The 72089-nt window shown below is 34.9% G+C and overlaps 2 protein-coding genes across 5 annotated transcripts in view; both read right to left on the bottom strand.

Moving 5' to 3' along the window:
- Nucleotides 1-11566: 11566 nt before the first annotated feature.
- LOC131610789 (protein LATE ELONGATED HYPOCOTYL) lies at nt 11567-22294 on the bottom strand. Of its 4 annotated transcripts, none has more exons than XM_058882838.1 (8): nt 22249-22294; nt 22027-22136; nt 21262-21685; nt 21045-21156; nt 20783-20844; nt 13852-14076; nt 12325-13758; nt 11567-12239 (listed from the first exon to the last, which is right to left on the bottom strand). In XM_058882838.1, exons 3-8 carry the CDS (start codon nt 21298-21300, stop codon nt 11847-11849), a joined length of 2265 nt encoding a protein of 754 aa, XP_058738821.1. In that variant the 5' UTR covers nt 21301-21685; nt 22027-22136; nt 22249-22294; the 3' UTR covers nt 11567-11846. The 4 variants fall into 4 exon arrangements, with proteins under 4 accessions (XP_058738821.1, XP_058738820.1, XP_058738819.1 ...); XM_058882837.1 differs by lacking the exon at nt 22249-22294 and having other exon boundaries at nt 21262-21564; nt 21660-21685; nt 22027-22242; XM_058882836.1 differs by lacking the exon at nt 22249-22294 and having other exon boundaries at nt 21262-21439; nt 21660-21685; nt 22027-22242.
- Nucleotides 22295-70849: 48555 nt separating this feature from the next.
- LOC131615123 (putative leucine-rich repeat receptor-like protein kinase At2g19210) overlaps nt 70850-72089 on the bottom strand; it is a 4041-nt gene continuing 2801 nt past the window's right edge. The window contains exons 8-10 of the mRNA XM_058886621.1: nt 71821-72047; nt 71607-71733; nt 70850-71050 (exon numbers count right to left, since the gene is read on the bottom strand). Coding sequence (XP_058742604.1) covers nt 70941-71050; nt 71607-71733; nt 71821-72047 — 464 coding nt within the window. The 3' untranslated portion in view covers nt 70850-70940. The remainder of the gene's footprint in view (nt 71051-71606; nt 71734-71820; nt 72048-72089) is intronic.

Below are 72089 nucleotides of genomic sequence, written 5' to 3'. Positions count from 1 at the left end.
TGAACCGTATGAACCGTAAGAGATGAGTGGTGTTGTTATTTTCTTTTCAGTTCGCACCGATAACAGAGGAAGCCGAGAGATTAGGAGAAGAGAGATGAGCTTGTTGTTGATATTTTGTTCTTGTTTTGTCTCGGTAGAAATTAGAAAACAGAGTGAAGAGGAGATGTTGTTATTGTTGTTGATCCGAATGAGGGAGCCGAGAGTGAGGCCGTGAGAATTGTTGTTATCGAAACAGAGCATCGTGAGGCTGAGGGAGAGAGGAGCAGAAACCGTGAGAAGCTTAGAGGGACCGAATTTGAGAAGAAAGAGATATGAGGCGGACTAGCTTACTTTCTTTTAGGGTTTGTAGTTCATTTAGCAAACTTGGGCTCTTTTGTTACTGTTCCTTAAGCCCAATTCTGATTTCCTCTTGTCTTCAGCACCTTTAGCTTCTGCGCACCCCCTTGGTTTTGTCTTCATATTTTCTTTGGGCCTCTTGTGTTTGGGCCCATCGCCGCAGTATTATGCACACCTCCTGTTTTGCTTATTTGCCCATGTTATTCATTTGTTTTTATTTTATTTTTAATATTGCTTTGATTTTCCAATATACAAAAATACAAAAACATGTTTCATTTTAAATTTACTCTTTATTTTCATTTTCATATTAAAAACCACAAAAATATTTTAATTTGTTTATTTTCCTTTTTAACTACTCTTTTTTGTATATATTCATCTTTTATATTTTCTTTTAAATTGCTTTGTTCGATTTTCTTTTATTTTCTTTTTATGCACATGTTAACTCCGTTCCACGACAATTGTGTAAGTCTCCAAAGGTCGAGCAGCAGTGGAATGCGACGTTTAACATCACACACACACAAAATGTTTTGAAGCCGAACTACGGCTGCTCTGATTCCTTAATCGGATACGTAGGCATTAGGTCGCGGGGCCTGAACGAGCAGAATTTTGTAAATATTTTTTTTCTTTTCCCCGTTATTCTTTTCTCTTCTTCCTTCGAGCGTTTCCCTTTAGTTTTAGCTTTATATTTCTAGATAACACCCTTAGATTTAGACTAACAAGAGCGGATCCCGTCGAGTACGACGGACGTGAGGAGTGCTAACCCCTTCTCCTTGCGTAACCGACACCCTTACCTAGTTCTCTGGGTCGTAAGACCGTTGTTTGTTTTCTTTATAGGTTTTAGTCGATGTTTTCCTTTCCCATTTTTGGGATAAATAAACAATCGATGGCGACTTCATTGATTTCATTTTGATGATTTCTAACCAGTTGTTTCAAAATGAATATCAAATGGCATGTTGGAGTTGTCCACTTTACCAGCGTCACCACCATCGCGCAAATTTAAGTTCACCACATGCACCCTAATTGAAGAAATGCGTGTAATATTACAAGAACTTATACCTTATGGAGACAATTAGAAAGTTGTGAAGATTAAGTACCGCTCGCCATCTGTTAACAAAGATGGGAAGCTTGTGTTCATCAACCGTGAGCTGAAGAACGACGCTGATATGTGGGCTATGTGGAATACTTATACCAGTTTTGAGGAGAAAGTTTCGATCGAGTTAGATGTGACTATTTTAAGATCGGTCGATAATATTATCATGATGTTGCAACGTCCACATGGACACTGATTTGTAATGTTTGATTTGTGTTAAAATCCTTAATGTATTTCCTATGTTTATGTTATGATTTGTATTTTGAGTTTGTGATATTGGTGTTATTTAATGATATTTTTTTGGTTTTTGTATAGCCACAAAACCGAAGGTATATTTCCGGGTCAAAACCAGAAATACATTTGCGGTTCCATTGTACAGTTTATCAAATTTTGATGCCCATCAGAAATATATTTTCAGTTCTTAGGGGCATTTTTGGAATTTTACGTGGTGCGTTAGAAAAGCATGGGGTGGAATAAGAAATCCCTTAAATTTGAGCCTTAGAAATATTGGGTCTTTGGCTGATCCAAAATAGTTTCCCCCAAGGTTTGTCGAACACTTAAGATTTCAGGAAAGTCTTCAGTCGTGGTCGAACTCCCGAGATAATATCCCAAAATTATTCGAATTTTTATTCTTTTAATAATTTAATTTTCTGTGTATTGATATTTCTTTTTCTTAATTTTAGTATTATTATTTTGTGATTATTATTTGAAAAATATTGAAATTAAGTGGGATTTTAGAAAATTTAAGAAAGAAAGAAATAATAAGTGGGAGAAATGAAATTTGAAAGGAGGGTTTAATAATAATAATAAAAATAAAATCTGAATTTTTATTTGAGAAAAATAGTTAAATAAAGGCAAAATACCCTTTTTGGTCCCTTAACTATACCCCAAGGCACATTCTGGTCATACGTGGCACTTGGTCATACGTGTGGCAGATGACTTGACACATATTAATCTTCAAGGTCTTTAAAATTCTGAAAAAACATTACAAAATTTTTTGTTTAAGTCTGGAATCAAACCCAGGCCACCTTACTTGCAAGTTATCTCAACTTTCCACCACACCACTTTACAATTGATGTTAACTATTTCATTCACATTTATTATCAAGTTTATTATTTCTGAAAAACATTCAAAAAAAACATGCATCTTCATTAGAACAACATCCGGTCTGCAACCATCTTTCAACATCATCTATAACAGAACGAAATTGTTATATTACATAACCATCTTTCAGCATCAATTAATTACTTTACATAATTACATTACATAATTACATTACATAACCAAAAATCATTGAATATGTCAAATTTCAATGGCTAAAAATCATTCCAACTAACAGTGCTAGCTTTATATTCAACATCAAGAATTGTTATGATCACAATATGATTTTCCTATAAAAAGAACAAAATTCTACAGTGACACTTCAAGTAAATCTACGTTGATCCTTCCAACTTGTTGTTTGTGCATAAAGTGTTTAAATTCTTCCATTCTACAAAAATGAAAAATAATGGTTCAATTAATTAAAAATATTCGATGCATTCTAAATCTTAAAATTCTCTGCTTAAGCATTTATTTTTCAGAAACCCATGAAACATAATGCAGAAAACCTAAGTTCTTTTTCAAAAAAAAAAAAATGGCAGCATTATCCACCTAAACACACCAGATTTATTTTTCTCTTTTGATAAATAAACCTTAGAATATTTAATTTGAAACCCAGAAGAAGCCATGGTGAATGACGGCGATGCAGTGGTGACAGAAAAAGGGCGGAGCCGGCGGATTCATGGTGACTTACAAGGTTGATTTTGGCTCGACAATAGAATTAAAAGGTTGATTTTGGTAAAATAATTTTTTAATCTGAAATCGTTAGGGGCATTAAGATAAACTCTAATCCCAATTCGCAGAGATGGAAGCAGAAATCGTTAGGGGAATAAGCGTTGTTAATGATGAAATTGAAAAGGGTTTTAGTGTCTTGGAGGCTTGGGGATTTGAATGGGGATAAGGGTTTATGAGGTTGAGATTGTTGTTGTTGTTGTTGTTGTTAGGGTTTTTGGGGTTTGGAAGAAGATGGAAGCGATGAAGATGGAAATGTTTTTGGGTTTAGTATTAGTTGGGTTGAATATCTTTTTTTTTTTACTAATAATCAATATTTCAATATATATTTATTTTATAAATTAAATTCAAAAAAGTAAAGTGATCTAGTGGTTAAATATCTAGCTTAGCAAACAAAATGGACCCAGTTCGAATCCTACTTGAAACACCCAAGTAAAAGTTGACGTCGTTACAAAAAATTGGACGGAAAGGACTAACGTGGACTTTTTTGAACAATTAAAGGACCACTTTGACAAGAATATGTTTTTGGAAAAAACACGTTTTTTTTAAATAAGAAAGGAGACCGAAAACCTTAGCAAACAAGTTATGCAAGGAAGAGATTCCTTAACTGTTGAGAATTCAAAAGGAAATTTGTTGCATCATTGAGGTAAAGGGAAAGATTATTCGGTAATTGGTATGTTAGTATTAGGATAGTGGGGTTTCTCTTAAACCCAATTAGGATGATGTTGTATGATGAAAACATCTATGAATTTTTGGTAATGAATGTGATTGATATGCAATTCCATAAATTTTTTGATGCTATATGATAGATGATTGAATATAAACTATGAATTATGATGTTAATTGATGATGATTGTGGGTTCTTAGTTAGTGGTTTCCAAACTAATTCTTTTGAGATTTTCATGTTTGGGGAAAATTGAGGTTTTTCACGTGTGATCTTTGAATTGCATGTTTGATTGTTATGTGATTGCATGTGTTAATTGTTGACATGAACATGCTAGAATAAAGAAATGTCCCAAGATATTTTATTACTATGAATTCTCATCTTACATGATAATGAATGCTTGATGTGTGAAAAGGATTGCATGTAGTTATGTTATGATGTGAATTATCTATGAATCTCATTGCAAATTGCTAGCATAAACATGTCTAGAAGATATACATTAAGTGGCTTATGTTAAAAGTTGGATATTATGCAGAAAAATTGATAAAAATGGGTTCTTAATGTTATAGTTTAAATCATATCATTTCTTGGTTGAATCATGTGAGTTTTGAGAGTTTTTGGGCAATTCTTATTGTTGCAATTCAAATCATGATATATGTAATTCGAATCACACACAAATTTTTCATGTGGATATCAGTCTGGTTGGTTTGATTTGAGTCACATGCAAATTGAGGCACGGTTTGAAACGTAGAAAAACTAATGTATTGAACTATCTTATGGTAATGTCTCATGATGTTTAAATGTGTACATGATGTTGTGAATATGATAATGTCTCGTGATGTTTAAAGGGGTGAATGATGTTATGAATAAGATAATGGTTCTTATGATGTTTTTATGCATGAATGATGTGGAAAAAGATTAACCGTATTACTCTTGTTCTTATAATTGTTCTTATGGATGTCGTATTTCGTATCAACACTTGATGCATTTTAAAAAATCTTAACCGTATTACTCTTGCACCTTTATAAACCATAATTGTACAACACATTAAAACACAAATATTGCACTATCATAAACCCTAATTAAACATGGTCATACCATCAAAAACATAATAATCAATTATTCAACATGATTGATCGAAATGTTGGTGCTTCACTATATAAATGTTGGTCACGAAGTAGAATCAACTTTAGTCATTCAAATGTATTACAATCATTATACTAATTTAATGGATGAAATGAAAATAGTATATGAAATGCATTTATATCTCACCAAACTTATTTATATCATTTATAAATCAGTAACATATTTGTATTATTATGGATGATTGAAGTATCGTTGCTTCACCATACAAATGTTGGTCACAAAGCATAGTAATATTGAACATCCAAATTTTACAAATTATAATACCAATATTTTATTTATTTATTATAATTCATTTTACTTTATATGTTTAATCAAATTAAAACATAAGGTACATACAATAAAATGACTTAAATACACTTTTGGTCCTCGTGTTTTAATCAACTCATAAAAATGGTCTTGCCTTTTTCAAATCCACGAAAATGATCCTTACCTCCACTTCCTCCTTCAGAAATGCTGATGTGTCAAAAAAAGGCTTACTTGACCTGACTTACATGGAATATCACAATTTAAATCCATTTTGATTATTTGCAAAAAGTGTAAAAAAATTTAAAATCATAAATAACCTAATCCCTAATTCATTTCATCAAAACCATTTCACAATACCCATAACACCTTATAAATCGTTGTTTGGAGCATTTTAGAACTATACAAATAATAAGTTAAACTTTATTTGTATAGATGTTACAGAGTTCTTCACCACTGATGTTGTATGTTTTCTATGTAACAAGTTAAACTTTTAAAGATTTTCCCGTCTCTATGATATTGATAATTTACTCTTTATGTTGTAATTGACATATATTTAAGTCTCGATCTGAAGTTTTAACTTGGGCACAGACTACTGCTAAACGGCATGGTATTACTGTTGTCATTGTTCATTCTGATCTTGCTAATGGAAAGCCAAAGAGAAAAGATAAATTAATTATGGATTGTGAGAAAAGAGAAAATTACAAAAGAAAGAATGCATTTGAAAGTAATAATTCTTATAAGGCATTTATTGTATGAAAGTTAAATGTCCTTTTAAGATGAGATCTGTATCAAGTGGTATCGGTTGGAAGGTATTGTTAGATGCAGGATGTTCAATCATAAACTATCTAAGAATTTGGAAGGCCATGACATATTGGACCGTCTAAAAGATCATGAAAGACAGTTTGTGAATGACATGACGAAGATAATATGGTTTCAAGGTACATAGTTGTTGCCTTAAAAGATAAAGATCCAGAAAACCTCACGAGTGTTATCCAGATGTATAAAGCTAGAGCTATATATAAAACGAGCAAGAGAGATTCATTGACATATATGCAGATGTTGTTAACTCTTATTCATAGAGAGAAATACATGTGTTGGACTAGAAATATGGATGACTCAAATGTTATTGTTGATATCTTTTGGACACATCCTGATTCAGTGAAGTAGTTGAATATGTTTTATTTGGAATTGATTTTTTACTGCACATACAAGACAAAATAGGTAATGACCAACACTGCTTATTAAAAAATACAGATCTTAATTTATCAGTTTTTGATTATGTGCATTGTGATTATATAGGTACCGGATATCACTGCTTGAGATTGTTGGTGTTACGTCAATGAAGTTGATGTTTTCGGTTAGATTTGCCTATTTGGAACGTGAAAGGGAGGAGAATTTCAAATGGGAGCTGGATAAGCTCAAAGAGTTATCCTCTTCCGATAAATTGTTACCGAAGGTTGTAGTGACAGACTGAGAGCTTGCGTTGATAAATGTCATGGAATCCGTGTTCCCAAATTTAACTCATCTGTTATGTTCATTCCATATCTCAAAAAATATTAGTATTAAATGTAAAGCGTATGTTTAATCAAAACGACAAGAATATGTCATGGATCTATGGAACAACATCATGTATTCAAATAGAGAAACTGAATTTGGCGAACATTCCAAGCACTTTGAGAGTGTTTGTGCTGATATTTTTTTATTTGTTAATTATGTGAATGAAACATGGTTGACACCTTATAAAGAAAGGTTTGTTGCTGCTTTGACTAACACTAGGGGTGTGCATTTTAACCGGTTTATCAAAACTGCTCCATAAATTCCAGTGCACCACTTAAAAAAATCCAAACCACTTATATTATAAACTGACTCAGTCCATATTTTAAAATTAAAAATTAACCGGTTGTTTGTTTTTTAAAACCGATTAAAACCAATAACATATTAGTTAATTTTTTACCCATCTGTTATGTTCATTCCATATCTCAAAAAATATTAGTATTAAATGTAAAGTGTATGTTTAATCAAAACGATAATAATATGTCATGGATCTATGGAACAACATCATGTATTCAAATAGAGAAACTGAATTTGGCGGACATTCCAAGCACTTTGAGAGTGTTTGTGCTGATATTTCTTTATTTGTTAATTATGTGAATGAAACATGGTTGACACCTTATAAAGAAAGGTTTGTTGCTGCTTTGACTAACACTAGGGGTGTGCATTTTAACCGGTTTATCAAAACCGCTCCAGAAATTCCAGTGCACCACTTAAAAAAATCCAAACCACTTATATTATAAACCGACCCAATCCATATTTTAAAATTAAAAATAAGCCGGTTGTTTGTTTGTTAAAACCGATTAAAACCAATAACATATTAGTTAATTTTTTTACTCTTCTGACTATGACTACAGTGATCTCGTCTTCTGGCAAATACAATTTTTGTTATTTGATTGAAGTGCCATGATGAATAGATAAAATGCATTCTACTTTTTCATTATATTATCAATAAAATTATATCTCAGTATATTATTTTCTAATAAAATATGTTTTTTTAGACATTCTCAATTTTATTAATTTATTTTTAATAAATATTATATAAATTCCTTCTTTCAATTATTTAGTTAATAAATATTACTTTTCATCTCATAATATTAACATTGTATTTGATTATTTTATACATAGTAATAAAAAATGAAAAATAAAAAAGAAATACTAAATTTTATTTAATTATTTGTTAATTATAACAATTTTAAATAATTGTTATGATCACAATTGTTTTAAAGATTTTCCAATTTCATCGGTGGCCGATGTTGAGTTTTTGCAGTGTAAATTAATTACATTATTTAGTAGGAGCTCGTTTATCACTCGAACTCAATTGATTGTTTAACAACACAAAAAATTGTTACAGATCCGATGAAACTTTATTACAAGACAGGTCATGTCATTTAGTATATATTTGAACATAAATTTATATTATTTTAGCTTTTTTTCATTATTTAAAATTTAAATTTGTTTCGTGCCCTGTAATAAAGTTTTGCTTGCATGTGTAAATTTTGTTTGATGTTATTATGTTTGTTAATTTTATGTTATTGTGTTTTCAATGTTGTAATAGAGAAAAAACAATTAAATTGCAGCCTAAATTACAATAAATATGTTTTATTTAAAATTCTCTGTGTTTTTTTTATAATGTGAAATAGAAGATAATAATTTAAAAAGTAATAAATGTAACATTTTTTAAATAGTACAACTGAAAATTAATAATTCTAAGATAAAATTAATGTAAGATATGTTTTAAAATGCTATAAATATTGAAGAAAAATAATTTTAAAATGATAGAGTTAGGAAGTTATTAATTTTATTATGAAGAATATTAAACTTCTTTTAAGAAGAAAAAGAAAATATTAAATTATTTAAATAACACGCATATTTTTGTTTTTTTTACTGAGTACCACTTCTATACTTTTTATTGGATTTGAGCTATATATATTAAATGTGAACAGCCAATTTTATATTTTGATTATCGAACTCTTGTGAAGTGTGTGAGAGCTATATATACAATACTAAGTGCTTTCAATATATTATAATGTGAATAGTAGGTGTTAAGGGTTGGAATTTAAAATACAATTTTAACTAAAGATCAGTTTAGAATCATATAAAATTGTTTTGAAATTATTTATCTTTTAAAATTGGATTTTGCGACAAAATGTCTGATTTATCAAACGTGAACCATGTAGTAGTTTAATTAATAAAATTTGGATAACACTACACGTTTATTGAGAAAAAAACAATTCAATTGTAATCCAATTTTGAAACAAGGAACCGGTTTTATTGAAATGGTTCTAAAAACCGCACCAAACCATATATATGGACCAATTTGGGTTGATTTAAGATCCATGCACACCCTTAACTAACATAGCCACTCATTTAGGAAACACAACAACAAACAAGTACACAAAACATGACAGTTTGATGTTATTACATTACTAATCATAATTTTACATATATTTCTATTTCTGATTTTTAGGGTGGAGTATGCTCATTAGAGACTAAAAAACATGTTGACTACAAGCCGGGGAAATTTATGCCAAAGTTGAGATGTTATGAACACCATGTTGAAGTTGCAGCTAGGTTCAATCAAAGTGTCATTTCGAAAAAGTATTGTCAACATTGAGCATTGGTATAACACTTCATTCTATACCAACTTGCACTTTTTTATTTCAAGACAGTGTATACAACTCATTGGAAAGGAACTATAAAGGATACAATTTGTTGGAGTAAGCCAAGAAAGATTTGGTTGCTTCATTAGAACAACACATGGGTTACCATGTGTGTGTTAGCTTGTCAGTTTTCAAATACAAGGCAATCATGTTCCTTTGGACTCAATTCATGTATTTTGGAAGAAATTATACATTGAAGAGCACGAGGTCAGTCATGAAGAAAGTAGCATACAGTAGAAGCAGAGTGTGAAGAGTCGAAAACATGTTTCCGTACTTTAAATATTGTAGGCCAAAGGATGTTGAAGAAAAAAGTTTGGGAACTAACGCACCCATCCACAACTTCTGTGTCCACCGCCGGTGAAGTACAAGTCAAAGAGGGGAGTTAAGAATAGTAGAAAGAGTCAAGAGAGTGATGTGTATCATGATCCTAGCCAGTGGAAGTGTGGTGAGGGCTCGCAGGGGAGTCAGACTACGAAGAGTTCATGCACAAAACTAATTAGAAGTTAGCCGTCAAGTATAACGATTGGTAGTCAATTGTCCACTGAATCTTCAAGACATGTTTACTTGTCCCAGTTTCCCGAATTCTTACATCCATACATTGATGACATTATTGATTTTGGTGACGATGTAAATTGTGGTTTCCGTGCTATTGTTAGTCTACTTGGATGGGGCGAAGAGTTGTGGCATTTGATTCGTATGCAATTATATACTCAAATTCATCAACACACTCAAATGTTTTTCAAATTATTCTATGACACGGTTTCTATAGTTAGGAATGTGTTACGAATAGACCACTTGGGTGTGTAGGGAATCGAAAAATAGATGAAGATTCTTAATATGGCTACTTTATTACTTCTAGATACAACGTCGTATTTGCCTCCCTTTCCAAAAGACTTAACATCACATTTTTTCCTCTTGCCTTACCTCCACCTATGTATACGAGCAGACATAAAATCATTGTTGTTGGTTTTGTCAACAACAATCATTGGATTTAGGTAAAGTTAAAACCTGATTACCCATTGCCTCCTGTCATTGACCGTTGGAGACAAAATTGTACTGGAGATGGAAAAGCATGAGAATCAGCATGTGAGTCGTTTTAGGAAGTCATCCTAATTTGTTTTGTGTCCTTATATGTAACATAGTTATTATATGTATATATTTAGTCGGATAGTTTTTTTATCGATTTAGTTATTCGGAAAAAAATAATGGAAAAAAATGGAAAAGACAATCTGACGTTATACCGAAATTCTATATTTCTGATTTTTTTTTTAAATACCCGAAATTTCAAAATTTTCAATAAGATTGTTCTTCTTGCTGGAAATTTCAAATTTCCAGTGCTATTACATTTGTTCCTGTATTGTTTCAAAATTTCTTATACGTGACGATATTTTTTTTTTTGAAAATCCTATATTTACATGAGGATATACCAAGAAAAACACGATAAATAAATAGGTGATGTCAGGTACAACTTAGACATGGCAAGTTTTTTTTTTTTTTTGACAGTGACATGGCAAGTTAAATGCTCTTAATTTTGTGAATTTTATTCCTTTTTCTTCTAATGAAGGTTTGAGTATTGAAATGAAAGGTGTTTTTGTCTCAACTTTGACAAATTGACTTTTGGAATCAATGAATTTATTTTTTGAAAGAGGACTTGATTGTACTATCTCTACGACTGATATTCAAGTTGTAACATGTGGTAGAGATTCAACTCTCTGCAACTGGTATCCTGAAGTGGTAGAAATTGTTTTTCCAAAGATGTCATGATTGAATTTGATAGTGACATCTTGAACAAGTTTTAACCCAACAATCGAGTTATTGCTGGAAAAAGTTCAACCCAACCGCCTGCATATAAGCTTCATAGTCAATCCAGACTACCTCAAGGCTCAGTCAACCAATTTCTGATTTGATGCTCTAAATAATATATATAGACCCAGCATATCAGGAATGCATATGATTTTTTTTGTTCCATCAGAGTAGTGTTTGTAATGGAAAAAAGAATAGTTCATAAATGTCACACAACTATAAGTAAAACGCAGAAAGTGATAGAATGAAGGATTATCATAAATTACTTAAATTTTCAATGCTCAAACAGTACTTAATGTTTCTTCTCTAATGCTATTTTAGCGGAATTTTTAACTGCAGCAGCATCAGTCCAAGAAAGTAAAACAACGTAGGTAGTAATTTAATATGGTACACACACCTACAAGACAAGTTTTGTGAGCTGCAGAATTAGAAAATAAACAATACAGATACCGAGCAGGGGAGTTAGAAATAATGCGCAAAACTCGGATTTTCTGTGATTCTATGCATTTATCAAGCATCAAGTAGAACTCCCCCCTTCCAGGCGTATCCTCTTGGGACCTGTCTCTTCAACTTGATTACAAGTCGTTCCAATCCTGTTTTCCTTCGCTTCTACTAAACATCTTTTGTAAGGTTTAAACCCTGTTCGACGAGTCTTAAGTTTACCTTGTCCAAGACCTAAGGTTAGCAGTCCCTCCTCCTCACTGTTATTTTGTACAAATGGTAGGTTTTGCTGCAACCGGTCACAACTAGAACTGCATTTCTTGCTGTCAAGGTGATCTTGATGGGGTGTGTTTTGCTCGATACCCTTCATGTTGTCCATCTGATGATCTTTATTTATCAAATCAGGAGGAGGTGAAAAGCTTTGGGGCAACACCTCTCTGGAGAATAGAGCCCGAAAGGCAAGCCGTCCCTGTAAATAACACTGGCATAAGGACAGAAGCAATACATGCATACAATACATTAATTACATTTTATCGTAAGATATACTGTGATACCTCTTCAGACACCTCCTTCCAAGAATCAAGAATGTTGCTAATGCTTCTATATCGACGACTACTAGGATCAATAGCTAAATGGTCTGCATCAGGTGTTTTGGGGTCTTCCTTTTCTTTCCCATCCTTCTCTAGCGCATCAGTCTCTTCACTGCCAGAGGTTGTGTTAGAACCACAAGAAGACCGGTCTACCAGTTTCCTGCCCTCCACTTGGTTTGAATTAAGGTTCTCAGAAATTGGTTGGTTTATATCAAGATTAATAGTGGCCTTTGATGAAGCATTTAACTTAGCATCTCCACTCTCCTCTGATTCAGATGAAGAAACAGCTGGTGACTTAGAACCTGAATGTTGAGCTTGCAAAGCTTCCGAGTCTTCTTGATCTAGTTTATGATCTTGCAGAGGAGGATTTTGTAGTGTAATATCTCCTTGTTCTGTCTTAGGTGGAACTTCACTGATATTCATTGATGGAACAACAGTTGTTGATGCAGGAGGACAGGCAAAAGCTGTATGCAGTGGAGCGCACAGAGGAAGCAGTCCATGAGCTGTCCACCATGCAGTTGCAGCAGCTACCGTAGCAGCAGCGATAGCTGCTACACTAGGAGGTGAACCAATTTGTCTAGATGGAAAACCTCCTTGAGAACAAGCTGGAGAATCAGCTGAAGATTCTACATTTGCATAGGGCCAAAATGTAGCAGCAAAACTTGCTGCAGCATGGGCTGCAGGGTGTTGCAGCAAGGTAGAGACAATCAGACTTGAAAATGTAGAAGACATGTTGTTGAGAAAGGATTGGTAATCATCATGATTAAGTTGTGAAAAGGGAGGACAAGGAGGAAATGATTGATGAATAGATGACCGTGCCATGTTATTTTGACTACCAGTTGTGTTTGATGCAGCTGAATTTGTGAAAAGATTAGGTTTCCCATTAATTCCTCCTATTGGCTGAAATGCGGAGTCTTGAACTAATACATCTTGTGATGGAGTTTGAGTACTAGTTCCGAGGTTCCCATCAACAACATGCACAGTGATATGTCTTGGGTAATTCTGATTACTTTGCATCTCATCTGTTAATGCAGAAGTAAGATCATCTGTTTTCTCAGCTTGAACCGATTTATGAGAAGAACTCTCCAATTTAGAGGTTTTACAAGTGCCATCAGTCATTTGTGTGTGTTTTCCATCATCTGACTCCAACATCTGATTTTCAATCTCTGCAGTAGGAAAAGATTTATTTGTTTCATCTTGATTTATCACATTTTTCACTGAAGGAGTAAACTCCCTTAAGATGCAGCAATTTGTCTGGGGCGCTGACATTGAGATTGAACTCTTGATTGCTGCGGATACAGATGAACAGGGTGCCTCCTTGAGGATTGTAAATGCTTTTGAGCAATTTTCATCTTTATTTTCTTTCACAGTTGTTGGCCTTTCCTCATCTTTATGCTTCTAAAAAATAAGGAACAAGTAGAATGATTTCATTGAAAGAAAAAAAAACAGAAAATTTGTATGACAAGGGAAATACAAAATAATAATATTAACCTCGGGAAGCGATTCTGTCTCGAAATCCATGGTTTGTTTACCATTTGAAGATGCAACTGCAATAAGTGGCTTTCCATACTTTGCCCCACTATGTGATGTTGGGGTGCCAACATTAGTCTTGCGCGGATAAGGATTGCTTGGTTTTCTTTTGGGCCGGGGAGGGGGGATGTCTAAGTCAAGAGCTTGTCCTAATGCAGAACCTTTTACAACAGCTTCCTTCTCCAACTGAAAAAAAGTTGCAAGAGTATACTTAGCAAGTGAAGTTCTACAAAATTTATTTGAAAAGCACTAATTGGAGCAGTTGAGCATTGATTCTTAAAATACCATCTAGACTTGTAACACTAACATTCCAATGATTTCAAGTGTAAAACAAAATGAACTACATACATGGTTTATAATGAAGTACCAATCAAGCATACCAATTCTTCAATCCAAATTGATATGGATGTCCTACTACATATTTGGATTGAAGAATTAATCCTGTAAATGATCCTCTGCTTTTAAAATCAAATTATCAAATCAAGCATACCAATTCTTCAATCCAAATTTTCTTTTCAATTTGGAATAACTTATTTGGACTTGTATTATCACATAATTCGTGTCAGTGTTTGAAAGAGCTTTAAGAAATATATTATAATATGTATACAATATATTTTCAGCTTATTTTCATATGCTCCCCAAGATAGCTTATAGAAACATCTTATACATCAAAGTGTAGAGTGTTCCCTCATTTTCTCTTCAATTAAAATAACAATTTGTACATATATTCTTATATGATGTGTCCTTAATAAAGAAATGAATAATTAAGTTGTTTACTCAAACTCCCCCTCAGGCCATGCTACATAACTGAAAATAGTTATAACTAGTATCGCTTAATAAATAAATGAATAATTAAGTTGCTTACTCAAACTCCCCCTCAGTCCATGCTACATAACTGAAAATAGTTATAACTAGTATCGCTTAAGTTTTCCATCAAATTACCTATAGAAAGTGGCACGTTCAAATCGCAATGGCACTTTTGGGGCCTATTCATGCCCGAAGCACGGGATAATGCCTTCCACCCCAACACCATCTGAATCCACTCTTTTATATTGTTTATAGAACCTAGGTGCAACTGACGACCGAGAATTCCATGCTACTGGATGTTGGGCTCAGGCACTCCATAACACCGAAGTCCTACCGTAGCATTACCCCTAATCGCAGACGTCCAGGCAGCTGCATTCTACAAAGCTTTACTTCGCCTTTCCAGTCATATTTTCTGTTGGTAGCACTTTCCGAGCCACCAACGACTACCACTGACAACCAATTGATAGTCAAAAGAATTTACTCACCTATTTCGACTGCGGAGAACAGGCCACTCGACATATGAAAATTGTGGAATCTTGGTTTGATCAAGCTGCTGAATATTGGAAACAATCTATAACCCTTACGTCTAGTAATTATATTGAAGCACAAAATTGGTTGAAGATCACACGGCATTTTGAATAAAAATACTGTTACGTTTTTTTTTTTAATTCAAATATGATTTAGAAGAAATGAATTATTGTTCAATGAACAACACAAAACACACATTCCCCGGATATTCAAGAGATCCAAGACTCTCCTCAATACTAGTCCTCACTAATTTCCAATCCACCAGAACACATCTTTTCCTTCTAACACACACACACGACGCCCGTCATTTACCACTCTTAAGTTATTTGTGGCTCTTATCTTGTGTTGAATCAATCTTGGAGTTGGGTCCCATTCGCTACTGATTGTTCCAAAGTCTCCAATCTTGATTCCATTCTGAACTAACAAGTTATTGATTTCCATATTCCTGATTGAGCTTGATACCAGATGATAAGATCTGGTTCAGGTTGCTCAAAAAAAAGAAATTGTTGCCTTTCCTTCTTAAGTGGAGCCCTCAAATTACTAAATCGTACATTTGGAAAGGAAGGGGATTTTATTTCATATCTTTTAAGTTTCAAAACCACACAGTGACACTAAGTTGGAGAGGGTGAATCGAACCTTTCCCTTATGACTAGTTAACATTATACCTAGTGGTATTTACTATTTAGAACTGAACACTCTTCTCTCAGTGGTGGATCGCCATCACTACTGAAGGTTAGCATTATACCCCAAAAGCAATGTCTTGAACAAATTTTATTTTATTATCTGACCAAGTTTTTCGACCATTGTTTCAAACAGAAGAATTAGATGAAAAGCATATCAAAATGTTTCTTGTTGCAGTGAGTTAAAATTTCTCATTAAGCTCGGTAATACTTTTAAAAATCTCTAAACAAATCAATCTTTTTTACAAAAGTATCAGGTTCTCCAAATCATGTGTACTTCACCCAATTGTCATTGCTTCAGCTAATGGATCCACCTTAGATCTGAAAATTTGTACAAATTCTAGTGAAGTGGAACAAAAAAAAGGGGAACTGACTTGACCAAGCAATCGAATTGACTACTTGGCCAAATCAGTCCCCCTTCTCTCGTATTACTTTTTTCTTCTATAGATCAATTATTTGCTTAAGCTTGCATCACTTTTTTTTCTCTATAAAATCATTTGTTTGTTTGCGTGTATGTCTTCACTCATTTGTGGATTCCATTAAAGCATTGAACCTCCTCATCTTGTGAATATAGGCACCAATAAAAGTGTTGACCGTGATCACTCAATTCAAAAAAGTAACGGACTTAAAGCTTAATACAAAAATGATAGGTGCATCCAAAAATGTAAATCATTTGAAGGCCTAATACTTGCATATCTCACTATTTTCTTCACCTAAGTTAACACATTTAGCATTATCAGTAATTGCAAGTTATGTAGAGTATTTTTCAGTCTAGTTGACAATGTGTGGGTAGGCCTAACATAGGCGCATCTTAAGATGATATGGCCCATGTTAAGATGATCCAGTCTAGTTGACTACTGCCCTGTTATAGGCACCAACAAACTTTTGTTTATATAATGTTCTCATAAAGCAAGAGTGCTACTAGGTAGCTGGCTAGATAAGTAAAAAAATTGAAATGATTTAATGTGATATTTTTACATGGTAAGCATGTGTTAAAGAAGCTATCCAACTCTCCCCCTCAAGCTGAATCATGTATGTTGTATGAGCCAAACTTATTAGAAATATAGTCAATACGAGAGCCAAAGGGACTTGATGAACATTTCAGCCAACCAGTAGTGACTTACCCGGATGCACTTTCTCTTATAGAAAGTAACAATATTTATCTACATGTTTGGTTCGTTAATAGAAAGATTAATTCGATGTAATGTGAAGTGTAGCGTGCTTGCTATAGATAAGTTTTGTATCCCAAATACCTCCCAATTTCAATTGTAGGGTGATTTCCTAAGTCGCGCAAGTTTGCACGCAGTTAAAACCATGGCATGTTATTCAACTTTTGCAGTTGATCTGATAACTATGCTCTACTTCTACCTGCTCCATGAAATCAAATTTCCTCCAAAACGAACAAAATACTAAAATATGGATCTCCCATTGGGTGTAATGAAGGCAAGCCAAATGCCGCAATTAGGTGACTAGGAGCAGATCACAATGAAGGCGGAAATTCCAACATACTAAAAAATGGATCTCCCATTGGGTGTAATGAAGGAAAGCCAAATGCCGCAATTAGTTGACTAGAAACAGACCACAATGAAGGCGGAAATTCCAACACACTCCTTCACGGGACCTCAATGAGCTCATATTCCATCACAGGACCTCAATGAGCTCATAGTGATCTAGGATAGACTTTGATATCATCTTAACAATGTGTGGGTAGGCCTAACTCAACCCTAGAAAACGGGATTGTATGGTGACATGGGCCATATCTCTAATCATTGTGGGACTCAATCCACCCCTTCAAATTTAGGTGTTGGAGGTTGCAATGAAGGCAAGCCAAATGTCGCCAATTAGGTGACTAGGGGGCGGACCGCAATGAAGGCGGAAATTCCAACACCTTTATCTTCATATTATCCTTGTTTTGGAAGCATCCCGAAAAGCACTTAAAAACTAGTTAAAAGGTGATATCAATTTTGATGATAGCGAGATAGTTGAATCTGGCCACAAGATCTTTCTCGATTGTTTAAAATACTTCCTTCGATGTAGAAGAAGCTTGACATTAGGCTTCTTACAAAAGGAATATCAATGGGATGACAATCTATTATACTAGTCTCGGTAAGAATATTCATAGCATACTTTTGTCAATTTCCAAAAAAGAATTGCATCCATACAAAGTATTTGTGAGGTCTTTCCTTAGTTTTGTTAAGAGTCCCACATCAGACAATATATGGCTTGAACATGTCTTTATAAGTGAGGGCAATCCTCACCCTACAAGACGGTTTTAAAGCCGGTTTTGTAGGGATGAGTTAGGCCAACCACATTTCTTAACATGGTATCAGAGTTTGGTTTAAGATCTGGTGCATCACCTGCTACCAGATTTCCGCTATCGAGTCACCCACCATTTATTTTCACGCTCCAGATGTCCAGTCATGGGCGTGCTCGAGCCACCCGCCATTTATTTTTCACGCTCCAGATGTCCAGTCCTGGACGTACGGGGGTGTGTTAAGAGTCTCACATCGGACATATATGACCTGAACATGTCTTTATAAGTGGGGGCAATCCTTACCCTACAAGCCGGTCCTGAGCGTGCGGGGGTGGGCGTGCGGGGGTGTATTATGAGTCCTACATCGGACAATATATGGCCTGAACATGTCTTTATAAGTGGGGGCAATCCTCATCCTATAAACTGATTTTAAATCCGGTTTTATAGGGTTGAATTAGACCAACCACATTTCTTAACAAATCTGGAATCTGAAACTATTTCAAGAGATAGGATTATAGCTGCCATCTATCATCCACTCATCACCATTAATGACGATGCCATCGTTATAGACAACCAAACATCCATCAAAGAAAAGGAGAATGAATGGAGAAGAAAGAGTGATCAAGTTCACGCTTTGTAAATGCCAAATTGCAATAAGGCAAATTTTAAACATCCAAATCAAGTACAAGAGAGTGCTTCAAACTACAGAAAGAGATACAAGATGAGAATCACCAAAAATTGTAAAGCTTGGAGACTGGAACATACAAATTGCTTCATGCAATTTATGCAAGAAGGCTTTTGTAATATCTTCTCGTTAATAGGCCAATGATGCATAGCATCCATGACAAGAAAAGAGACATCAAGGTGATTTAGTCCGTATGGGAAAAAGGTGTCCCCATAATTTTGACCAAAGATCTAACTATCATTGTTACTATCTAGTCCAACCCTCACCTTATAAAACCAATTGCAAACTTTTCAAAAGGTAAGAGACCAAGTTCCTAATTGTTGTTAGAGTGTAACGCTTCCATTTAATCCAACGTCATCTAGCTTCACTTGTGATCTCCTATGGCTTCACCGGCTTAGGAATAAACACAGTAAGACGGGATATATGGCTTTTGCATATGCAAAAGTAAGACGAAGTATATAGAATGTAAATTTAGTAAACGGAGAAGTGTTCCTAATGTAGAGGAAAAAATTGGAGACCACATACCACAAGTCATGTGGTTTGGGTCTGTAATACAAAACGATGGAGAAATAGAAGGGGATCCATGTGGCTTATTATCTTGTAGTGTCTATAGAAGAACCCACCCAAGTTGAGTTACTACAGCTGCACACATTACTAACAAGCTGTCAGAATCGCGATCTTGCTCACCCTAAATGATCTGAATCGTGAGTAGAATCCTAATTCAGAGCAAAATCCCAATAAAATCGCCCAAAATTGCTAAATCGCAGCAAAATCCACAATCTCCTATGGATTCCACCGATTTTGGGCTTTTTTTATTGAGTAATTTTAGAATGGGTAAAGACGACCTGTTTCAGTTTTGTGACCCGGTTTTAAACCTTTTTATTTAAAAGGGGGAAAATCCGATTTTATTGATATTTATTTGACGTTTGCGCTTCTACATCAACCGTGTTTCTTTCTCCTTCAAGATTTGAGACTTGGTTGTTTTATATTTGTTTTCTGATTTTAAACTTTTGAGTACTTTTATATTTAAGATTTGAGACTTGGTTGTTTTATGATTTTAAACTTTGAGTACTTGCACTTTATATATATATTTGAATCCATCGATTTTGGTTGCGATTTTCGATTATGCGATCTTGATTTCCCCTTTCGATTCAACAAAAAGATTTGAGTAGAATCCACCAATTTTGGTTGTGATTTACGATTTTTCGATCTTACTATCCTCTTTCGATTCAAAGTAAACTTTCGATTCTGACAACCTTGTACAAGATATTGTTTTGTTGGTAATAATATAACTTTCTTAGAATAATAAGCCTCAAAAGATGCCAGCTTATCAAGTGTACAGAAGCTTCACTCATTTTCCGTCACCTACTATATGATAATAAAAAAGCTTCCCTGTTAAAATTATTTGATTCTTTTTAACTATAAATATGAAAAGATTATCAATTTAGGGGGTATGATTGGTTTGTTTTTCATTTTTAGTTTATATGTTTTCAGAATTAGTAACAAAGATGCAATTGTGTTTTCATTTAAAGAACATCTATCACTATCTCTATAACAAAGATGCAATGTTCCTGATTCCCATTCTCAGCAAATTAATATATTTTCTCAATCTATTATTAGATGCATCTTTGTTTTTGGAAACTCAGTAACTAGATTTTTCAATAAACTATTTTAATATTGAAGAAACTGGTTTTCAATGTTGCCGCCTTGGAACTTCCTCAATAAAGCTGGTTATGTTTGTAGTGCTTTTTTAGATTTTTAATTTGAGACCTCGGCAGACGGCACTGCTTCATGCCTTTGAAGTGGGAACTATGTTGAGTAAAGTGAATCAAATAATTTGCTAAACTGATTAATAATCAACAGCAGGTTAAAAGAAAGCATGAATTCAATTGAAATAACAAAAACTTTCAGCATATAAGAGAGAGGGTACCAATCAACCTTTGAAAAGAATTTTTGTGCATGGCTCCGGATTTGCACAGCAGTTTTTGTTCCTATATGCTCTGCTTGACAATAGTAAAACATCAGCAAAGGGGGCAAGGTGAGGAGGGAAAAGAGAGATCCAATTAAGATATGATCCAATAAAGATCAATTAGTGCCATTTCCTAATAAGATATCTCAATATTATGAGTCTGGAAATACAAAATTAGTTCTGGTTTTGAAGAAACTAATAACATAAAATATATATGAGACAAAATACTACCTTCTATGCGCTGCCATGCTCGCCCATATAGCTTAAGGGCTTCTAGAAATCTATTATGTTCCTCGTCTGTCCATCGTTCTCTTTGTTTTGTTATTGTATATGGTTTTCTTGTCTGCAAATATTAGTATTATCTACTTAGATGATGATGATAAATTTCATTTATTAACTTTAAGAAATCAAAGTATCCCTATCTATCAATCAACCAAAAAGAACTAACCTTAACAACCACTTCTTCACCAGAGGAGTATAAATCCATCACGGAAGGTGTGAAGCTAGCGCTGCTTCAGATCTTCCCTGACAAAGAGTGAGTAAAACGAACACCTTTCTTTTTTTGTGACATGAAGCACAGCAAATAGTAAAGCCGTTGTGGTGAAAGTAAGCAAAAGCTGATGTTACTGCAAAATAAACAGAAAGCAAGAAAAATAGGTAGAGATCCGTCTCTGTTTGGTATGAAATAATTATCAACTATAAACATCCCAAATTCACAAGTCACCACCAAGATAATCCACAAATCAAATTACTGAAAGAAAAAAAATAATAGAATCAATTTTTTTTTTAATAATCCACCGCAACATAGAGAGAGATGCTACAAAATTCTTTAATCAGGATCCTCACCAAAACAAACTCCACAGCGCCAAAACCTTCCAAAATCAAAAACAGCTATAATTAGTATATCACATCACTTCAAATTTCTATGTTCAAAGTTCAAATTTCACTTCGAAATTACTTTGAGTTACTATATATAATTATTAAATTATCCAGAAAAATTATAACATCACTTTCAAATTTCACTGCAAATTCAATTATCCAGAAAAATTATTCACAAATCAGGCGAAGTTCAACTCAGCTGAACGAGTTTATTCTAATCCAGAAAATTAATTAACGAACAGTTAAAAAAGAAAACGATACGGATAATTGTTTTGCGATTAAATTTTAACGGAAAATTAATCTACTTTCCTAAAAAAGGAGAAACGATAACTACCTTTGAGTAAATCCATGTTGAAGTCTGCAAGTGCGATCGAGCATGTGAAGCGTACGAATTCACCGAATACTCGCCGGACGATTCATTTCCGGCAACCGGTAATAGCGAATCTGAATATATAGATCGGAGGAAGAAACAAAATGAAAGAGAAGAAACAGTTGCAGTTATAGTGGTAGTAGAAGAAACAATAGAAGAATAATAGTACTTGAAGAAGCAACATACATAGAGCTTCAACACGAACTAGAAGCATCCACATCCAACAGTTTAACAAAGAGAACCAATCTCAGCCACTACAATTTCTCACCTTTTTTTATTTTTTTATTATCGATTTTAATTTGAGGTCGTTAAAGCTTGAATAATAAAACTTCGTTAGATTGCGACAAGTGTCGTTAATTTAGTGGCTAATGGTACGAATACCCAACTTGCACTTTTTCTTATTTATTTTTTGGGTTTGTTTTATGATTTATTTATTATATTTTTTGAGTCTTTTTTCTTCTATGTGAAATCTCACCCACAAACTGGTTCGGCTTGGGTTTTCATCCGTAAAAAAGTGTTGCCAGTTGTCAAATGTGGACCAACTTTGCTTGCGTGGCAATGGCAACGGGTTGTGTCCGGTTACTGATGTACGGATCGCTTAATTTCATGGTGTTGTGTGGAGCCAGCGTGGCATCTTGCTTTTCAGAAACCGGTACGTGGCACGGCGTATTCTTTGATCAAGGGTAGTACGCGTGAACATGCTCTGTGAGGTCATGTACGGTTCTTAGTCATGTTAACAATGTCCAGAATATTGTTTAATGATATTGATACCATAAAAAAAAAATCTATAATATAAGAAAACTAATGGTTGTGGAAAAGTCCAAAATACCCTTACTTGATTTTTTGCCACCACATTAAAATTGTGGTTTTTTGGTCTTTGTACCATAAAATTCTTAATTTTATTATTAAAATAATACAACTCTTATATTTTATCAAACTTATCAAATCTTTCTCTATTCTCTATTTTTTTCTCTTTCATCACTTTCTCACTTCTTTCTTCCAAAAAAACTATCAATCTATAATATAAGAAAATTAATGGTTATGGAAAAGTCCAAAATACCCTTATTTGATTTTTTGTCACCACATTAAAATTGTGATTTTTTGGTCTTTGTACCATAAAGTTCTTGATTTTTTTGGCTTTATACCACCGGTTTAGTCCGGTTCGGGGGCGAGTTCTGGCATCAAGTGGTTCCATCCCCCTCCCGATCGCAGTTGCGGGGGATCGAACCGTGGTTCTCCCTACCAAGTCTAGCGCCAATCACCACTGGACCAACTAACGATTGGTATAAAGTTCTTGATTTTATTATTAAAATAATACAACTCTTATATTTTATCAAACTTATCAAATCTCTCTATTCTCTATTTTTTTCTCTTTCATCACTTTCTCACTTCTTTCTATTGAAGAGTAATTCAATATTCAGAAGATGAGCATCAGAAGCTCTGGATGTCAGATGTTCTGATGCAGGTTGATCTTCTGATGGTTACTCAGAAGATAGTGTTGCTCTGGATGTCAGATGTTCTGATGCGGGTTGATCTTCTGATGGTTACTCAGAAGATAGCGTAGCTGTTTAGTTAAAGGGTACTTTAGTATTTGTTAGTATTGTAATGTTTTGATGATAAAATATTTTTTAAGAAAATAATAATATTTTTAGTTTTAAAAAAATATTTCAATTAAAATGAATTTAAAAATATACTTGAAAAAGTTGTGTTATTGGATAAAATACAAAAATTTGTGTCACTTATCATTAACTTTAATTTATATGATTCAAAATATTATTATATTAATATATGTCATTAATGAAGTTTATACAATTAAAATAATTAAAATAATGTTTGCACAAATAAATATTAGAAAAATTATTATTTGTTATTGATGTCATTTCACAAATATATGTTATCAATATATATATATATATATATATATATATATATATATATATATATATATATATATATATATATATATATATATATATATATATATATATATATATACGGAAAATAGTGTACTACTTATTCAATTGTAACATACTACTATTATTTATAGTCAAATTCTATTAGTATCAAATCCTATTTAATGCAATCATTTTGTTAATAATTTTAAGGATGATAATTATTATTTGGCAAAGGAAAAATAAATGCAATAAAATTTTAATAAACTCATTTTAACGGGAACATAAAGTTACTATTTAAAATAGTGAATATTAACGGGAATATAAAGTTATTGATCACAATATTGAATATTATGAGAACATGAAGTTACTGATCACAATATTGAAAATTAACGGGAACCTAAAGTTAGTGATTAAAATAGTAAATATTAAATGGAACATGAAGTTACTGATTACAATATTGAATATTAACGGGAACATGAAGTTACTGATTAATTAAAATATTGAATATTAATGTGAACATGAAGTTACTGATCAAAATAGTGAATATTAACGGGAACATAAAGTTACTGATCACAATATTGAATATTAACGGGAATCTGAAGTTACTGATTAAAATATTGAATATTAACGGGAACTTAAAATTAGTGATCAAAATATTGAATATTAACGGGAACATAAGTTACTGATCACAATATTAAATATTTACGGGAACCTGAAGTTACTTATTAAAATATTGAATATTAACGGGAACATGAAGTTATTGATTAAAATATTTAATATTAACTTGAACATGTAGTTATTGATCAAAATATTGAATATTAACGGGAACACGAAGTTACTGATCTAAATATTTTGAAATTAACGACGGGAACATGAAGTTACTGATCAAAATATTGATTATTAACGGGAACATGAAGTTACTGATCAAAATATTGATTATTAACGGGAACATGAAGTTATAAAAGGTTGTTTAGACACAATTTAATTTTGGTGCTTTCAATTTTCTTCCTGAATTTTTTTAGACACAATTTAATGTTAATTATTCTTATTTTTCCCACAAAATGTTAAGTAATATATATATATATATATATATATATATATATATATATATATATATATATATATATATATATATATATATATATATATATATATATTCTATTAAAAATATACATCTGAAATAAATGCGCGTCTCATACCAGAACTCGTGCGAACGCACGGGTTTGTTACTAGTTGTTTAAAAATATAAATAAATACTTCTAAAAATTTATATTAAAGGTTGATAATAAATACTTGTAAAATTATAATAAATTTTTGTTTAAATAAGTTATACTAGAATAATATAATAAATACTTATTTAAATAAGTTATACGTGATAATTTAATAATAACCATTGAATTTAAATTAAAGGTTATAATTAAAATATATTTTTAAATTTTAATTAGTGATTTCTCTTTTCTTTTAAAAACGTCCGATTTTTTGAATTTTTAACATATGATTAAGTGAAAGTTACCGTTTAATTTTAACTTTTTTTATTTAAATCTAAAAGTTCTTATTTATTCTCACATTCTCATTCTCACTAGATATACAGATATTAACGTTAAATTTAATTTGCGATTGAGATTTAAAATTTTTAATTAAGGAATACCTTAATATTTGCCTAGTGGAAACATTTTTTTTTAATTTTCTACAAGTAAATTGATTACTTCTACATGTATTGCTTAACACATCATTCATCGTCTTCAAAATCGAACATGTTAAACAAATAATTATAAAAAGCTATTTGTTCTTCATATCTTCAATTGCGTCTTGATAGTTACACTGCAAATCATACCTACTACCACCGAAATCCCAATCCTCCATTAATTCAACTTTGATTTTCATTGGTTCATTGATGTTTGACGGTAATGTTAAGAAGAAATCACGAGATATGAATAAATTCATTGCAAATCCAGTTTTAGAAATCAAATTGATTATAAAATCTTGACAATGCTTATTTTGAGAAAAAAATTCACTAAATCTTAATTTGTCACCAGGTGCGATAATGAAAATGTGTTTTACCTCGAAGGAATTTCAACTGGTGCTTCAAGTTATCAATCTGAAACTTGTTCAATCGTCACAAAATAACACTTCTAAGAGGTACCGAGTCGTGTTATATGATGGCGAGTTTTATGAACAAGGAATGCTCGCTACCCAAAAGAATGATATGGTTCATTCGGAAGGTTGCATAAAGGTTCCATTGTTACGCTTCTTCAGTTCGTTACCAAAGATGTTCAGCGTCACAAGATTATTATCATTGTTGACCTTTAAGTTCTAATGGACATATGTTCAGCGTCACAAGATTATTATCATTGTTGACCTTTAAGTTCTAATGGACATATGTTCAGCGTTAATGTTAGACCAAATGTGGTTGTTCCATCTATGGGAAAATTTGGAAGAGTAAATGATTTCAATGGGAAATCTATTGGGATCATTACCACCAACCAATTAATTGTAGAACCTGATTTTTTAGAGGCTACTATGCTGAGAGAATGGCTTGAACATGAAGGTAGGAATCTCCCAAGTCAATATATTTCCAGAGATTCATCTTTTGGTAAAAGTGACGTGGGACTCTTAACACATCTATGCAACAACATTGAGTTTACCATGATCACTTGAAGAACCTAATTATGCCCCCCAAGTGTATGATCAAATGTTGAAGTGCCTTGGTCGTCGATGTAGACATCACTATGGAGCCAAAGTTTTGAAACATTAGTCTTATGTCTCTCTATATCTGAGCTATGTTGTTTACTGATTTACTAATTTTAAAGTTCATTCGTTGATTTGTGATGGTTTATACTACATTTACCTCTCAAATTTTGGCCATTAGTGGTATTCAATGTTATTAGGAAGATCCTAAAGTCCCACATTGGTTGGAGATAGAGCATTGAAAGAGTATATAGTGAGGGACACTCCTCACCTTACCAACCTGTTTTGTAAGGATGAGTTAGGTCAAACTCTAATATGGTATCAGAGCTTATCGATTGCACCATGGGCTGCCCACCATTAATATCCATGCACCAAGTCCAAAAAAAAAGAGTGCTGGCGTGTATAGAAACCATTGCTTTGAATGAAATGACTATCTTTGTTTTAGGGACTAGTTCACATTTTCTTTACGGCAACATGAAACTGATATGTTATGATTGCTTTAAGGGCTAGTCCAATTTTTTTTTACTTCAACATAAAATAAAAAAGAAATATTTCCAAATAAGAAATCAAACAGAACATTTAAATTGCCTTTACTGCAACATAGAACAAGAAAATAAATACTTCCAAACTAGAAATCAAACAAAACAATAAATTTAAACTTACATAAAACAAATATATGTTCTAAAGTGAACAATTTATCAAATAGGCTAAAATAGATACTTATGAATTAATAATTCTAGTGGATAGCAAGAAATAAACAATCCTGCCAAATCCAACAACAAATTGCAATCTCAACTTTTCATTAAGCAAGTTTATCTTTCAATCCCTACAAATAAAAATATGAGTTTGTTAATTTAAAATAAAATGTGAATAATATAAATCTAAGTAAATGAGAATGATATATTTTTTTACCAAGACTAATGAGATGATTTCGTAGGACAATTATGAGTGTCATGATATGTATATTGGCCAAATGCATTACAAAGTTTGGATCTTTTCTGTTGTTGTTCAAAAGCCTACTATTTTCCTCCTTTAATTTGTTTACCACTTCCTTTTGTATTCGAAATTTGCGGTGGATGAATTTTAACTTCTTTAGAAAGATCAAAACCAATAAAAGACTCTAGGTCTTTTTGTTTTGGTTGGTAAAGAATCATCTTCAAATTCAGATAATTGTTTTTTAATGTTAGCGAATCCATTTATTATAAGAAGCAACTTCTCCCTGCATTGCCCAACCATATGCATGCACATATATAAATGGTCACATGCCTCTGAAATAAGTTGTCTCTCATTTTTTGGTTCGGACAACGCTTCTAAGTCCTCTCCATCAACATTAAAATAGACTTGTTGGTTTCCATTTTGGTCCACCTATTCATAATGTACTTCCTCGATATTTTATTTAAACTTTTTCCTCTTAAAACACAAAGTATGTGTCTACATGGTATGCCTTGGATTGAAACATATTGCACGAACAAGTCGAGTTATGATCAGAAACATTATAAACCACCTCGCTTACTTTACCATTTGTTTCACTATCATCAATTATGTGTAATATATCCACACCATCTTTTTGATTTATATTTTCTACTCCGCAATATATACATCCATTCATAATTCATTTTGAAATATATAAAAGTTTTCACGAGTGTAAATATTCATACCATGCCTCTCTAAACCACGATTTAATTTTAGTATTGGAAAAGAATGGAGTGAAGTATTATCAATAAATAACTCTTTATGCCTTTGAGCTTCTATAGCAGACTCAAATCTGATCCAAAGTTCTACCAAGCCAATAGTATGATTTAAAAAGTTACCATAGAAGGAATTTTAACTTTTTGATCTTGAGGTTGTTCTCAATATGTCATACGAAAATATATCTCTAAAGTAAACTGAAATCCACATATTTCAAATATTATACACGTGTGAAAGCGATATATTATTTTGTAATCCAAACTCAATCATGACGGATTTCCATGTGTCATACCCCAAAATTTGCCTTCCATATTCCATAATTCAAAGTTCAAGATTCAATTCCAAAGCCTTGCTCAAACAATCCCAAGACCCACAGTCAACTGATTCAAACCTGAAGGTCAACTACAATCAAAGCATGATTCAAACCTATGATCATTGGTCAAACATCAAGCATAGAGGTGCATAACCATCATTTGATCAAAGATTGATCATGATTCCATTAATAGAAACTCAGAGATGAACAAATACACAAAGGTTCAAATTAGGGTTTCTTAGGAGAAAGTCAACCCAACTTTGACTGGGCATAACTTTCACATGGAACATCAAAAATCTCCAACTCAAAGCCTATTCTGAAGGAAATTGGATTCTCTACAACTTTGTCTCTCACAAGCCAAAGCCAGAAATGCTTCATTCAGGAGATATGGTCCAATACATTATAGGTCCTCCAAAAAGTCAACAAAAGACGCCTTTTGAGTCAAAGCTCATAACTTGAGCATGGAAGCTTCAAATGAGATGAAATCAAAAAGGTCATTTAGAGGACTCTTTGGGCTTTCTAAAAAGTCTTAGAATTCATTCATATGATTAAAATGGAGGGAGATACGATGCGCACAAGTTGATCAATTTTCAAGAAAAATGCAAAACCCTAATTGCATAATTTTGTATTTTTGGACTAATGGGCCTAAAACATGGGTCCCAAACGTGGCCATAGGATTCATAAACATCCTTAAACTAATTAATTTATTTTTATAATATTTATTTTGTTTATTTGAATTTTAATTCATTTAAATACAAATAAATCATTATAAAATATGGGAAAATTAGTTTTAATAAAAGATTTGATTTTTAATCAACTCTAAGCAATCAAGGGGGCCAAATGTGATACAAATTTCGTGATAAGAGGGTTAGGAAAGATTGGATTAACATTAATACAAAAATAGCAAGAATTTATACAATATTTTCAATCAAATCTCAAGCTTGGAAATAATTTGATTCCTTCCAATTCTATAACCCTAAATGAATCCATATATATACTAAGACAATCAAAAGAGCCAGGGGGAGGACGAAAATTGGCTAAAGAGGACTAGGGTTTCAATCTCCCAAAATTTCAAGAATAGGTGAGTTTTTATATTTCTCTTGCCAAGCAATCTCAAGACCAGAGACTGATTTCATTCTATTCTCCAGGTAAGGTAGAGTGAGTATAGATGACTTGCAGCATGTGAAAACGTCTATAGCACTCACACCATGACTCATCATATTCATAGTTTTTGGTTTTTTTTCGTATATGATACTACACTGCGTTTTACCATTATATAACCATTTGTGTGAGTTTCTGGTGTGTAATAGAGAAGCTTTGAATCGCTGGAATGGAGTTATAGAGTCGGATTCACGTTCCACCATGGTTAGGGCAAGCAAGCTACTAAGCTTTGAAGCCACGTTTTCCAACGGTATCAGACCATAAGAACGCGACCAATGGACTCAGCATGTCTTGAATAGGGAATCTGGGTTGTTAGTATCATTGCTTCGTCGTTATTCGCAGGTCCAAGATCATGGCCATGGCTGGTTGCGCATACAAGGAAAACCGCAGGTAATATCGCGAGTAAAAGCGCAGCAATTTCCGCAGGTGATTCTGGAGAAGACGGTGAACAGTAGCGTGGGACCCTTTGATTTCCACGCGTGCCACTCTCACGTAATACCATTGGCTGGTCAAAAGTCTTTACATTCTCTTTCATTCTGACCACATGTGTAGGTTCGTGATTTGATGGTCAATGTTTCCAAAACTTCTCTCTCCATCCATGAACTGCCACGCCTACGAATCTAGGACCCACGGCTGGCTCGATTTGAAATTCTGTTCAATCATTATACTTTATTCTTTTTATTAATTTCTATGGGTATTATAAACGAATTGACAAACCAGCTCAATTGGTAAAGGCACTCTTGAAGCATTGCTCCATACCTGGGTTCGATCCTGGATGGGGTTATGTTATTTTTATTATTCATTTGTCTGCAGATCCCACGCGCGTTGCCTGAAGGTGTCCACCATACACCCTCGCGCCTCACCATGTGATCTCCTATTGATCCAGGCTAACATACCAGATTGTGGGGTGCACCATGCACCTTCCCAAGCATATCATACAAGATCAACACCCAGGTTTTATTTAATATAATTATTTATTTTGTTATTTAACTATTTAGATTTAAATAATAAATAATTGTATTTGATTTAATTTATTTATATAATTAGGATAATTAATATTAGGACTATTTCCCGACTATTCGACTACTCGTTTTAATTTATTCTAATCAATTTTAATTATATAAATCACAACAACCCTAGAGAAATATATTAATATATTAGGGTTTGCTCCCTCCCATTTGGGCTAAAGTATCAAAACATTAGGATTCAAATTATTATTCGTTCCGACTAAATTTATTGGTCGCGATGATTAATAATCGATTAATTTAATTAATCAAATCCTATAAATTAAAATACTAATATTTATTTTGCTAAATGGTTTTAACCATCTTATTGGTTACGATGATTAGCATTTTCTCTTCATCCAAATTCGTTATTATTTGTAATCGAATCTATCGATTATGAGGAGTAACGATAATTAAAACTCGCATATTTGCTATTCGCGATAATCGAATCTATCGATTATAGTGGTTGGCAATCCTCCCTTTAATCCGTTAGCCATGGTAATCAAATCTATTGATTATTGCGACTAACGGTAACAAATTAAAAATCAGGGTTGTACGCCCAAATCCTAAAACACTTCCAAACCTTCTAAAACACTAAACCACGACACTACAGATTTCCATCTCTGCGATGTTCATAACTATGATAAGGTAATTCAAAATACCTTTGAACTTCGCATTTCAAAACAACTTCAAATACAATCAAATACAACTCTAAGGCGTACAATCCTGTGCCCGAACTACGTTGACTCTGATTCTCCCTAAGGAGATACGTAGGCACTTGGATAACCAAGGCGAGTCCCCTTCCCCCTAAATCTCATTTTTCCCGATTTTATTTTCTAAATCATGAATCTTTAATATTAATAATCTTGCCATTAACCCTATTGTCTGTCTGTTACCTTTCTTTATAAACCTTTCCATAAACCTTTATCTTTGAATGTTAGCCTTTAGGAAAGGGTTGAGGGTGCCTAACACCTTCCCTCGACCTGAATATAGTATCTTACCCTGATCTCTTAACTGCGCGAGGTTTCCTATTCGCCTTGGTAGAATAGGTGGCGACTCTAATTTTATTTTTAGGGCAGGTTGCTACAGCTGGCGACTCTGCTGGGGACCACTTAAATGGTGAATACTATGCTCCTATAGGTTTTGGCAGGGTTTAGGTTTGACAACTTTTTAGGGTTTGGCTAATTCGCCTTTTTTAGGGTTTGTAATTATTTTTTTTAAAAAAAAAAAAATTTGTTTATTTGTTTTTTATCTAAAAGATATTTAATTGTTTATAATATGTTTATATTTAATTATTTATGTTAATATATTTATATCTAATTGCCTGTTGTTATATTTTTATATGCATTGCTGGTATTTTCTATGTTGTATTAAACCCTAAGTGTGAGAGTTAACTTTGAGATCAATAGGGGAGCATGAATCGCCTACGAGTCTCATTGATAACTCCACTCGGAGTGGGTTGAATATTCGGAAATGTCCAAAACGAGGCTTGACTTTGTTGAGGGCAGGACGGGATATTTGGCTGATCTCTCCGGGAACCTACCCCAAAAATTCGAACCTCATGGATAAAATGAGTTGTTCTAAAATCCGAAGAGACAAAAAGTCTCGGAGGCTACGAACGACCCCATGAGACCTTCTAGAACCCCCCTATAAAAAGGTTGGCTCCCAAGAGCCGCTACGTCGAACCTATGAACTTATGTGATTATGTGCAATATGTATATATATGTGTTGATCATTATTTTTTTTTTATTATTTCTTTTTCCATTCATCATACATCAGGGGCGTTCTTGCATCATATTTTATTCAAAAAAAAAGAAAGAAAAAAGATATCATACATATCATGCATGGCATACACATCATTTTCATGGCATTAAGAGAAGATTTCTCTTCTATCTCAAGAACAAGGGACCATTGGGAAGGATAACCTAACATCCCGACCGTCTTATCAAACAAGGTTTCAGCAAAAGAGATCAATGGATCAGCTGGAACAGAATCAAGCCGCTCTTCGTGAGGAGGTGGATCAACTGAAGGTTAGTATGGAAGAAGTTAAAGGAGGTATGACTCAGATGCTAGGATTCATGAAGGCCCTCCTGGATAAACAAGAAAAAGCAAAAGAGGTTCAGTCTAGGGATACCCTGGTTCAGGATGAGATCCCCAACGACGAAAACCCGCCGCTAGAATTTGTTTCAGGCTTTGGCCCGGCTAAGGACAAACCTCAGGCCCGCTCTGTTAGGAGAGCTATCCAATTCCAAGAGGAAGGAGAAACCTCCCAAGAAGGATTTGTCCCCACTCTACAAACGAAAGGGACAACCCGCACCGTTCGCATTCCTGCTGAAAATGTCCCTAAGGACGAGGATTACCTGGATCTACAATACGGAGTACAAGAGGTGGACAACACAGACCAAGCACCACAGACACAACAGTCTGTTCCTAACTCTGCTACCTCCATACTCAGCTCCAGCTAACCCCGCTCCTGGGTACAAACATCATGCCAGGTGCGCCTATCATTCATATAGTCCTGGTTATGATACAGAGGATTGTGGACCGTTGAAGCACAAGATCCAAGATTTGATTGAAGAAGGGCTCATTGAGTTCGAAGATCCTAGCAAGCCTAATGCCATAGGTGGCTAGAAGAAGGATTTCTTAGATCATTAGTTTTGTTTTCATTCGCAATTTCCTTTCCGTTTGTTTAAACATTAGTCTTACGACATATGCTATGTACTTTACAATAATCATTAATGCATTGCTTACGTTTGTCTTGATTCATCCCTAGTGTTCTCACTATATTTAAAACTGTGTTTTTACTTGGTTTTCTTCTTTGTGATATTCAACTCTCGATTAAAGTCGTACACCTTTAGAGGGAGAATGACGAAAACGATACCACAATTTCATACACTACGCTTTCGAACAGACCGTGTTGACGATGTACAGGCATTGGTTCAATTCCTAAATAATGGAGATATAAGGATGTTAATCCCTCGTCAACCCCGTTGAGCCTAAAGAAGTAGGAGTTTTCCTTCATATAAAATAAAACCCTTAATACATAACCTGGGGTAGGGTTGCTGCTCAGTTAACTTAATTATTCTAAACTGTTCGTTTGAACAAAATCACCGATGGTTCCCCGTCATCATTAAGTTCGGCAGTCAATGTCCGCAAAGAAAAAGAAAGCAATGCAAAGGCCTGCTAAGTCAAAACCTATTAAGGAGACTTAGATAAAATTGGGGCATCCCGCTGACTGTAGTTTTAAAGCGAACAGTTCAGGCAAAAGTCAGGGATAACAAAGTCAAAAAGAGGTCACTACATACCCTCACAAAAGAAAAGAAAGGAGGATGACTGCCTTTGCAAAATGAACTTCTGGTTTTTGAACCATCATAAATGTCAATGTCATAATTCCCAAATTCTTTTGGAGATTAAATGCATAGTTAACTGAGCATAGGACTGGAGAACATCACGAAGATGGGGATGGGTACAAATAAACTTTGAGCCTCTATCTTTTGTTTCTTTAAACCGTGAACCAGGCCACGTTACAACCCTCAAAAGTCCTAACTGAAGCATGGTTAGTTCGAAAGCATACCGTTACCAAAGGTATCCCGACTCCTTAAGGTCTACTATAACTCTTGAGTTGATATCACTTTCTTACAAAAAAAAAACTTTGTTTTACTCAAAAAATGTTTTTAAACTTTCAAGACAGACATATGCATTCGCATCTTATGAATTTCATTACAAGGTGCACTTGTCTATGTAGATTCAAATGTTTAAACATCAGGGAGAAGTTGCATGGGGCATGGCTAATGGCTAAAAATCCTACTAACTGACGAAGAGCTTTAAAAACTCGTCAAAGGAAGAAACATCCCTTACACATGACTGAGATAGCTAAGGTGTACACAGGGCATAACCCGTCATTATCCCATTTACATGGGGCAATCTGATCAAGATCCATAGGATCTCTCAAGGACGCTGAATAGCCCATGGGGCAAGCCCATCACCTGGGGGCATGTTGCAAAGGTCACTCAGTATCAGATGGCGTCAATGCCACTCTCACATCCCTTTCCAGGAACCTTTATAGGACATTTCTCAATCTGTCCATATAGTCTTCTCTAAGACATGTTCAAATACTTTTCACCCTTTCTAGGAGCCCTTTTCAGACAGTTTTTTAAAGACCCACCTTCTTATCCTTTCTATTTTCAAACCATTTCAGACAGTCTTCTCTAAGACATATTCCTTTCTAAGAACCTTTTCTAGGTAGTCTTCTGTAAGACATCTCTTAACTTTTTCAGTTAGTCTTTTGTAGACATATTCAAACTTCTCCTATGCTTCCAAAAACCTTGACAAACTTTGTCCAAAGTACAGAGTCTTCTCTAAGACAGTTCACCATCCTTTCTAGGGTGATCTTCTTCAAGATGTCTTTTCCTAAGTTTTGTTTAAAACCCCACATTCCTTAAAACAGTCTTTGTCCTCTATAGGAATATTTTTTACCCTCTGCACAAACATATCCCTTCGAGCTTTGTTTAAAGCGCAGTCTTGTTTAAGACAATTCACCATTCTTTCCAAGGACCTCTTCAGGTAATCTTATAGAAGACATCATCTCATTCTGAGTACTCAGCAAATCACTGTCCGTCAGGATGCGACTGAAATGTATGACTCATTCTGAAAAGCATCTGCTTCACATTCAAATCAACACTTACAATCAAGAATCCTATTGACTAGGGGCATATCTTTCAAGAATTCAAACACAAGGAGCATTGTTGCGTAACTGATCTTCCCACGCCTGTACTATTTACGTCCCGCAGCGTGGGATCGACATACATGCATAATTCTCATTTATTTTGAGAATCTCATTACATGACACATGCATCATGACATTGCATAAAACTAACGCTGCCTTTTCAGGTCACTTCATATTCAAAAGGATGTTATCATCCAATTACCGTGCAAATACGATCGTATCAACGATTTAATCTTAATAGATACAATTCCAATACCTCATTCCAAGTCTTTCTTCAAAGACAATCCAGAAGCAATCAAAGAATTTCTTACCTCTCCAGGTAGTCTTGTCTAAGACAATTATCCTAACCTTTCCAAGCAGTCTTGTGTAAGACATATCCTGACCTTTTCTAGGTAGTTTTGTTTAAAACATCCCACGACCTTTATAGGAACCTCTCTAGGTAGTTTTATTTAGAACACCTTATGTCCTTTATAGGAACCTCTCTAGGTAGTTTTGTTTAAAACATATCGTTCCCTTTATAGGAACCTTTCTAGGTAATTTTGTTTAAAACGTCTTATGTCCTTTATAGGAACCTTTCTAGGTAGTTTTATTTAAAACATATCGTTCCCTTTATAGGAACCTTTCTAGGTAGTTTTGTTGAAAATGTCTCATGTCCTTTATAGGAACCTTTCTAGGTAGTTTTGTTTAAAACGTTTCATGTCCTTTATAGGAATCTTTTTAGGTAGTTTTGTTTAAAACGTTTCATGTCCTTTATAGGAATCTGTTTAGGTGAGTTTTGTTTAAAACGTCTCATGTCCTTTATAGGAACCTTTCTAGGTAGTTTTGTTTAAAACGTTTCATGTCCTTTATAGGAATCTTTTTAGGTAGTTTTGTTTAAAACGTTTCATGTCCTTTATAGGAATCTGTTTAGGTGAGTTTTGTTTAAAACGTCCCATATCCTTCATAGGAACCTTTCTAGGTAGTTTTATTTAAAACGTTTCATGTCCTTCATAGGAATCTGTTTAGGTGAGTTTTGTTTAAAACGTCTCATATCCTTCATAGGAACCTTTCTAGGTAGTTTTTTTTAAAACGTTTCATGCCCTTTATAGGAACCTTTCTAGGTAGTTTTGTTTAAAACGTATCGTACCCTTTATAGGAACCTTTCTAGGTAGTCTTGTTTAAGACGTACCATAACCTGTCTTGGTAGTCCTGTTTAAGACGTTTCATATCTCTTTAGGAGCCTTTCTAGGTGAGTCTTATTTAAGCCATATCATTCCTTTCTAGGTAGCCTTCTTAAAATATTTATCCATCCTTTTCTAAGATATACCTAGTTCTTTTATAGAACTCCTTAGTTAGTCTTCTCCAAGACATTCTTCCTAAGCCTAAGCTTCTTCGCATCAACCTTCGATATACCCTATTCAGGAACCTCTTCAGGCAGTCTTATGTAAGACATTACTTCCTCTCTCCTCAGATACGATCAATATGATCCTGGTATGAAGAGCATATGCTCTGGACAAGCATCTTGTCAAACAAACAGGTGGCATCTGTAAATCCATCTCCCACAGAACTCCTTCCCTACGCAAGCAAATTTCAGGGCATTTCAGTGTCCAATCATCTTCCACCTATTCAGGTTCAAGAAGATTGAACAGGGGCAGCTGTCATACCCCAAAATTTGCCTTCCATATTCCATAATTCAAAGTTCAAGATTCAATTCCAAAGCCTTGCTCAAACAATCCCAAGACCCACAGTCAACTGATTCAAACCTGAAGGTCAACTACAATCAAAGCATGATTCAAACCTATGATCATTGGTTAAACATCAAGCATAGAGGTGCATAACCATCATTTGATCAAAGATTGATCATGATTCCATTAATAGAAACTCAGAGATGAACAAATACACAAAGGTTCAAATTAGGTTTTCTTAGGAGAAAGTCAACCCAACTTTGACTGGGCATAACTTTCACATGGAACATCAAAAATCTCCCACTCAAAGCCTATTCTGAAGGAAATTGGATTCTCTACAACTTTGTCTCTCACAAGCCAAAGCCAGAAATGCTTCATTCAGGAGATATGGTCCAATACATTATAGGTCCTCCAAAAAGTCAACAAAAGACGCCTTTTGAGTCAAAGCTCATAACTTGAGCATGGAAGCTTCAAATGAGATGAAATCAAAAAGGTCATTTAGAGGACTCTTTGGGCTTTCTAAAAAGTCTTAGAATGCATTCATATGATTAAAATGGAGGGAGATACGATGCGCACAAGTTGATCAATTTTCAAGAAAAATGCAAAACCCTAATTGCATAATTTTGTATTTTTGGACTAATGGGCCTAAAACATGGGTCCCAAACGTGGCCATCGGATTCATAAACATCCTTAAACTAATTAATTTATTTTTATAATATTTATTTTGTTTATTTGAATTTTAATTCATTTAAATACAAATAAATCATTATAAAATATGGGAAAATTAGTTTTAATAAAAGATTTGATTTTTAATCAACTCTAAGCAATCAAGGGGGCCAAATGTGATACAAATTTCGTGATAAGAGGGTTAGGAAAGATTGGATTAACATTAATACAAAAATAGCAAGAATTTATACAATATTTTCAATCAAATCTCAAGCTTGGAAATAATTTGATTCCTTCCAATTCTATAACCCTAAATGAATCCATATATATACTAAGACAATCAAAAGAGCCAGGGGGAGGACGAAAATTGGCTAAAGAGGACTAGGGTTTCAATCTCCCAAAATTTCAAGAATAGGTGAGTTTTTATATTTCTCTTGCCAAGCAATCTCAAGACCAGAGACTGATTTCATTCTATTCTCCAGGTAAGGTAGAGTGAGTATAGATGACTTGCAGCATGTGAGAACGTCTATAGCACTCACACCATGACTCATCATATTCATAGTTTTTGGTTTTTTTTCGTATATGATACTACACTGCGTTTTACCATTATATAACCATTTGTGTGAGTTTCTGGTGTGTAATAGAGAAGCTTTGAATCGCTGGAATGGAGTTATAGAGTCGGATTCACGTTCCACCATGGTTAGGGCAAGCAAGCTACTAAGCTTTGAAGCCACGTTTTCCAACGGTATCAGACCATAAGAACGCGACCAATGGACTCAGCATGTCTTGAATAGGGAATCTGGGTTGTTAGTATCATTGCTTCGTCGTTATTCGCAGGTCCAAGATCATGGCCATGGCTGGTTGCGCATACAAGGAAAACCGCAGGTAATATCGCGAGTAAAAGCGCAACAATTTCCGCAGGTGATTCTGGAGAAGACGGTGAACAGTAGCGTGGGACCCTTTGATTTCCACGCGTGCCACTCTCACGTAATACCATTGGCTGGTCAAAAGTCTTTACATTCTCTTTCATTCTGACCACATGTGTAGGTACGTGATTTGATGGTCAATGTTTCCAAAACTTCTCTCTCCATCCATGAACTGCCACGCCTACGAATCTAGGACCCACGGCTGGCTCGATTTGAAATTCTGTTCAATCATTATACTTTATTCTTTTTATTAATTTCTATGGGTATTATAAACGAATTGACAAACCAACTCAATTGGTAAAGGCACTCTTGAAGCATTGCTCCATACCTGGGTTCGATCCTGGATGGGGTTATGTTATTTTTATTATTCATTTGTCTGCAGATCCCACGCGCGTTGCCTGAAGGTGTCCACCATACACCCTCGCGCCTCACCATGTGATCTCCTATTGATCCAGGCTAACATACCAGATTGTGGGGTGCACCATGCACCTTCCCAAGCATATCATACAGGATCAACACCCAGGTTTTATTTAATATAATTATTTATTTTGTTATTTAACTATTTAGATTTAAATAATAAATAATTGTATTTGATTTAATTTATTTATATAATTAGGATAATTAATATTAGGACTATTTCCCGACTATTCGACTACTCGTTTTAATTTATTCTAATCAATTTTAATTATATAAATCACAACAACCCTAGAGAAATATATTAATATATTAGGGTTTGCTCCCTCCCATTTGGGCTAAAGTATCAAAACATTAGGATTCAAATTATTATTCGTTCCGACTAAATTTATTGGTCGCGATGATTAATAATCGATTAATTTAATTAATCAAATCCTATAAATTAAAATACTAATATTTATTTTGCTAAATGGTTTTAACCATCTTGTAGATGTTGTTGATTGGCTGTATTTTTTGGTAAAACAAATAGTGTCTTTATCATGTCAAATCTGGTGTCATGACATGCATTATTCTGTTATGAAGTTCTCCTTGTGCAGGCCTTTACCTGATGTCAAGGCCGATGTCATGACATCCGAAGCTGCTGTGATTTATTCTGTTCTAGTTATGGTTATATGATCTGTTAAGACACTGTGCGCTTTTTTTTTGGAAACATTGGATATTGATTTGATTCAGGACAACATTATGCGCTGTTATTCATAGGATCTTTGTTTTATGGAAATAGTTTTAATTAGGTTTAAAACTAATATTGGATCCAAGGCCCAGCTGCTGCAAGGTTATTTATAACAGTTGAAGAAGCTGCTGACTGCATGTTTTTAGGGTTTGCCGTCCAGAAGTTTGTTGTAGTTTTTCATTAAGTCCTAGTTTTCTTGTAAGCCAAACAATCATCATGGTTGTCTTGGTCTAGGTGTTTTCGTGTTGTAATAGGTACTTGAAGCTTTTAAGAAAGAGTACCATTGTACTTGATTGAAGCTCTTAAGCAAGATCAAGTTGTGTCTTTGAAGTGTGTCTTCTTTTTATATGTGTTGCATGTTGGTCATCACTACTGTGATTGAGGGGGAGCGAGAAGGATCTCAAATCTAAGTTGCTTAGATTGAAGTTGCATTGGGTAGTTATTAAGTGAAAGGTGTAGTCTTGTTGTGTATTACTCTGAATTGATACTACTTATAGTGGACTTCCTCCCTGGCTTGGTAGCCCCCAGACGTAGGTGTTTTTGCACCGAACTGGGTTAACAAATCACTTGTGTTATTTGTTTTCTTTCCTGTTCATATTTTTAGTTTTGTTCAGATAGTTGATGTCGTGACATCCTGTTCGACATCACGTGTCTGATTCCAGAATTTCAATTGGTATCAGAGCAGGCACCCTGCCTGTTTTTACTGGGTGAGATCTAGGGACAGTATTTTTCTTGTATTATGGACAAAGAAGGTGGTGGATATGGGATTAGACCACCCATTTTGGATGGCTCTAATTATGATTATTGGAAACCTCGCATGGTGGCTTTTCTGAAATCCGTGGATAGTAAAGCATGGAGAGCTGTGAACAAAGGATGGGAACATCCTGTCATTACTGAAAAGGATGGCAAGAAAACTCTTAAACCAGAGGAAGAATGGGACAAAGATGAAGAGGCATTGGCGCTTGGCAACTCTAAAGCCTTAAATGCTTTATTCAATGGAATTGACAAGAATATATTCAGACTGGTACACCAGTGTGAACTAGCCAAAGATGTCTGGCATACCCTCAAGACTACTCATGAGGGCACCTCCAAAGTGAAGATGTCAAGACTTCAACTGCTAACTACAAAGTTTTAAAATCTAAGGATGAGAGATGATGAAAGTATTAAGGATTTTCATATGAATATACTTGATATTGCTAATACCTCAGGAGCCTTGGGAGAGAAAATGTCTGATGAAAAGCTGGTGAGAAAAATTCTTAGATCTCTACCTAAGAGATTTGATATGAAAGTTACAGCTATAGAAGAGGCACAGGACATCAGCAAAATGAAGGTAGAAGAGTTAATTGGATCTCTTCAAACCTTTGAGATGGGAATCAGTGAAAATTCTGAAAAGAAGAACAAAAGTATAGCTTTTGTGTCCAACTCTCAAGAAGAAGTAGAGGAAAGTAGAGAAGAGAATCTATCTGAATCTATAGCTATGCTTGGTAAACAATTTAACAAAATTATAAGAAGAATGGATCAGAAGCCAAGACCAAATGTCAAGAACATCTCATCTGACACGAATAGATCCTATGACTCAGGTAGAAGAGCTAAACCTGAAGAAAAATATAATCACAGCAAAGGAATTCAATGCCATGGATGTGAAGGGTATGGACATATTAGAGCTGAATGTCCTACTTACCTCAAGAAAAAAAAGAAAGGACTGTCAGTCTCCTGGTCAGATGAAGATTCTGGAAGTGACTTTGAAGAAGAATCAGCCAAACATGTCACAGCCTTCACTGGTGTCTGCAATTCTGATGAAGACTCTAGTGATGATGAGCTAACCTTTGAAGAACTGGCAGCATCCTATAGAAAGCTGTGTATCAGAAGTGCTGAAGTATGTCAACAAAGTGAAAAGCAGAAGAAGTACATAGCTCAGCTGGAGGCTGATAACAAAGGCTTTAGTAAAACAATATCTGAACTAAACAATGAAATTATCATGCTACAATCCAAACTCGATCAAATGTCAAAATCTGTAAAGATGTTGAATAGTGGCTCAGATATGCTGGACGAGATTCTGCAGATTGGAAAGAGTTCAGGAGATATGTCTGGTATAGGTTTTGTTGGTACAAAGAAACCTCCTCAGGATGGGAACAAGATTAAACCTGAAACTGAGATGTTGAACCTGATGTCAAGACATGCGACCCAACATCAAGACAGAAGTAAAATGAAGAGAAAATTTCAAAGATGGAGATGTCATCACTGTGGAAGATTTGGACACATCAAGCCCTTTTGCTTCAGGTTATATGGATACCCAGACTAAGCTCCTTACTACAGACCTAAACAAGTCATGCCCATCCAAAAGCCACAATGGATACCCAAAAACATGGCTTTAATAGCTCATACATCTCTTAGAGTATCAGCCAAAGAAGATTGGTACTTTGACAGTGGATGTTCTAGACACATGACTGGAATCAAGAATCTACTTGTGGATATCAGAAACCATGCTACTAGCTATGTTACCTTTGGTGATGGAGCTAAAGGAGAAATCAAGGGAGTTGGTAAACTGAACTGCTCAGGAGTTCCAAATCTGGAAGGTGTATTACTGGTCAAAGGATTGACTGCTAATCTCATAAGTATTAGTCAACTTTGTGACCAAGGATACCAAGTTAACTTCACTAGAGTTGAGTGTGTGGTCACTGATGAAGGGAAGAATGTAATAATGAGAGGAGTCAGGTCCAAAGACAACTGCTACTTATGGACATCTCATGAGACTAATTACTCATCTGTATGCTCTAAAGAAGAAGAAGCAAAGCTGTGGCATCAAAAACTTGGTCATCTTCATCTAAGAGGTATGAAAAAGATTATCTCTACAGAAGCTGTGAGAGGAATTCCCAAGTTACAAATTGATGAAGGAAGAATTTGTGGTGAATGTCAGGTTGGAAAACAAACCAGGATGTCACATCCAAAGGTTAGACATCTGACCACTTCCAGGGTTCTTGAACTGCTTCACATGGACCTGATGGGACCTATGCAAATGGAAAGCCTTGGGGGAAAGAAGTATGCCTATGTGGTTGTGGATGACTACTCCAGATACACCTGGATAAACTTCATTAGAGAAAAGTCAGATGTGTTTGATGTCTTCAAAGACCTGTGTCAGAGAATTCAGAGAGAAAAGGAAAATGATGTTGTAAGAATCAGAAGTGATCATGGAAAGGAATTTGAGAATCAAAAATTTGCTGATTTTTGCTCCTCTGAAGGTATACACCATGAGTTCTCCTCTCCTATCACTCCACAGCAAAATGGAGTTGTTGAAAGGAAAAACAGAACTATTCAAGAATCAGCAAGAGCCATGATTCATGCTAAGAAACTTCCTATTCATTTCTGGGCTGAAGCTATGAATACTGCCTGTTATGTTCATAATAGAGTTACCTTAAGGAAAGGAACTGCTACCACCTTATATGAGATCTGGAAGGGAAGAAAACCCACTGTCAAATACTTCCATGTGTTTGGTAGTAAGTGTTACATTCTGGTTGATAGAGATCACAGAAGAAAAATGGATTCTAAGAGTGATGAAGGGATTTTTCTTGGGTACTCTACAAACAGCAGAGCCTATAGAGATTTCAACTCAAGAACTAGGGTAATCATGGAATCTATAAATGTGGTGGTTGATGATGAACACAAACAAGCAGATGTCACATATGATGTTGGAACATTCTGGGAACAAGCAGCTGAAGACTCTAGAAAAGAAGATGAGTGCAGCCCCTCTGCTGCAAAATCTGAAGCTGAACTCTCTAACAAAGGACCTTCCATAAGAATCCAAAAGGATCATCCTAGTGATCTTATTATAGGAGATCCCAATAGTGGAGTTGTTACAAGGTCAAGAGAGCAAGTATCAAACTCCTGCTTTGTATCAAAAATTGAACCTAAGAATGTTAAGGAGGCTTTGACATATGAGTTTTGGATTAATGCTATGCAAGAGGAATTATGTCAGTTTGAAAGGAATGAAGTATGGGAGCTGGTTCCAAGACCTCAAAATTCTAATGTCATTGGAACAAAATGGGTCTACAAGAATAAGTCAGATGAACTGGGAACTATAATCAGAAATAAAGCAAGGTTAGTTGCTCAAGGATACACTCAAGTTGAGGGAGTTGACTTTGATGAAACTTTTGCTCCTGTTGCCAGACTTGAGTCAATTAGGCTGTTGTTAGGGGTTGCATGCATTCTGAAATTCAAACTATACCAGATGGATGTGAAGAGTGCTTTCTTGAATGGATATTTGAATGAGGAAGTCTATGTAGAACAACCTAATGGTTTTGCAGATCCAAACCATCCTGATCATGTGTACAAATTAAGAAAAGCTCTTTATGGTCTGAAACAAGCCCCTAGAGCTTGGTATGAGAGACTAACTGAGTTTCTTACTAGCAATGGATACAGGAAAGGAGGGATAGATAAAACTCTTTTTGTTAAAGATGAAGGAGGAAAGATTCTGATAGCTCAAATCTATGTGGATGATATTGTATTTGGTGGGATGTCAGACAAGATGACTAGACATTTTGTTGAGCAGATGCAATCTGAATTTGAAATGAGTCTAGTTGGAGAATTAACTTATTTTCTTGGGCTGCAAGTCAAACAGATGGAAGACTCAATCTTTCTCTCTCAGAGCAAGTATGCTAGAAACATTGTCAAAAAGTTTGGAATGGAAAATGCTACTCACAAAAGTGAAGGATAGAAAAACACTTAGAAAGGGGGGGATTGAATAAGTGTGACTTTAAATCTTGGACGATAAAAATAAATTGCATAATTATTTTTATCCTGGTTCGCTGTTAACGAAGCTACTCCAGTCCACCCCCGCAGAGATGATTTACCTCAACCTGAGGATTTAATCCACTAATCGCACGGATTACAATGGTTTTCCACTTAGTCCGCAACTAAGTCTTCCAGAGTCTTCTGATCACACACTGATCACTCCAGGAACAACTGCTTAGATACCCTCTAAGACTTTTCTAGAGTCTACTGATCAACACGATCACTCTAGGCTTAGTTCACTCCTAAGACTTTCCTAGAGTATTCTGATCAACCTGATCACTCTAGTTACAAACTGCTCAGCCAACTGCTAAGACTTCCTAGAGTATACTGATCACACTGATCACTCTAGTTCCTTACAACTTAATGTAATTCTAAGAGTATTACAAATGCTTCTTAAAAGCGATAATCACAACTGTGATATTTCTCTTAACGTTTAAGCTTAATCTCACTAAAATATTACAACAGCAATGTAGTGAGTTGATGAAGATTCTGAGCTTTGATTGAATAGCGTTTCAGCAAGTTTCTTTTCGTTCAGAGTTGTTAAGAATTGGTAACCTTGCTTCTCATCAGAACTTCATATTTATAGGCGTTGAGAAGATGACCGTTGAATGCATTTAATGCTTTGCGTGTTCCGTACAACATTGCACTTAATGTTATACGCTTTTGTCAACTACCTCGAGCCTTGTTCACGCTGTGTCTACTGACGTAGCCTTTAGTAGCTTTTAACGTTCCTTTTGTCAGTCAGCGTAGTCTGCCACCTGTACTTCCTTCTGATCTGATGTTTGTGAATACGACGTTTGAATATCATCAGAGTCAAAACAGCTTGGTGCATAGCATCTTCTGATCTTCTGACCTTGAAGTGCTTCTGAGCGTGATACCATCTTCTGATCTTCAGTGCTTCTGATCTCATGTTCTTCTGATGCTTCCATAGACCCATGTTCTGATTCTGCTTCGACCATCTTCTGATGTCTTGCCAGACCATGTTCTGATGTTGCATGCTGAACCATTTGAGATACAACTTCTGAGCGCTGAATTATGCGTACTCTTTATATATATTTCCTGAAAGGGAAATTGCATTGTATTAGAGTACCATATTATCTTAAGCAAAATTCATATTATTGTTATCATCAAAACTAAGATAATTAATAAGAACAAATCTTGTTCTAACAATCTCCCCCTTTTTGATGATGACAAAAACATATATAAATGATATGAATTTGCGATCAGAAAGAGTAGACGGCAAAAGACAAATTACACAGCTATAGCATAAGCATATGAATATGTCTCCCCCTGAGATTAACAATCTCCCCCTGAGATAAATAATCTCCCCCTGAAATAAATACTCGAAGAACTTTGATAAAAGACTTCCCTGATTATTTCGGTAGAGACGATCATATAAGCTTCTGCCTTCAGAGAATTCATAGCTTCTGACTTCTGCTTCCATTGGACAGCTTCAGAACTTGAATTTCTTTAGATCCTTAGAACACTCACAGCTTCTGATTCCTGCTTCCATTCAGGACAGCTTCAGAACTTGAATTTTCTGGATCTTTTTAGAACATTCACATCTTCTGATTTCTGCTTCCCTCGGATAGCTTCAGAACTTTGAATGTCTACCAATCATCACTTCATGCTAGATTTGTATCAGAACATTGTTGAATGTACCAGAGCATCATCAGAGCATCTCTACATCCTGAAATGTTACAGAACAAAAACTAAACGACAAAAGTCAGCATGAACGAGTTAGAACATAAAATGTATGTTTGAACACATTATATGTATCAGAGCCATATAGGCTGAAATAATGTATCAGAGCAAATAATGTATCAGAGCCATAACATTATATGTATCATAGCAAATAGAATTTTGTCAGAACAGGATAGACAATGATATTCAAATTCTTTTATCAGTGCTTCTGATTCATTCTTCTTTCTTGCTTCTGATCTCTGAAGCTTGACAGCACTCAGCTTGCTTCAGTTTCCAAGAGCTTATTCCTTTTACATAATAACGCTTCTTATGGTTTTGCTTCTAGTGTTTGCTTCTGAAGATTCACTTCACTTCTCTGTACCTGGCCATGTAGAACTTGCAGTTCTTGTTAGTGAATGTGTGGGAGCCTTTACCCAGCAACTGATAGATTAATCAAATCATTTATCATTTATCTTCTCCCCCTTTTTGTCATAACATCAAAAAGAATATTTAAAAAAAAAATTCAGATGCATAAAACGACAAATAGAATCACTGGAATGTAAATCAAAGAAACTTTTTCATTGATAATCAAAAAGGTTTACAAGACAGGAATGCAGGAAAACAGATGCAACAAGAAAGGAAACTACAAAGACCAAATCCTAAGACCCTAGCTAAGACAAAGTCTGTGCCAACATGCCATGAAGGAGTGAAACGCCTCATTGACTGCTTCTCGGGCTTTCAGGGAGACTTGGTTCTGATGCAGATCTTCCACCATCTTTACCAGAGACAGCATTCCCAGCAGGTGAAGATGAAGAGATTTCTTCGGAATCGATCAAGGGAGAGGAAGGGTTAGATGAAGAGGAAGCTGAGTCTTGAAGGTCGAAAGATGAGGAAGAAGATGGAGATGATGGAGGGCTTTCACCAGGAGGATGAAACACACGTCTAGAATAGTTTCCAGACAACATTGCTTCGAATGGATTCACCTTGAGGGGATCATAGGTGATTTTGATCTTTTTGGGTTTGGAAGGCGATGTTTCAACAACTTTTCTTTTGTTGTTTTGATCATTTTCATTATTTCCTGGGCTTGATGAAGAGTTCATGATGGGTTTGCAGAAAAATGAACAAGTAGGGTTTGATATGGAAGAGAGAGAGAGAAAAACTTGATGAGGAATGCAAGGAGATAGGAAACCAAAAACCATTTTGAAGAGTATTTAAAAGAAAATAAAGTGAAACGAATGAAGAAAAGCTTTTAATGTTACGTGACGTGAGGAGAGATAATAAAGACAAATGAGGTGACTAGCACAGTTACCTATGGACGGCGTCCCTTCAACTGCACGCACGTTTATCCACGAATAGTAACGACAGGTTTACCATCCCGAGATAAAACGTAACAGCTGTTTTGCTTTAAAAGAGGTTCTGAGTCAACTTAGACAATGAAACGTTAGTAATAACCGAATCATAATTTCTAAAAGATTTCAATCAGAACTTCTGACAAGAAAAATGTTCCACATTCATTTCAGAAGATACTCATACATGAGAACTTCTCATCTTCTCATTCTGGGCATAAATCCATACTGATGTTCTTCAGAATGAACTTAAACCTATCTTCAGCCAGGGGTTTTGTAAAGATATCAGCCCATTGATGGTCTGTATCAACAAAGTTTAAAGATATGACACCCTTCTGAACATAGTCCCTTATGAAATGATGTTTAATCTCAATATGTTTAGCTTTTGAATGAAGAATAGGATTCTTAGATAAACATATAGCAGAAGTATTATCACAGAATATAGGAATGTTACTCTCAAATATCTGATAATCTTCTAACTGACTCTTCATCCAGAGCATCTGTGTACTACAACCAGCAGCAGCTACATATTCGGCTTCTGTGGTTGATAGAGCAATAGTTGCTTGCTTCTTGCTGTACCAGGAGATCAAATGACTTCCAAGAAATTGGCAACTTCCTGAAGTACTTTTTCTTTCAATTCTGTCTCCAGCATAATCAGCATCGCAGAATCCTACTAAGTTGTATTCTTTAGATTTTCTGTAAACTAAGCCAACATTAGTAGTACCTTTCAGATACCTTAGAATTCTCTTAACAGCAGTTAAATGAGATTCTCTAGGATCTGATTGGAATCTAGCACACAAACAAACACTGAAAAGAATGTCAGGTCTAGAAGCAGTCAGATATAGAAGAGATCCAATCATACCTCTGTATAACTTCTGATCTACCTTCTTACTTACCTCATCCTTACCTAGGATGCATGTTGGATGCATAGGAGTTTTGGCTTCTTTGCAGTCCAGAAGATTAAACTTCTTCAGAAGTTCCTTCACATACTTGGTTTGGTGAACATATGTTCCTTCTGATGTTTGATTTATTTGTATTCCAAGGAAATACTTGAGTTCTCCCATCATGCTCATTTCAAACTCAGCCTGCATAGACTCAGCAAACTCCTTTCCAAGTGTAGCATTAGATGTTCCAAAAATAATATCATCTACATATATTTGACAAATTAAGATATCCTTTTCAAAGGTTTTACAAAAGAGAGTAGTGTCCACTTTTCCTCTAGTGAAACCATTATCTAGAAGGAAAGAACTTAAGCGTTCATACCAAGCTCTGGGAGCTTGCTTCAATCCATATAATGATTTCTTTAGTTTAAACACATGATTCGGAGACATAGAGTCTTCAAAACCAGGAGGTTGATGGACATAAACTTCTTCATCTATATAACCATTTAAGAAGGCACTCTTAACATCCATTTGATAGAGAGTGATGTTATGTTGAGTGGCAAAAGAAATTAATAGACGAATAGATTCTAACCTGGCCACTGGTGCAAAGGTTTCTGTATAATCAATCCCTTCTTGTTGACTATAACCCTGAGCCACCAGTCTGGCTTTGTTTCTTACCACTTCACCTTTCTCACTGAGCTTGTTTCTGAAGACCCATTTTGTACCAATTATATTGAATCCATCTGGTCTAGGAACAAGATCCCAAACATCATTCCTTGTAAACTGATTCAGTTCTTCTTGCATAGCAATTATCCAGTCTGGATCTTCTAGAGCATGATCAACAGAAGTTGGCTCGATCAAAGATACAAGACCTAATTGACAGTCTGCATTGTTCTTAAGGAATGCTCTTGTTCTGATTGGATCATCCTTCTTTCCAAGAATGACATCTTCTGAGTGACCAGAGATGAGTCTGGATGATCTTCTGACAGATGGTTCTTCAGAAATACTTAGATCCTCCAGAGAAGCTGATACTTGATCTTCTGGTTCTTTGCTTCTGAGGAGCTCTGCTTCTGATGCGTTGCTTCTTGGCTCAACAACTTCTGATATATCAATATCACAATCTGCAAAATTATCAAACTGCTTTGGTTTTTCAGAACCAAGCTTATCATCAAACCTGATATTGATTGATTCTTCTACAACCAATGTTTCAGTATTGTATACTCTGTAGCCTTTTGAGCGTTCAGAATATCCAAGAAGGAAACACTTTTGAGCTTTGGAATCAAACTTACCAAGATGATCTTTAGTGTTCAGAATAAAGCATACACATCCAAAAGGATGGAAATATGAAATGTTGGGCTTTCTATTCTTCCACAATTCATAAGGAGTCTTATTTAGAATAGGTCTGATAGAGATTCTATTCTGAATATAGCATGCAGTGTTTATTGCTTCTGCCCAGAAATGCTTAGCCATATTGGTTTCATTGATCATGGTTCTGGCCATTTCTTGCAGAGTCCTATTCTTTCGCTCTACAACTCCATTTTGTTGTGGAGTTCTAGGACAAGAGAAATCATGGGCAATACCATTTTCTTTGAAGAATTCTTCAAAGGATCTGTTCTCAAATTCACCACCATGATCACTTCTGACCTTTATGATTTTACACTCTTTTTCAGATTGAATCTGAATGCAGAAATCAAAGAACACTGAATGAGTCTCATCCTTGTGTTTTAAGAATTTTACCCAAGTCCAGCGGCTATAATCATCTACGATGACTAATCCATATTTCTTTCCTCTGACAGATGCCGTTTTGACTGGTCCAAACAGATCAATGTGCAAGAGTTCTAATGGCCTTGAGGTAGAAACAACATTCTTAGACTTGAATGCAGGTTTGGAGAACTTGCCCTTCTGACATGCTTCACAAAGAGCATCTGATTTGAATTTCAGATTAGGGAGTCCTCTGACCAGATTCAGTTTGTTAATCTGAGAAATCTTTCTCAAACTAGCATGACCTAATCTTCTGTGCCAGACCCACTGCTCTTCAGAAACAGACATAAGACAGGTCACCTTCTGACTCATAAGATCTTGCAGATCTGTCTTATAAATGTTGTTCTTCCTCTTGCCTGTAAATAGGATTGAGCCATCCTTCTGATTTACAGCCTTGCAAGACTTTTGATTAAAGATTATATCATAACCATTGTCACTCAATTGACTGATAGATAAGAGGTTATGAGTTAATCCTTCTACAAGAAGTACATTAGAAAAGGTAGGAGAGTTACCAGACTTTATAGTTCCAGAGCCAATTATCTTGCCCTTCTGATCTCCTCCAAACTTGACTTCTCCTCCAGACTTAAGCACCAGGTCTTGGAACATAGACCTTCTTCCTGTCATGTGTCGTGAGCATCCAGAGTCCAGGTACCATGACATGTTGTGCTTTGTCCTTCTTGCAGCCAAGGATATCTGCAATAGGAATAATCTTATCCTTAGGTACCCACATTTTCTTGGGTCCTTTCTTGTTAGATTTTCTCAAGTTCTGATTGAACTTGGGTTTGACATTATAAGCAATAGGAGGAACAGCATGATAATTTTTAATATGAGTTTCATGATATTTCCTAGGTTGTGTCACATGCTTCTTGGTGTGTGTTATGTGAAAACTTTGTGCATGTGAAGTGTGCCTAATATCATGAGAGTGGCCATACTTGAACTGATCATACAATGGCTTGTATGTAATTTTCATTTCATCAACAGGTTCAAGTTTGTATGGGGTTTCACCCTCAAAACCAATGCCAACTCTTTTGTTTCCAGATACGGCATATATCATAGAAGCTAGCTGACTTCTGCCAATACTTCTAGATAAGAACTTCCTGAAACTTAAATCATATTCTTTCAGAATATGGTTTAGACTAGGAGTGGATTTCTCTGAATCAGAAGGAGATCCAACATTATTGGATAATTTTAAAAGTTTTTCTTTTAATTCAGAATTCTCCAACTCAAGCTTCTTTGTTTCAAATTCAAATTGCTTTTTCAGCTCTTTGTATTTGAGACTAATCTGAGACTTGAGTTCCAGAAGTTCAGTTAGACCGGAAACTAACTCATCTCTAGTAAGTTCAGAAAATACCTCTTCAGGATCTGATTCTGATGTAGATTCTGATCCGTCATCTTCTGTCGCCATCAGCGCACAGTTAGCCTGCTCATCTTCTGAATCATCTTCTGACTCATCCCAGGTTGCCATAAGACCTTTCTTCTTATGAAACTTTTTCTTGGGACTTTCCTTCTGAAGATTTGGACATTCATTCTTGTAGTGTCCAGGCTCATTGCATTCATAGCACATGACCTTCTTCTTGTCAAATCTTCTTTCATCAGAAGATTCTCCACGTTCAAATTTCCTTGAACTTCTGAAGCCTCTGAACTTCCTTTGCTTGGTCTTCCAGAGTTGATTTAGCCTTCTGGAGATCAGGGACAGTTCATCTTCTTCTTCAGATTCTGATTCTTCAGGATCTTCTTCTCTGGCCTGAAAAGCGTTAGTGCATTTCTTGATATTTGATTTTAATGCAATAGACTTACCTTTCTTTTGAGGCTCATTTGCGTCCAGCTCTATTTCATGACTTCTCAAGGCGCTGATAAGCTCTTCCAGAGAGACTTCATTCAGATTCTTTGCAATCTTGAATGCAGTCACCATAGGACCCCATCTTCTGGGTAAGCTTCTGATGATCTTCTTCACATGATCAGCCTTGGTGTATCCTTTGTCAAGAACTCTCAATCCAGCAGTCAGAGTTTGAAATCTCGAAAACATCTTTTCAATGTCTTCATCATCCTCCATCTTGAAGGCTTCATACTTCTGGATTAAGGCAAGAGCTTTTGTCTCCTTGACTTGAGCATTTCCTTCATGAGTCATTTTCAAGGACTCATATATGTCATAGGCCGTTTCCCTGTTAGATATCTTCTCATACTCAGCATGAGAGATAGCATTCAGCAAAACAGTTCTACATTTATGATGATTCCTGAAAAGCTTCTTTTGATCATCATTCATTTCTTGCCTTGACAGCTTCACGCCACTGGCATTTACTGGATGTTTGTAACCATCCATTAGAAGATCCCATAGATCACCATCTAGACCCAGAAAGTAACTTTCCAGTTTATCTTTCCAGTATTCAAAGTTTTCACCATCAAATACCGGCGGTCTAGTATAACCATTGTTACCGTTGTATTGCTCAGCAGAGCCAGATGTAGATGCAGGTGTAGATGTAGACTTTTCACTTTCATCAACCATCTTTTAAATGAAGCGTTTTTCTCTTCCTGAATCTTTTCTAAACACGGTTAAGTGCTTGCACCTTAGAACCGGCGCTCTGATGCCAATTGAAGGATAGAAAAACACTTAGAAAGGGGGGGATTGAATAAGTGTGACTTTAAATCTTGGACGATAAAAATAAATTGCACAATTATTTTTATCCTGGTTCGCTGTTAACGAAGCTACTCCAGTCCACCCCCGCAGAGATGATTTACCTCAACCTGAGGATTTAATCCACTAATCGCACGGATTACAATGGTTTTCCACTTAGTCCGCAACTAAGTCTTCCAGAGTCTTCTGATCACACACTGATCACTCCAGGAACAACTGCTTAGATACCCTCTAAGACTTTTCTAGAGTCTACTGATCAACACGATCACTCTAGGCTTAGTTCACTCCTAAGACTTTCCTAGAGTATTCTGATCAACCTGATCACTCTAGTTACAAACTGCTCAGCCAACTGCTAAGACTTCCTAGAGTATACTGATCACACTGATCACTCTAGTTCCTTACAACTTAATGTAATTCTAAGAGTATTACAAATGCTTCTTAAAAGCGATAATCACAACTGTGATATTTCTCTTAACGTTTAAGCTTAATCTCACTAAAATATTACAACAGCAATGTAGTGAGTTGATGAAGATTCTGAGCTTTGATTGAATAGCGTTTCAGCAAGTTTCTTTTCGTTCAGAGTTGTTAAGAATTGGTAACCTTGCTTCTCATCAGAACTTCATATTTATAGGCGTTGAGAAGATGACCGTTGAATGCATTTAATGCTTTGCGTGTTCCGTACAACATTGCACTTAATGTTATACGCTTTTGTCAACTACCTCGAGCCTTGTTCACGCTGTGTCTACTGACGTAGCCTTTAGTAGCTTTTAACGTTCCTTTTGTCAGTCAGCGTAGTCTGCCACCTGTACTTCCTTCTGATCTGATGTTTGTGAATACGACGTTTGAATATCATCAGAGTCAAAACAGCTTGGTGCATAGCATCTTCTGATCTTCTGACCTTGAAGTGCTTCTGAGCGTGATACCATCTTCTGATCTTCAGTGCTTCTGATCTCATGTTCTTCTGATGCTTCCATAGACCCATGTTCTGATTCTGCTTCGACCATCTTCTGATGTCTTGCCAGACCATGTTCTGATGTTGCATGCTGAACCATTTGAGATACAACTTCTGAGCGCTGAATTATGCGTACTCTTTATATATATTTCCTGAAAGGGAAATTGCATTGTATTAGAGTACCATATTATCTTAAGCAAAATTCATATTATTGTTATCATCAAAACTAAGATAATTGATAAGAACAAATCTTGTTCTAACAAAAAGGACACCAGCACCTACTCATTTGAAACTGTCCAAAGATGAAAAGGGAACTAGTGTTGATCAAAGTTTATACAGAAGCATGATAGGAAGTCTGTTGTACCTTAGAGCCTGTAGACCTGATATTGCCTTTGCTGTTGGGGTATGTGCTAGGTATCAAGCAGAACCCAAAGTCAGTCACATAAATCAAGTCAAGAGGATAATGAAATATGTGAATGGTACCTGTGAGTATGGAATGCTTTACTCTCATGGATGTGAACCCATTCTCACTGGATATTGTGATGCAGATTGGGCTGGAAGTGCTGATGACAGAAAAAGTACTTCAGGAGGATGCTTCTTTTTGGGAAATAATCTTATTTCATGGTTCAGCAAGAAACAAAACTGTGTGTCCTTATCCACTGCTGAAGCAAAATATATTGCAGCAGGAAGTAGCTGTTCTCAACTTGTTTGGATGAAACAAATGTTATCCAAATACAATGTCACACAAGATGTCATGACATTATATTGTGACAACTTAAGTGCCATCAACATTTCAAAGAATCCCATTCAGCACAGCAGGACCAAGCATATTGATATTAGACACCACTAAATTAGAGATCTTGTTGAGGACAAAATAATTGGCTTGGAACATGTTGCTACAAACCTTCAACTTGTTGACAGTAGCTCGAGTGATGTGGAGATGAGTGAGGAGGATGATGAAGATACTGCTGGCTCTGAAGATTAAATCTTCATCTGAAGTTTGGCTCCTTTTGTGGCTAGAAAGGGGGAGTGATAGATGATTTTGGTTGTTGCTGTTTGTTGCTGATGATATTTGGTTGTTGCTGTTTGTTGCTGGTTTTCTTTTTGGTTCTTGTTTTTGAATTTTTTGGTTATGGTTCCTGTAATGGTTGTTTCCTGATATTTTTGGATATTATGGTTGTTTCTCTGGATCCCCTTGTCTTGACAAGTGATATTCTGTTACTGTTGAATCCTTGGATGTACTTCTAAATTTCTGATGATTAATCAAGCAGGATGTTGTTGGCTAACAGAATTTATTTTTCTGGATCCTTGTTACTATTGGCTGCTGCGTGTACTCTAATCTCTTATGGTATCAGCTATTGTTGTTTTTGCCAAAAATTCGCCAAAGGGGGAGTTTGTAGATGTTGTTGATTGGCTGTATTTTTTGGTAAAACAAATAGTGTCTTTATCATGTCAAATCTGGTGTCATGACATGCATTATTCTGTTATGAAGTTCTCCTTGTGCAGGCCTTTACCTGATGTCAAGGCCGATGTCATGACATCCGAAGCTGCTGTGTTTTATTCTGTTCTAGTTATGGTTATATGATCTGTTAAGACACTGTGCGCTTTTTTTTTGGAAACATTGGATATTGATTTGATTCAGGACAACATTATGCGCTGTTATTCATAGGATCTTTGTTTTATGGAAATAGTTTTAATTAGGTTTAAAACTAATATTGGATCCAAGGCCCAGCTGCTGTAAGGTTATTTATAACAGTTGAAGAAGCTGCTGACTGCATGTTTTTAGGGTTTGCCGTCCAGAAGTTTGTTGTAGTTTTTCATTAAGTCCTAGTTTTCTTGTAAGCCAAACAATCATCATGGTTGTCTTGGTCTAGGTGTTTTTGTGTTGTAATAGGTACTTGAAGCTTTTAAGCAAGAGTACCATTGTACTTGATTGAAGCTCTTAAGCAAGATCAAGTTGTGTCTTTGAAGTGTGTCTTCTTTTTATATGTGTTGCATGTTGGTCATCACTGCTGTGATTGAGGGGGAGCGAGAAGGATCTCAAATCTAAGTTGCTTAGATTGAAGTTGCATTGGGTAGTTATTAAGTGAAAGGTGTAGTCTTGTTGTGTATTACTCTGAATTGATACTACTTATAGTGGACTTCCTCCCTGGCTTGGTAGCCCCCAGACGTAGGTGTTTTTGCACCGAACTGGGTTAACAAATCACTTGTGTTATTTGTTTTCTTTCCTGTTCATATTTTTAGTTTTGTTCAGATAGTTGATGTCGTGACATCCTGTTCGACATCACGTGTCTGATTCCAGAATTTCACATCTTATTGGTTACGATGATTAGCATTTTCTCTTCATCCAAATTCGTTATTATTTGTAATCGAATCTATCGATTATGAGGAGTAACGATAATTAAAACACGCATATTTGCTATTTGCGATAATCGAATCTATCGATTATAGTGGTTGGCAATCCTCCCTTTAATCCGTTAGCCATGGTAATCAAATCTATTGATTGTTGCGACTAACGGTAACAAATTAAAAATCAGGGTTGTACGCCCAAATCCTAAAACACTTCCAAACCTTCTAAAACACTAAACCACGACACTACAGATTTCCATCTCTGCGATGTTCATAACTACGATAAGGTAATTCAAAATACCTTCGAACTTCGCATTTCAAAACAACTTCAAATACAATCAAATTCAACTCTAAGGCGTACAATCCTGTGCCCGAACTACGTTGACTCTGATTCTCCCTAAGGAGATACGTAGGCACTTGGATAACCAAGGCGAGTCCCCTTCCCCCTAAATCTCATTTTTCCCGATTTTATTTTCTAAATCATGAATCTTTAATATTAATAATCTTGCCATTAACCCTATTGTCTGTCTGTTACCTTTCTTTATAAACCTTGCCATAAACCTTTATCTTTGAATGTTAGCCTTTAGGAAAGGGTTGAGGGTGCCTAACACCTTCCCTCGACCTGAATATAGTATCTTACCCTGATTTCTTAACTGCGCGAGGTTTCCTATTCGCCTTGGTAGAATAGGTGGCGACTCTAATTTTATTTTTAGGGCAGGTTGCTACACCATGATGCATCAAATTTTTCAGAAGTATTTGTTCCCCAAACGCATGACTTAAACTTATCATTGAACTCATCATTGGAATTAAAGGAAACACCCACCTTTTAAAAAAAATCATGATGTGCTGTTGAGGCGGTAAAGCGGCAAGCAACAAAAATTAGGAAGTATTACTCCGGGAAAAATTATCGTCTCCACATGGACTAGTGCATTGAACTGCCGTTCAACAGTTTCCATAGTTATGAGTTTGGATTGAATTTGTTAAAGATAAAAATGGAAAGGTAAATATTAACACAAAAAGAATTCATTCTTTAGAGAGAAGAAACTATCAAGTATTGCATATAATATACTCTTCACAAACTTAAACTTATCGACCGAAAATACTCAACTTGTAACATATCAATATTACCACATGTCAACAACACAACCCACAACATTATCTAAGTGTCGATCTCTCAGACACCTAAACAACACATGAGAAATCCGAGCTTCCCGTAAATGTCGATCTCTCAGACAAATACGACCGCTCAGACGCATTAAGCACTGACACTAAGTGATTATTAACCTAATCCATCTCTGCAATTAAGTTAATAGAAAATCATCCTAGATAAGCATTAGAGCCCTATATCTCTATAGAAACTCAAACACATAGCAACAAAGCAATAATCTAAGACAATAATCCATAAAAATATGAAAGCAAGATTTATATAACATAATAGTCAACAAATATACATGAGATCATAGTAGATCTACACAAAACCCACAAATGAAACCACAAAGAGAAGAAAAGAAGAAAAACCCAAAAATCTCCCGGTTTGTCGGCTCCGATTGATGAAGGATTCAACCCCGGATCATCCATTTGACAGCTTCAATGTGTTTTCTAGCATCTTTCCACTCAAAAAATGCTATTGGATGGATTGGAGCTCTAAAATATCCAACCATCCATGAAAAAATGATTTCCAACAGCTTTATTGCGTTTTCTGCCGACACTGCTTCGCCCGGCGACTAAAATGGTTCGCCCGGCGACTCCAGGCAGTAGCAAATCACATTTTTGGGCCAGTCGGGCTCGCCCGGCGAGCCTAATCCTTCGCCCGGCGAGTGACACCAGTAGCAGAAAAATTCTGCACTGTTTCGGCCATAACTTGAGAACCGTAACTCCGATTTGCGCCCGGTTCGAAGCGTTGGAAAGCTTATTCCATGCTCTATCCAATAATGAATGAATATCAACTAAATTGATGATTTATTTTTATTTGATTTTGAGATTTATTCGACGATTCGTTGGTTCCGTCGCTCAAAATTGTGCGTTTTGAAGCCGTGTCTTTGGCACTTTATTGCTCGTGCTCCAAAAGCGACTCGATATCTACAAAATGAATAGAAAACTATCAAATGGTATATGAATGAATAAAAACTCAATTAAATCCTATTTATACATATTTATACAAAAAGCGGGGAATTATTCAGAGAATATAATACAAAAGAATTGATAAGTGCCACAAAACAATAGTAAAATAACGAATTTCTGGCACTCAACACTCTCCCCAACTTTATACTTGTTTGTCCTCAAACAAGAAACAACCAACTCAAAGAAACGAAAGCGATCAACCAAAGAATCACAAATCGACAAGTTTTGAAAAACGGAAACAAATGTATGGCTCAAATGAAAAATGGTACACACAAAGTAAACACTTACCACTAAACTACGACGATAACATAAACATGAAACCAACGCAAAGTACAAATAATATACCAAACATTCTAAAACAATACTAGTTCAAAAATGAATCACACCTAGCAAAATGAAATCATCGGTAGATGACAAACACACAAAATAAGGTAATTTCACTCATCCACAATCTTGCAAACAAAAGACTAAATTATGCAGTCATCCAAAAATTATGTTGAAAACACAAATGCAAGAATCACAAGGACTTTTCAAGGTTGTAATGTGGCTTGGTTAACAAACAAGGGATAATTCCTAAGGCTAATCGAAACAAAATTTTGCCCAAACCTAAGGGAGTGATCAACTCACAAAAGTTCAAACACAAAATTCCAATCAAACTTCCTCATCAACCCACATTTCACACCAAAGCACCATACTTATTTGCACAATTATTCAAACTCTTTTTTTTTCTTTTTCAAAACTTTTCTCTTTTTTCTTTCTTTTTCTTTTCACTTTTTTTTCACATATTTTTTTTTCAACCTCATAACAATCAACCAATAAGTACACAATCATTCTCTCCCCAACTTGAATTGAACCATATTATCAAAATGTGAATACTCCCTACTTTCTAAGGCAAGGTAAAAATTCAAACCAAAAATCATGGTTAAGGGTTCAAGAAAACAAAGAATCAACATCCATACAAAAATGAGAACCAAACACTCATAGACAAGCATTTAGCAAAAACAACATGGACATTGACAAAAAGGCTCAAAGGAGGTACTAATGATCACACACTCACAAGGTGAATTGTCTATTTGGCCAAGGTAGTTGTGCTCAAAATGAAACAAAAATGCCTTGATCCTTTTCATGCTTTCATATAATCAACACAAACAAAAGATTAAGCATAATAAAATCCAGTTAGAACAAGAATGTGGTCTCCAGCATATGTAAATAATGGAAAGCTACCTCACAAAAAGGGTAGGAACTAAAGTGATTCACAAACGAACAAGTATACAAAAGAATGAATGACATAGAAATTGTAAAAAGCCTAAGTAACATGAATATGCTAAAGTCTAGAAAGCGATAAAAACATACCTTGAATGTGTACAAAACTTTAACAAAATCATTACCATACACCCGCAAGTCGAAACGATCAAACTTGGAAAATCACCTTAAATTTTTCAAGCTACTCAAAACAAGCTCAAAGACAAACACACAACTATTAATATACACAAACTAAAAGACCGGATGAAATTGTCTAAACAAATTTAAAAGTGAAGATATGAAATTTAAGAACTGGTCCGATCTAAATTTGTTTAGACAATTGCATCACACTACCTAAACTAAACACAAACTAAAAAGAATAAACATGCTTGTTTTACGTCGTAAGCGCGACGCCTGTTATTAAAGAAAGTTCCTTCAAGTTACTTCCGTCCGGCTATTCCTAACAACACACAAGCAAACGTGAAAAGAACAAACAATGATATAACAAATTCACAACTATAAGTATAAATATAAAAAAGTAAGAATATACAATATGTGCGATATATACAAAACTCAAAACTAAGAGACTATTGCGATGCAAGTTCAATAAAACACCAATCCCCAGCAACGGCGCCATTTTGTTGAGCGGTAAAGCGGCAAGCAACAAAAATTAGGAAGTATTACTCCGGGAAAAATTATCGTCTCCACAGGGACTAGTGCATTGAACTGCCGTTCAACAGTTTCCATAGTTATGAGTTTGGATTGAATTTGTTAAAGATAAAAATGGAAAGGTAAATATTAACACAAAAAGAATTCATTCTTTAGAGAGAAGAAACTATCAAGTATTGCATATAATATACTCTTCACAAACTTAAACTTATCGACCGAATATACTCAACTTGTAACATATCAATATTACCACATGTCAACAACACAACCCACAACATTATCTAAGTGTCGATCTCTCAGACACCTAAACAACACATGAGAAATCCGAGCTTCCCGTAAATGTCGATCTCTCAGACAAATACGACCGCTCAGACGCATTAAGCACTGACACTAAGTGATTATCAACCTAATCCATCTCTGCAATTAAGTTAATAGAAAATCATCCTAGATAAGCATTAGAGCCCTATATCTCTATAGAAACTCAAACACATAGCAACAAAGCAATAATCTAAGACAATAATCCATAAAAATATGAAAGCAAGATTTATATAACATAACAGTCAACAAATATACATGAGATCATAGTAGATCTACACAAAACCCACAAATGAAACCACAAAGAGAAGAAAAGAAGAAAAACCCAAAAATCTCCCGGTTTGTCGGCTCCGATTGATGAAGGATTCAACCCCGGATCATCCATTTGACAGCTTCAATGTGTTTTCTAGCATCTTTCCACTCAAAAAATGCTATTGGATGGATTGGAGCTCTAAAATATCCAACCATCCATGAAAAAATGATTTCCAACAGCTTTATTGCGTTTTCTGCCGACACTGCTTCGCCCAGCGACTAAAATGGTTCGCCCGGCGACTCCAGGCAGTAGCAAATCACATTTTTGGGCCAGTCGGGCTCGCCCGGCGAGCCTAATCCTTCGCCCGGCGAGTGACACCAGTAGCAGAAAAATTCTGCACTGTTTCGGCCATAACTTGAGAACCGTAACTCCGATTTGCGCCCGGTTCGAAGCGTTGGAAAGCTTATTCCATGCTCTATCCAATAATGAATGAATATCAACTAAATTGATGATTTATTTTTATTTGATTTTGAGATTTATTCGACGATTCGTTGGTTCCGTCGCTCAAAATTGTGCGTTTTGAAGCCGTGTCTTTGGCACTTTATTGCTCGTGCTCCAAAAGCGACTCGATATCTACAAAATGAATAGAAAACTATCAAATGGTATATGAATGAATAAAAACTCAATTAAATCCTATTTATACATATTTATACAAAAAGTGGGGAATTATTCAGAGAATATAATACAAAAGAATTGATAAGTGCCACAAAACAATAGTAAAATAACGAATTTCTGGCACTCGACACTCTCCCCAACTTTATACTTGTTTGTCCTCAAACAAGAAACAACCAACTCAAGGAAACGAAAGGGATCAACCAAAGAATCACAAATCGACAAGTTTTGAAAAACGGAAACAAATGTATGGCTCAAATGAAAAATGGTACACACAAAGTAAACACTTACCACTAAACTACGACGATAACATAAACATGAAACCAACGCAAAGTACAAATAATATACCAAACATTCTAAAACAATACTAGTTCAAAAATGAATCACACCTAGCAAAATGAAATCATCGGTAGATGACAAACACACAAAATAAGGTAATTTCACTCATCCACAATCTTGCAAACAAAAGACTAAATTATGCAGTCATCCAAAAATTATGTTGAAAACACAAATGCAAGAATCACAAGGACTTTTCAAGGTTGTAATGTGGCTTGGTTAACAAACAAGGGATAATTCCTAAGGCTAATCGAAACAAAATTTTGCCCAAACCTAAGGGAGTGATCAACTCACAAAAGTTCAAACACAAAATTCCAATCAAACTTCCTCATCAACCCACATTTCACACCAAAGCACCATACTTATTTGCACAATTATTCAAACTCTTTTTTTTTTCTTTTTCAAAACTTTTCTCTTTTTTCTTTCTTTTTCTTTTCACTTTTTTTTCACATATTTTTTTTTCAACCTCATAACAATCAACCAATAAGTACACAATCATTCTCTCCCCAACTTGAATTGAACCATATTATCAAAATGTGAATACTCCCTACTTTCTAAGGCAAGGTAAAAATTCAAACCAAAAATCATGGTTAAGGGTTCAAGAAAACAAAGAATCAACATCCATACAAAAATGAGAACCAAACACTCATAGACAAGCATTTAGCAAAAACAACATGGACATTGACAAAAAGGCTCAAAGGAGGTACTAATGATCACACACTCACAAGGTGAATTGTCTATTTGGCCAAGGTAGTTGTGCTCAAAATGAAACAAAAATGCCTTGATCCTTTTCATGCTTTCATATAATCAACACAAACAAAAGATTAAGCATAATAAAATCCAGTTAGAACAAGAATGTGGTCTCCAGCATATCTAAATAATGGAAAGCTACCTCACAAAAAGGGTAGGAACTAAAGTGATTCACAAACGAACAAGTATACAAAAGAATGAATGACATAGAAATTGTAAAAAGCCTAAGTAACATGAATATGCTAAAGTCTAGAAAGCGATAAAAACATACCTTGAATGTGTACAAAACTTTAACAAAATCATTACCATACACCCGCAAGTCGAAACGATCAAACTTGGAAAATCACCTTAAATTTTTCAAGCTACTCAAAACAAGCTCAAAGACAAACACACAACTATTAATATACACAAACTAAAAGACCGGATGAAATTGTCTAAACAAATTTAAAAGTGAAGATATGAAATTTAAGAACTGGTCCGATCTAAATTTGTTTAGACAATTGCATCACACTACCTAAACTAAACACAAACTAAAAAGAATAAACATGCTTGTTTTACGTCGTAAGCGCGACGCCTGTTATTAAAGAAAGTTCCTTCAAGTTACTTCCGTCCGGCTATTCCTAACAACACACAAGCAAACGTGAAAAGAACAAACAATGATATAACAAATTCACAACTATAAGTATAAATATAAAAAAAGTAAGAATATACAATATGTGCGATATATACAAAACTCAAAACTAAGAGACTATTGCGATGCAAGTTCAATAAAACACCAATCCCCAGCAACGGCGCCATTTTGTTGAGCGGTAAAGCGGCAAGCAACAAAAATTAGGAAGTATTACTCCGGGAAAAATTATCGTCTCCACAGGGACTAGTGCATTGAACTGCCGTTCAACAGTTTCCATAGTTATGAGTTTGGATTGAATTTGTTAAAGATAAAAATGGAAAGGTAAATATTAACACAAAAAGAATTCATTCTTTAGAGAGAAGAAACTATCAAGTATTGCATATAATATACTCTTCACAAACTTAAACTTATCGACCGAATATACTCAACTTGTAACATATCAATATTACCACATGTCAACAACACAACCCACAACATTATCTAAGTGTCGATCTCTCAGACACCTAAACAACACATGAGAAATCCGAGCTTCCCGTAAATGTCGATCTCTCAGACAAATACGACCGCTCAGACGCATTAAGCACTGACACTAAGTGATTATCAACCTAATCCATCTCCGCAATTAAGTTAATAGAAAATCATCCTAGATAAGCATTAGAGCCCTACATCTCTATAGCAACTCAAACACATAGCAACAAAGCAATAATCTAAGACAATAATCCATAAAAATATGAAAGCAAGATTTATATAACATAATAGTCAACAAATATACATGAGATCATAGTAGATCTACACAAAACCCACAAATGAAACCACAAAGAGAAGAAAAGAAGAAAAACCCAAAAATCTCCCGGTTTGTCGGCTCCGATTGATGAAGGATTCAACCCCGGATCATCCATTTGACAGCTTCAATGTGTTTTCTAGCATCTTTCCACTCAAAAAATGCTATTGGATGGATTGGAGCTCTAAAATATCCAACCATCCATGAAAAAATGATTTCCAACAGCTTTATTGCGTTTTCTGCCGACACTGCTTCGCCCAGCGACTAAAATGGTTCGCCCGGCGACTCCAGGCAGTAGCAAATCACATTTTTGGGCCAGTCGGGCTCGCCCGGCGAGCCTAATCCTTCGCCCGGCGAGTGACACCAGTAGCAGAAAAATTCTGCACTGTTTCGGCCATAACTTGAGAACCGTAACTCCGATTTGCGCCCGGTTCGAAGCGTTGGAAAGCTTATTCCATGCTCTATCCAATAATGAATGAATATCAACTAAATTGATGATTTATTTTTATTTGATTTTGAGATTTATTCGACGATTCGTTGGTTCCGTCGCTCAAAATTGTGCGTTTTGAAGCCGTGTCTTTGGCACTTTATTGCTCGTGCTCCAAAAGCGACTCGATATCTACAAAATGAATAGAAAACTATCAAATGGTATATGAATGAATAAAAACTCAATTAAATCCTATTTATACATATTTATACAAAAAGTGGGGAATTATTCAGAGAATATAATACAAAAGAATTGATAAGTGCCACAAAACAATAGTAAAATAACGAATTTCTGGCACTCAACACTCTCCCCAACTTTATACTTGTTTGTCCTCAAACAAGAAACAACCAACTCAAGGAAACGAAAGCGATCAACCAAAGAATCACAAATCGACAAGTTTTGAAAAACGGAAACAAATGTATGGCTCAAATGAAAAATGGTACACACAAAGTAAACACTTACCACTAAACTACGACGATAACATAAACATGAAACCAACGCAAAGTACAAATAATATACCAAACATTCTAAAACAATACTAGTTCAAAAATGAATCACACCTAGCAAAATGAAATCATCGGTAGATGACAAACACACAAAATAAGGTAATTTCACTCATCCACAATCTTGCAAACAAAAGACTAAATTATGCAGTCATCCAAAAATTATGTTGAAAACACAAATGCAAGAATCACAAGGACTTTTCAAGGTTGTAATGTGGCTTGGTTAACAAACAAGGGATAATTCCTAAGGCTAATCGAAACAAAATTTTGCCCAAACCTAAGGGAGTGATCAACTCACAAAAGTTCAAACACAAAATTCCAATCAAACTTCCTCATCAACCCACATTTCACACCAAAGCACCATACTTATTTGCACAATTATTCAAACTCTTTTTTTTTCTTTTTCAAAACTTTTCTCTTTTTTCTTTCTTTTTCTTTTCACTTTTTTTTCACATATTTTTTTTTCAACCTCATAACAATCAACCAATAAGTACACAATCATTCTCTCCCCAACTTGAATTGAACCATATTATCAAAATGTGAATACTCCCTACTTTCTAAGGCAAGGTAAAAATTCAAACCAAAAATCATGGTTAAGGGTTCAAGAAAACAAAGAATCAACATCCATACAAAAATGAGAACCAAACACTCATAGACAAGCATTTAGCAAAAACAACATGGACATTGACAAAAAGGCTCAAAGGAGGTACTAATGATCACACACTCACAAGGTGAATTGTCTATTTGGCCAAGGTAGTTGTGCTCAAAATGAAACAAAAATGCCTTGATCCTTTTCATGCTTTCATATAATCAACACAAACAAAAGATTAAGCATAATAAAATCCAGTTAGAACAAGAATGTGGTCTCCAGCATATGTAAATAATGGAAAGCTACCTCACAAAAAGGGTAGGAACTAAAGTGATTCACAAACGAACAAGTATACAAAAGAATGAATGACATAGAAATTGTAAAAAGCCTAAGTAACATGAATATGCTAAAGTCTAGAAAGCGATAAAAACATACCTTGAATGTGTACAAAACTTTAACAAAATCATTACCATACACCCGCAAGTCGAAACGATCAAACTTGGAAAATCACCTTAAATTTTTCAAGCTACTCAAAACAAGCTCAAAGACAAACACACAACTATTAATATACACAAACTAAAAGACCGGATGAAATTGTCTAAACAAATTTAAAAGTGAAGATATGAAATTTAAGAACTGGTCCGATCTAAATTTGTTTAGACAATTGCATCACACTACCTAAACTAAACACAAACTAAAAAGAATAAACATGCTTGTTTTACGTCGTAAGCGCGACGCCTGTTATTAAAGAAAGTTCCTTCAAGTTACTTCCGTCCGGCTATTCCTAACAACACACAAGCAAACGTGAAAAGAACAAACAATGATATAACAAATTCACAACTATAAGTATAAATATAAAAAAGTAAGAATATACAATATGTGCGATATATACAAAACTCAAAACTAAGAGACTATTGCGATGCAAGTTCAATAAAACACCAATCCCCAGCAACGGCGCCATTTTGTTGAGCGGTAAAGCGGCAAGCAACAAAAATTAGGAAGTATTACTCCGGGAAAAATTATCGTCTCCACAGGGACTAGTGCATTGAACTGCCGTTCAACAGTTTCCATAGTTATGAGTTTGGATTGAATTTGTTAAAGATAAAAATGGAAAGGTAAATATTAACACAAAAAGAATTCATTCTTTAGAGAGAAGAAACTATCAAGTATTGCATATAATATACTCTTCACAAACTTAAACTTATCGACCGAATATACTCAACTTGTAACATATCAATATTACCACATGTCAACAACACAACCCACAACATTATCTAAGTGTCGATCTCTCAGACACCTAAACAACACATGAGAAATCCGAGCTTCCCGTAAATGTCGATCTCTCAGACAAATACGACCGCTCAGACGCATTAAGCACTGACACTAAGTGATTATCAACCTAATCCATCTCTGCAATTAAGTTAATAGAAAATCATCCTAGATAAGCATTAGAGCCCTACATCTCTATAGCAACTCAAACACATAGCAACAAAGCAATAATCTAAGACAATAATCCATAAAAATATGAAAGCAAGATTTATATAACATAATAGTCAACAAATATACATGAGATCATAGTAGATCTACACAAAACCCACAAATGAAACCACAAAGAGAAGAAAAGAAGAAAAACCCAAAAATCTCCCGGTTTGTCGGCTCCGATTGATGAAGGATTCAACCCCGGATCATCCATTTGACAGCTTCAATGTGTTTTCTAGCATCTTTCCACTCAAAAAATGCTATTGGATGGATTGGAGCTCTAAAATATCCAACCATCCATGAAAAAATGATTTCCAACAGCTTTATTGCGTTTTCTGCCGACACTGCTTCGCCCAGCGACTAAAATGGTTCGCCCGGCGACTCCAGGCAGTAGCAAATCACATTTTTGGGCCAGTCGGGCTCGCCCGGCGAGCCTAATCCTTCGCCCGGCGAGTGACACCAGTAGCAGAAAAATTCTGCACTGTTTCGGCCATAACTTGAGAACCGTAACTCCGATTTGCGCCCGGTTCGAAGCGTTGGAAAGCTTATTCCATGCTCTATCCAATAATGAATGAATATCAACTAAATTGATGATTTATTTTTATTTGATTTTGAGATTTATTCGACGATTCGTTGGTTCCGTCGCTCAAAATTGTGCGTTTTGAAGCCGTGTCTTTGGCACTTTATTGCTCGTGCTCCAAAAGCGACTCGATATCTACAAAATGAATAGAAAACTATCAAATGGTATATGAATGAATAAAAACTCAATTAAATCCTATTTATACATATTTATACAAAAAGCGGGGAATTATTCAGAGAATATAATACAAAAGAATTGATAAGTGCCACAAAACAATAGTAAAATAACGAATTTCTGGCACTCAACATGTGCCACATACAAAAATATATGTGCAGAAGAATCAAAGTCCTTCTCAATTATAATTTTCATGGCAGGGTTTTGATCTGTTATGATAAGGTTTGCTTTATTTCCTCTCATAGCTTCCAAAAAAATTTCAAATAACCAAACGAATGAATCAGATTTCTCATTTGCTAAGAAGGAATCTCCAAAAGTAACAAATTGTCTATGATGGTTCACACCAGTAAATGGTTCAAATATCATGGAATATTTATTTGTTTCATATGTAGTGTCGAACAACATCACATCTCCAAATAAGAAGTAATTTTTTCGAAAAATTTCGTCTGCTCAGAAAACATGTTTTAGTCGATCTTCAAAATCAACCTCGTATGCAAAATAAAACGACGGATTCGCTTCTTGCTTCCTTTTAAAGTTATCAACAAAGACATACACATCTAAATATTTAATTAAGGTCTTTAAATCTCTAAAAGAATTTTGTAGATCTCTAAGTGTGCACCCAATATTTTCATAACCACCTAGTTGTTCCTTCAACAAATAATATGTTTTAGAAGGACCAATATTTGCTCTACTATTTGCAAACATTATACTCCTGTGAATATTATTCACTTTTCTTGCCGATCTAAAAAGTTGTCTCTTTTTAGGTGAGGCAAGTGTATGTGTATGACTCTCTTGAAATCGAGTTAGCTCGTATTTTCCTCCTTCTAACAGCTTGAAAGAAACTTTTGCATCACATCCTTCTCTAGTAAGACTCCTCCTCTTGACTTTAGCTCCAAATTCACCCATTTCTTTCTCTTTTGATACATTTGATTTGTATCCCTCTTTTTAGCAAACGAAATACTTCCTACGTTTTACACCATATTTATTTTAATTTTCAGATGAATAACGCACACTAAAACCAACACTATGTGCCTATTTTTTGTAAAAAATGTCACCATCTTCTAGTGAATAAATTTTTTGTCATGCCTTAGGCTTGATTTCTTCATCACAATATATAACCTCTTGATTTGTCTACAAGAAAAAAAAAAGAAAAAAAAATTGAAATCAAGCTCGTTTATGTAAAGATAACATAACTATAATTACCTCAGTTGATTCATGTACGTAGTATTAAGTGTTAGTTCATCATCTTTGTTAGTCTCCAAACTTTAATTAAAAGAATATAAAATACATGTATTATAATTTATAATATAAATGAAACATGAAACAAATAATAACTTAAAGATATATTTAAGAAGATAAAAAATACAGGTATTATAATTTATAATTTAAATAAAATATGAAACAAATACTAACTTAAAGATAAAATAAAACTCAAAACTCAAACATAAAATTGATATAAAACTTTAAATCTCATCATCCTTTCTTACTTGATAATTGGAATTGTAGTCATTGTGAAGAGGGAAGAAATTCGATGACGTATATTGTAAAGTAGCTAAAAGAAAATAAAGAAGAAAAAGCGAGTAATATAATAGTACATAAGTAAGCAAGTATATAAAGAAAGCAATAGAAAGGATAACATGAATACCTCTGTGACAATGAAAAATATACTATCCTCGAGATATATGACAACAATTTATTATAGGTTGAAGACATATGACAACAATTAATGTATACTAGGTTAAAGGCAGAGTATTAACTATTGAGTGTAGTTTTAGAAAATATAATTTTTTTCTGATAGGCAAACATTAAGGTGTTCCTTAATTAAAATTTTTAAATCTCAATCGTTAATTAAATATATCGGCTATTATTCATAGTTCTCAGTTCTCACGAGATACACTCCTTATATATATATATATATATATATATATATATATATATATATATATATATATATATATATATATATATATATATATATATATATATATATATATATATATATATAGGGGACGACTTAAGTGAGATCACTTGGTTATTATGAGAAATGAGAACAATGAATCACAACCATTAAATTTTGATTTTGTTGATTTTAATGGACTAGATTGGTTTCTCTTTCTATGATCCTTAGTATTTATTTTAAATCAAGATAGAAAGAGAAATCAATCTAGTCCATTAAAATCAACAAAATCAAAATTTAATGGTCGTGATTCATTGTTCTCATTTCTCATAATAACCAAGTGTTCTCACTTGAGTCATCCCCTATATATATATATATATAGCATATCCAGTTATAATGGATAAGTTATATGAGAATGTGAGAATGAATCAGAACCATTAGATTTTAAAATAAATGGTGGAGATTATGTGTCATTCTTTTTTCTCTATCTTCCATCGTTTATTTTAATAATGGAGGAGAGAAAAAAAAGAATGACACATAATCTCCACCATTTTTTTAAAATTTAATGGTTCATGTTCATTCTCATATAACTTATTCATTCTTATAGACACTACAAAAAAAAAGGTCTCCTGCCACGCCCAAGAAACCGAGGCTATATGCAAAATAACCGTGGCGTAACGCTGAGGCCACGGTTTGGCCACGAATATCCAACAGCGGGATATGCGGCCGTGGTCTAAAGTATAGTCCACGGTTTTTTGGTATATACCACGTTTTTTTGACAACCGTGGCTTTTATAGGCCACGGTTTAGGTAGTTTGATTAAAGTCGCGGTTTATATTTGCCATGATTACAGAACTGTGGCCATATGGTAAAGCCACGGTTTTAATTTAACGTTTAACATACAGTTTTGGTTCAATATATAGCCACAGTTTGGTTATGACCACAAATTTAAAACCGTGGTTATATGTTATGCATTCTAAACCATTTATCTTGCCACGGTTTAATATAAATTTAATGTAAATAAATTTAGTGACTGCATACATCAGAATAAAACTATAAATTAATAATCAACAACTAGTGTTATTCACATATACCAATCCCTTGAGGAAAATAAAACAACCAAATTTCGAAGTCAAAGAAAAAATAAAAACACAATAGGGAGTAAACCACATAAAGGAACTGCAAAATGTGCACACTCTGACCTTGATGCAGACCACATTGGATTCCAACTTTCAGGATGAACTGCAATATCAGAAAAAATGATTAGAACCAAATAATCTTCAAATGATGGTTCTTTTATGCTAACTTGAACAACGAAAACTTCAAATGGTGGCATAAAACATTTTATTTGCAAGGATTATCAAAACAACTATCCTCTTATCAATATCCCAAGGCTTATAAATACATGTTCAAAGGTTCCTCCATCTTAAACTAGAGGCTAATATCAATGTGGAATCTGTTTGGTTGATTAGTTTCTAATTCAACCATTTTTGACAAAAATTACTAACATGTAACCTCCCAATGAAAAGGGGTTAACTGATTTTATCACCCAATATAAACTTAATTACATTTTGAAATTGGTCAATGAAGAAACTGTTGCTGTTGGTTTCAATTTTTATCATAATAACAAAGCCACCTAAATTGTAATATCATTTCAATTTTATACAGTTTCAATGCAACAGAGGAAATAATCATAATCATAGCACAAGTTTGAGAAAGAAATGGTTTTTTCCAATTCAAACAAGTAGATAAAATCTTTGACTTAGTTTTTAGGCTGACATGATCATATAAACAATACCTGACACGTGATTCGCTAAGTCTCCATTAGCCATATACTCATAGATTAGAGCCATGTTGGTTCCATCATCACAATACCCTATAAGACCAGTTAAGTATTTATGATGAACTATAGCAAAAAGTTTGGCCTGTGTGTCACAAAATGATAAAACATGTTAACTATATTTATACACACACAAGAATGATGAAATTTTCAAGTTAGTTAATTATACTACCTCTGCTTGAAATTGCAGATATCCTTGAGCTGATGAGGAAGATAGCATTTTGACAGCTACCTCAGTCTCATCATCAATCCAGCCATGGTAGACTGTTCCAGATGCTCCTTTTCCCATAACCTTTTCAAAGTTTCTGGTAATGCTTAATACTTCTTCATAGGTGAATTCTTGTTTCTTTGACTCTAGTTCCTGCTTTATTCTTCCCACCTTGCTCAAACGATGGAAAACTGGGACGAAGCAAACACAGTCATTATCGAAATGGAAGAAAA

Source organism: Vicia villosa, linkage group LG6 (genome assembly GCF_029867415.1).
Source record: "Vicia villosa cultivar HV-30 ecotype Madison, WI linkage group LG6, Vvil1.0, whole genome shotgun sequence".
NCBI classification, from domain to species: domain Eukaryota; kingdom Viridiplantae; phylum Streptophyta; class Magnoliopsida; order Fabales; family Fabaceae; genus Vicia; species Vicia villosa.
The sequence above is the reverse complement of the archived record's forward strand: the minus strand, read 5'-3'. Positions and strand labels throughout refer to the sequence as shown.

Coding starts and splice junctions, on each gene's coding strand:
- LOC131610789 (XM_058882838.1), bottom strand. CDS start 21,300: ATGGATTTATACTCCTCTGGTGAAGAAGTGGTTGTTAAG. Junction 20,845..21,044: donor AGCATGGCAGCGCATAGAAG/GTAGTATTTTGT, acceptor ATTGTCAAGCAG/AGCATATAGGAACAAAAACT. Junction 13,759..13,851: donor AGACAGAATCGCTTCCCGAG/GTTAATATTATT, acceptor CTTATTTTTTAG/AAGCATAAAGATGAGGAAAG.